Raw genomic sequence first — 71218 nt, 5'->3', positions numbered from 1 at the left:
TCGTCAACTAGTTGAAAGCGAAGGCTTGGTGTCTTGGTTTCCTGAAGCAAGTAGGCGTCAGCGAGATCAACTTGAGAGTGGGTTGGCTGCTGCTTTGTAGTTGTATTTCTTTATTCTACGATGGCCAAGCGTGTAGGTTGTCGTCAAGTTGCACTTTGATTTTCTTTCAGTTTGTTTGCTTGCTTCGTGCAAAGTGTTATAGCCTTAAAGCTAGGGTTGTTTGTTCATCGTCCGGCCTTTTGGGGCTATTGGCTTTAATAAAAGTTGGGCGTTTATCACGTGTAATTAATTCACCAATTAACTGCGCAAAACCCAGGTGCTCCAACTTGAAATGGCACCGCCCCAAAGCTTATCTGCAAGCCTATATAGTACGTACTGGTAACTAAGCTGTATATTACACACACGTGATCCTGAGAAGCTCATCCAGGTAGTCGGTGCCGAGGTCCTCCAGCTCCACGATGAACCGCTCCTGCGTGGCCATCGTTTTGCTCTTCCTCCTCGTGCATGTCGCCGCGTCGTTGGCTATCTCGGCCTTGCTGCGCCTCTTTCTCTTGGAGTGGCGGCGTTTGAGCGCCAGCACGGGCGAGCCAGCCATGCCTGTGCCGGTGGCGTTGAGGGCGCGGAGCGACTCCTGGACGCGCTCCAAAGGGAAGTTGAGCGCCGTGGCCGCGCCCCGCGAGGAGAGCGCCGCCTGGTCGTAGGCCATGGCGGCGGCCTCGGCCGTGGCGAACGTGCCTAACCACACCCGCGCGCCGCCCCGCGTCGAGTCCCGGATCTCTGCCGCGAACCGTCCCCACGGCCGCGCGCGCACGCCGATGTACGACGGTGCGGTCGAGGCTGCTCGCTTGTTGGGCCGAGGACTCGTTTCGGCGCCAATCGTCTCGCCGCTGCTCATGTCGGAAAGAAACGAGTCCAAGGACGACAAGGAGGCGGAGGAGGAGCAGGAGGGGTCGGCCGCGGCGCCCATGCAGCGGCCGGTGTAGCAGTACAAATCGCCGTGGTTGTCCATGCGTGCGTTGTCAGCCCGGCCGGTACCACGTGGAAACGGTGGGTGTCAGTTGGCGTGCTCGCTGTGGTGGTTAGCTATAGGCTATAGTTGATGGTGCTTTTGTTCACAAGCTGGGCGCGCGGATGGAATATATAGGGCAGCTGATGGATTAAACTTTGTGCTGACAAATAGGAGTATATAGTAGTGTATGTATAATGGAATAGTACGTAGGGCGGCGGTGGCAGTGCCACCATCGGTAATTCGGTATCGATCAGCTCTATAAATGACAAGTTGGGCTAGCGGTACGTGAGATGGATTGGGGGTCGTTTTCATGGCAAAAAGGGCCTTCATTTTGGGGTTGTGTAAAGGGGGAAGAGGGCTCACGTAGGGCGGCTGGGTGGCCCCCCGAGCCTCGGTGGCCGTCGCCATTGGAATATCCTGCTAATTTTGAGCTCCTCCGTCGTAGTCTCGTGGAGACGGCGAGAGGTCGACACCTAGAGAAGCTTCGCAGATGGCTCCGGGGTGGTGTGACATATGACCAGCCGGCGGCGGCAGCCTGCCTTACAACTTTTCGCTCCGACGACCGCCCAGATCGAGCTAGCTAGCTACTGCAGTCACCTCACCTGTACACAAAATCGTTCGGATTAAAATCAAAGGCTGTTGGCTTGCAAAAATGTCTTATATTACAGGACGGAGGGGTGGTATCTGGTGAACGTTCTTTAGTTCGCAAACTTAACTTTGATGCTGAATTGGAAGCCATCTACTATGTAGAAGTGAACCTGAAAAAGATCAGTGTTACCCTCTGAAAAAGAAAAAAGAAAAAGGGTTCAGGGTCGTCCACCACAGATTGACTTCCTTGTTCTCGCTCCTTGATTCTCTTTCTTTCTACGCGTGTATGGTCAATGCTCAACGTTCTCGGTCAGAACTAGAACAAGTCAACCCCTCTTCTTCGTCTTGGTCCGTTTCTTTTAGTATCTACTAGGACGTAGAAACAAAAAAAATTACCAACATACGTTGTATTTAATAGTACCGTATGGATCGCCATGATAGGTTTCTTTAACAGAAAATACATGAAGCTGATATTTCACGAATTCATCTCTTCTAGTTCCATCGCAAGCAGCAAACGAAACCACAACCATGAGAAGTGCTTTTAAACACGAAATGAGCAGTATAGATTCATTTTTAATACAAACCCTTGAAAGGAAGGGAGTCTAATCCACAGATCTTTTTCTGCTCCTTTTCTACCCAATTAGTTTATGTTTGTTCTAATTAAAAAAGAACAGAACAAGTTTTTTATTTTTGCAGGCCAATCGCTCTTTTGACTTTGGAATATAGCCTCTTTATCAACGTACTGCTTCTTTTACATATTTAATCCATAACATCCCTTATTCAATCCATAATCAAGAATAATTAGAATTTCTAAAAAAATAAAGGGTCCACTCATAGGAAAACCCAACCTTTCCCCGTATTCGGCACTAATCTATTTTTAATGTCTAATTAGAGCGGGGAATCATTCCAATTAGGAAGTTCGGCTCGTTGCTTTTTATTTTACCAGAATTGGAGCCAGGCTCTATCCATTTATCCACTAGACCCAGAAAATCGTATTTTGCATCACATAATCCGCTTCATTTTGGACCTATCAAGTTTTATTGAGATACAAATTCACGATCCGGATCGCATTTTATATATGGGTTTTTCTCGACAGCGCAAGGCTGGCGTATACGTACAACTACTGAACCCGGGAAGGTAAAATCCAACAACATACTGAAAAAGTCCTTCGCCCCGTTTTATATATAAAGCAAGGACCAACAACAACTCGATACAAACTCACGCCACACCAACACACGCACACACCCAAGACGGATACAATGGCATTGTGCACAGCAACACCACCCCTACCACTAGAAGAGCTGCCGGGGATCTCAACCGTGAAGACACCACCACGAAGAAACGAAGCCGCATACGACGAACCATAAGCTCCAAAGCGGCGCCTTCAGGAAGGGTACGACAAGAATGTGCCGCCACCACCTGATCTGAGGATTACGGTTTCCCCTGAAGCAACATGATGGGCAATGAGGACCGCAGCGACGCCTTCAAAAAGGGCACGAACATCGCCGCCGTCGGCCTGCCCGAAGGTAGAATAGATTTTCACCCCGACCCACTGTTGGGGAACGTAGTAATTTCAAAATAATTCCTACGCATACGCAAGATCATGGTGATGCATAGCAACAAGAGGGTAGAGTGTCGTCCACGTACCCTCGTAGACCGAAAGCGGAAGCGTTATGACAACGCGGTTGATGTAGTCGTACGTCTTCACGATCGACCGATCCTCAATACCGAACGTACGGCACCTCCGTGTTCAGCACACGTTCAGCTCGGTGACGTCCCGCGAACTCACGATCCAGTAGAGCTCGAAGGAGGGTGTCGTCAGCACGATGGCGTGATGACGATGTTGATGAAGCTACCATCACAGGGCTTCGCCTAAGCACCGCTACGATATGACCGAGGTGGATTATGGTGGAGGGGGGCACCGCACACGGCTGGGAGAGATCAATGATCAACTTGTGTGTCTATGGGATGCCCCCCTGCCCCCGTATATAAACGAGCAAGGGGGGAGGCCGGCCAGCCCCTGTAGGGCGCACCAGGAGGAGGAGTCCTCCTCCTAGTAGGAGTAGGACTCCCCTTTCCTACTCCTACTAGGAGGAGGAAAGGAAGGAGGAGAGGGAGAAGGAAGGAGAGGGAGGAAAAGGAGGAAAGGGGGGCCGGCCCCCTAGTCCAATTCGGTTTGGGCTAGGGGGCGCGTGCCCTGCCTCCTCTCTTCCACCACTTGGCCCATAAGGCCCATTACTTCTTCCTCGTGTTCCCGTAACTCCCCGGTACCCCGAAAAATACCCGAATCACTCGGAACCTTTTCGATGTCCAAATATAGTCGTCCAATATATCGGTCTTTATGTCTCGACCATTTCGAGACTCCTCGTCATATCCCCGATCTCATCCGGGACTCCGAACTACCTTTGGTACATCAAATCACATAAACTCATAATACCGATCGTCACAGAACTTTAAGCGTGCGACGAGTTCGATAACTATGTAGACATGATCGAGACACATCTCCGGTCAATAACCAATAGTGAAACCTGGATGCTCATATTGGCTCCCACATATTCTACGAAGGTCTTTATCGGTCAAACCGCATAACAACATACGTTGTTCCCTTTGTCATCGGCATGTTACTTGCCCTAGATTCGATCGTCGGTACCTCAATACCTAGTTCAATCTCGTTACCGGCAAGTCTCTTTACTCATTCCGTAATGCATCATCCCGCAACTAACTCATTAGTTACATTGCTTGTAAGGCTTATAGTGGTGTGCATTACCGAGAGGGCCCAGAGATACCTTTCTGGCAATCGGAGTGACAAATCCTAATCTTGATCTATGCCAACTCAACAAGTACCATCAGAGACACCTGTAGAGCACCTTTATAATCACCCAGTTACGTTGTGACGTTTGGTATCACACAAAGTGTTCCTCCAGTATTCGGGAGTTGCATAATCTCATAGTCATAGGAACATGTATAATTCATGAAGAAAGCAATAGCAACATACTAAACGATCAAGTGCTAAGCTAACGGAATGGGTCAAGTCAATCACATCATTCTCTAATGATGTGATCCCGTTAATCAAATGATAACTTATGTCTATGGCTAGGAAACTTAACCATCTTTGATTCAACGAGCTAGTCAAGTAGAGGCATACTAGTGACACTCTGTTTGTCTATGTATCCACACAGGTACTAAGTTTCCGGTTAATACAATTCTAGCATGAATAATAAACATTTATCATGAAATAAGGAAATAAATAATAACTTTATTATTGCCTCTAGGGCGTATTTCCTTCAGTCTCCCACTTGCACTAGAGTCAATAATCTAGTTCACATTGCCATGTGATTTAACACCAATAGTTCACATCAGCATGTGATTAACACCCATAGTTCACATCGCCATGTGACCAACATTCAAAGGGTTTACTAGAGTCGATAATCTTAGTTCACATCGCCATGTGATTAACACCCAAAGAGTACTAAGGTGTGATCATATTTTGCTTGTGAGAGAAGTTTAGTCAACGGGTCTGCCATATTCAGATTCGTATGTATTTTGCAAATTTCTATGTCAACAATGCTCTGCACGGAGCTACTCTAGCTAATTGCTCCCACTTTCAATATGTATCCAGATTGATACTTAGAGTCATCTGAATTAGTGTCAAAATGTGCATCGACGTAACCCTTTATGATGAACCTTTTGTCACCTCCATAATCGAGAAACATATCCTTATTCCACTAAGGATAATTTTGACCGATGTCCAGTGATCTACTCCTAGATCACTATTGTATTCCCTTGCCAAACTCAGTGTAGGGTATACAATAGATCTGGTACACAGCATGGCATACTTTATAGAACCTATGGTTGAGGCATAGGGAATGACTTTCATTCTCTTTCTATCTTTTGTCGTGGTCGAGTTTTGAGTCTTACTCAATTTCACACCTTGCAATAGGCAAGAACTCCTTCTTTAACTGTTCCATTTTGAACTACTTCAAAAATTTGTCAAGGTATGTACTCATTGAAAAAACTTATCAAGCGTCTTGATCTATCTCTATAGATCTTGATGCCCAATATGTAAGCAGCTTCACCGAGGTCTTTCTTTGAAAAACTCCTTTCAAATATTCCTTTATGCTTTCCAAAAAATTCTACACTATTTCCGATCAACAATATGTCATTCACATATACTTATCAGAAATGTTGTAGTGCTCTCACTCACTTTCTTGTAAATACAGGCTTTACCGCAAGTCTGTGTAAAACTATATGCTTTGATCAACTCATCAAAGCGTATATTCCAACTCCGAGATGCTTGCGCCAGTCCATAGATGGATCGATGGAGCTTGCACATTTTGTTAGCACCTTTAGGATCGACAAAATCTTCTGGTTGCATCATATACAACTCGTCTTTAAGAAATCCATTAAGGAATGTAGTTTTGACATCCATTTGCCAGATTTCATAAACTGTGGCAATTTGCTAACATGATTCGGACATACTTAAACATCGCTACGAGTGAGAAAATCTCATCGTAGTCAACACCTTGAACTTTGTCAAAATCATTTTTGACAAGTCTAGCTTTGTAGATAGTAACACTACTATCAGCGTCCGTCTTCATCTTGAAGATCCATTTATTTTCTATGGCTTGCCGATCATTGGGCAAGTCAACCAAAGTCCACACTTTGGTCTCATACATGGATCCTATCTCAGATTTCATGGCCTCAAACCATTTCACAGAATCTGGGCTCATCACCGCTTCCTCATAGTTCGCAGGTTCGTCGTGGTCTAGTAACATGACCACTAGAACATGATTACCGTACCACTCTGGTGCGGATCTCACTCTGGTTGACCTACGAGGTTCAATAATAACTTGATCTGAAGTTACATGATCATCATCATTAGCTTCCTCACTAATTGGTGTAGGAGTCACAGGAACAGATTTCCATGATGAACTACTTTCCAATAAGGGAGCAGGTACAGTTACCTCATCAAGTTCTACTTTCCTCCCACTCACTCTTTCGAGAGAAACTCCTTCTCTAGAAAGGATCCATTCTTAGCAACGAATGTCTTGCCTTCGGATCTGTGATAGAAGGTGTACCCAACTGTCTCCTTTGGGTATCCTATGAAGACACATTTCTCTGATTCTGGGTTTGAGCTTATCAGGATGAAACTTTATCACATAAGCATCGCAACCCTAAACTTTAAGAAACGACAACTTTGGTTTCTTGCCAAACCACATTTCATATTGTGTCGTCTCAACGGATTTAGATGGTGTCCTATTTAACGTGAATGTAGTTGTCTCTAATGCATAGCCCCAAAACGATAGTGGTAATCGGTAAGAGACATCATAGATTGCACCATATCTTATAAAGTACGGTTACGATGTTCGAATACACCATTACGCTGTGGTGTTCAAGGTGGCGTGAGTTGTGAAACTATTCCGCATTGTTTCAAAATGAAGACCAAACTAGTAACTCAAATATTCTCCTCCACGATCAGATCGTAGAAACTTTATTTTCTTGTTACGATGATTTTCCACTTTACTTTGAAATTATATGAACTTTTCAAATGTTTCAGACTTATGTTTCATCAAGTAGATATACCCATATCTGCTCAAATCATCTGTGAAGGTCAGAAAATAATGATACCTGCCGCGAGCCTCAACACTCATCGGATCGCATACATCAGTATGTATTATTTCCAATAAGTCAATTGCTCGCTCCATTGTTCCGGAGAATGGAGTCTTAGTCATCTTGCCCATAAGGCATGGTTCGCAAGCATCAAGTGATTCATAATCAAGTGATTCCAAAATTCCATCGGCATGGAGTTGCTTCATGCGCTTTACACCTATATGACCTAAACGGCAGTGCCACAAATAAGTTGCACTATCATTATTAACTTTTTGCATCTTTTGGCTTCAATATTATGAACATGTGTATCACTATGATCGAGATTCAATAAACCATTCACCTTGGGTGTATGACCATTGGAGGTTTTATTCGTGTAAACAGAACAACAATTATTCTTTGATTTTAAATGAATAACCGTACTGCAATAAACATGATCAGATCATATTGATGCTTAACGCAAACACCAAATAACATTTCATTTAGGTTCAACACTAATTCCGAAAGTATAGGGAGTGTGCGATGATGATCATATCAATCTTGGAACCACTTCCAACACACATCATCACTTCACCCTTAACTAGTCTCTGTTCATTCTGCAACTCCTGATTCAAGTTACTAATCTTAGCAACTGAACTAGTATCAAATACTGAGGGGTTGCTATAAACACTAGTAAAGTACACATCAATAACATGTATATCAAATATACCTTTGTTCACTTTGCCATCCTTCTTATCCGCCAAATACTTGGGGCAGTTCTGCTTCCAGTGACCAGTCCCTTTGCAGTAGAAGCACTTAGTCTCAGGCTTAGGTCCAGACTTGGGCTTCTTTACTCATACCGCAACTTGCTTGCCGTTCTTCTTGAAGTTTCCCTTCTTCCCTTTGCCCTTTTCTTGAAACTAGTGGTCTTGTCAACCATCAACACTTGATGCTTTTCTTGATTTCTACCTTCGTTGATTTCTGCATCACGAAGAGCTTGGGAATTGTTTCCGTTATCCCATGAATATTATAGTTCATCACCAAGTTCTAGTAACTTGGTGATAGTGACTAGAGAACTCTGTCAATCACTATCTTATCTGGAAGATTAACTCCCACTTGATTCAAGTGATTATAGTACCCAGACAATCTGAGCACATGCTCACTGGTTGAGCTATTCTCCTCCATCTTTTAGGCAAAGTACTGTCAGAGGTCTCATACCTCTCGACACGGGCATGAGTCTGAAATACTAATTTCAACTCTTGGAACATCTTATATGCTCCATGACGTTTCAAAAACGTCTTTGAAGCCCCGATTCTAAGCCATAAAGCATGGTGCACTAAACTATCAAGTAGTCATCATGTCGAGCTTGCCAAATGTTCATAACGTCTGCATTTGCTCCTGCAATCGGTCTGTCACCTAGCGGTGCATCAAGGACATAATTCTTCTGTGCAGCAATGAGGATAATCATCAGATCATGGATCCAATCCGCATCATTGCTACTAAAATCTTTCAACTTAGTTTTCTCTAGGAACATATCAAATAAAACATGGGAGCTAAACGCGAGCTATTGATCTACAACATAGATATGCTAATACTACCAGGACTAAGTTCATGATAAATTAAAGTTCAATTAATCATATTACTTAAGAACTCCCACTTAGATAGACATCCCTCTAATCATCTAAGTGATCACGTGATCCATATCAACTAAACCATGTCCAGTCATCACGTGAGATGGAGCAGTTTTCAATGGTGAACATCACTATGTTGATCATATCTTCTATATGATTCACGCTCGACCTTTCGGTCTCCAGTGTTCTGAGGCCATATCTGCATATGCTATGCTCGTCAAGTTTAACCCGAATATTTCTGCGTGTGCAAAACTGGCTTACACACGTTGTATGTGAACGTAGAGCTTATCACACTCGATCATCATGTGGTGTCTCGGCGCGACGAACTTTCGCAACGGTGCATACTAAGGGAGAACACTTGTACCTTGAAATTTAGTGAGAGATCATCTTATAATGCTACCGTTGAACTAAGCAAAATAAGATGCATAAAAGATAAACATCACATGCAATCAATATAAGTGATATGATATGGCCATCATCATCTTGTGCTTGTGATCTCCATCTCCGAAGCACCGTCATGATCACCATCGTCACCGGCACGACACCTTGATCTTCATCGTAGCATCGTTGTCGTCTCGCCACCTATTGCTTCTACTACTATCGCTACCGCTTAGTGATAAAGTAAAGCAATTATAGGGCGATTGCATTGCATATAATAAAGCGACAACCATATGGCTCCTGCCAGTTGCCGATAACTCCGTTACAAAATATGATCATCTCATACAATAAAATTTAGCATCATGTCTTGACCATATCACATCATAACATGCCCTGCAAAAATAAGTTAGACATCCTCTAGTTTGTTGTGGCAAGTTTTACGTGGCTGCTACGGGCTGAGCAAGAACCGTTCTTATCTACACATCAAAACCACAATGATAGTTCGTCAAGTTAGTGTTATTTTAACCTTCTCAAGGACCGGGCGTAGCCACACTCGATTCAACTAAAGTTGGGGAAACTAACATCCGCCAGCCACCTGTGTGCAAAGCACGTCGGTAGAACCAGTCTCGCGTAAGCGTACGCATAATGTCGGTCCGGGCCGCTTCATCAAACAATACCGCCGAACCAAAGTATGACATGCTGGTAAGCAGTATGACTTGTATCGCCCACAACTCACTTGTGTTCTACTCGTGCATATAACATCTACGCATAAACCTGGCTCGGATGCCACTGTTGGGGAACATAGTAATTTCAAAAAAATTCCTACGCACACGCAAGATCATGGTGATGCATAGCAACGAGAGGGGAGAGTGTCGTCCAAGTACCCTCGTAGACCAAGAGCAGAAGCGTTATGACAACGCGGTTGATGTAGTCGTACGTCTTCACGATCGACCGATCCTCAGTACCGAACGTACGCACCTCCGTGTTCAGCACACGTTCAGCTCGGTGACTTCCCGTAAACTCACGATCCAGTAGAGCTCGAAGGAGAGTTTCGTCAGCACGACGGCGTGATGACGATGTTGATGAAGCTACCATCGCAGGGCTTCGCCTAAGCACCGCTACGATATGACCGAGGTGGATTATGATGGAGGGGGGCACCACACGCGGCTGGGAGAGATCAATGATCAACTTGTGTGTCTATGGGATGCCCCCTGCCCCCGTATATAAAGGAGCAAGGGGGAAGGCCGACCAGCCCCTGTAGGGCGCGCCAGGAGGAGGAGTCCTCCTCCTAGTAAGAATAGGACTCCCCTTTCCTACTCCTACTAGGAGGAGGAAAGGAAGGAGGAGAGGGAGAAGGAAGGAGAGGGAGGAAAAGGAGGAAAGGGGGGCCGGCCCCCTAGTCCAATTCGGTTTGGGCTAGCGGGGGCGCGCGCCCTGCCTCCTCTCTTCCACCACTTGGCCCATGAGCCCCATACTTCTTCCTCGTATTCCCGTAACTCCCCGCTACCCCGAAAAATACCCAAATCACTCGGAACCTTTCCGATGTCCGAATATAGTCGTCCAATATATCGTTATTTACGTCTCGACCATTTCGAGACTCCTCGTCATGTCCCCAATCTCATCCGGGACTCTGAACTACCTTCGGTACATCAAATCACATAAACTCATAATACCGATCGTCACAGAACTTTAAGCGTGCGGACCATACGGGTTCGAGAACTATGTAGACATGACCGAGACACGTCTCCGGTCAATAACCAATAGCGGAACCTGGATGCTCATATTGGCTCCCACATATTCTACGAAGATCTTTATCGGTCAAACCGCATAACAACATACATTGTTCCTTTTGTCATCGGTATGTTACTTGCCCTAGATTCGATCGTCGGTATCTCAATACCTAGTTCAATCTCGTTACCGGCAAGTCTCTTTACTCGTTTCGTAATGCATCATCCCGCAACTAACTCATTAGTTACATTGCTTGCAAGGCTTATAGTGACGTGCATTACCGAGAGGGCCCAGAGATACCTCTTCGACAATCGGAGTGACAAATCATAATCTTGATCTATGCCAACTCAACAAGTACCATCGGAACCACCTGTAGAGCACCTTTATAATCACCCAGTTACGTTGTGACGTTCGGTAGCACACAAAGTGTTCCTCCGGTATTCGGGAGTTGCATAATCTCATAGTCATAGGAACATGTATAAGTCATGAAGAAAGCAATAGCAACATTCTAAACGATCAAGTGCTAAGCTAACGGAATGGGTCAAGTCAATCACATCATTCTCTAATGATGTGATCCCGTTAATCAAATGACAACTTATGTCTATGGCTGGGAAACTTAACCATCTTTGATTCAACGAGCTAGTCAAGTAGAGGCATACTAGTGACACTCTGTTTGTCTATGTATCCACACATGTACTAAGTTTCCGGTTAATACAATTCTAGCATGAATAATAAACATTTATCGTGCAATAAGGAAATAAATAATAACTTTATTATTGCCTCTAGGGCATATTTCCTTCACCCACACACATTGCCCCCGGGATTGGTATGTACGCTGCACCACCGCTACCGAACGTCACACCCCGGCCGCCACGCCGCCCACATGGCCATGGCCACCGGGCAGCACCTGAGCAACAAGCTCCGCCCACGAGACCCGCGCTCCAACCACAAGAGCCGCTGCCCCGGCATCCAAGACCACCCCAACCCCCTCAACATGGTCCACTAACGCTATCGCTGGAAAAGCAGGCCCTTTGGGTAAGTATGGGCCCTGCTGGCCGAATAGGGTAGGGGGAGGCCACCGGCAGCTGCCGGCAATGCCGCAACCGCCGTGCCATTTCTCAAACTGGTGCCAGATCGTCGTCACCACCCCTGGCAACAACAAGACCCGGAGGCACCGCTGCCACCTCCCCGAAGCGCCGCTGCTACCGAGCGGGAGGACTCTGAGGCCCCGCCGGCGGCGACGGCTGGGCTTTGCCCGCCGTGCCTTCAGGCGGCAGCGAGGGAAGAGGAGGAAGGGGGGAGCGAAGGCCGGCACCGGTTTAAGGTTGGCCCCCGACCGCCTCGCGGGAGCAGCGTGGGGACGGGGGCGGCTCCTAGTTGTGTGTTGTGCTCTCACCAAATCCAACAACGTACTAGCTCTCACTTTGACCAGAGATTATCATTTGTCAGTAATGGATATCCCAGTTACATCTCTTCCTCTGTTCGACTGACAGAGACGAGCCAGAACAAGAACATTACAAGCAGATGAATCGCAATCCGAAAGAACAAGCAAACCAGCAGAGATATCCCAAGCATCCAAACGATATCGCAACGCTCTTACATTTCTTTAAGGAGGGAGTACCTCGCTTAATTAGCTTAATTATTTGTTGCTGCAATATCTCTGGTAGAATTATTTTCTCAGTTTACATAACCTGGACAAGGGTTTGCCGTCTATATCCTGAGTCCTCACAAATGACAAATGACAAACCTCTTACATACTATTGATATTACATACTGATGATGCTTCAGGTCTTTAGGATGTCGTAGAATGTGGACGGACGATTCCTTCTCTTCAGGCAGAGCTCCTGAAAGCAGGGGTAATGTTCTCAATTTACGAGGGTTCAGAAGTAGACAAAGGCAGTACAAAATATTTGATGAAAATAATGTTCGCACTCGTAATGATGATGCTACTGAATACTGCTTTTCAGATTCCGTGGACATGCTAAATTTACCATGTTTCATAAATTATCTGCATTAGCGTCTCTTCCCATTAAAAATGCCCCTAGACAGCATAGTAGTGTAAATAAAGTTTGACGGCTACCAAGAGGGGAGCGGGCTCCCGCGACTAGGGTTCCGCCCCGGCCCGTTGCCACCGCCGCTGGCTGCCCCCGCCCCATCCTGCCGCCAGCCTCGCGCGCTCCGCCTCCCTCTCCTCCCCCCTCTCCTCCTCCCCCGCGTCCCCGTCCGCCTGCTCGCCACCCCGCGGGCGACGGGCGGGCTCCTGCGGCTCTTCCCCTCCGGCCCCCACTTCCCCTCCTGCGGCTGGGTCCGTTTGGCCTTGCCCGCGCGGCGCCGGCGCCGGCGGGCAGTCCCTTCCCCGCTCGCTCATGGGGGGCGCGGGGGCCTCCCAATGCAGGCGATGCATCTCGGCCGGCTGCGGTGTGGCTCGGCGGCGGGAGTCCGGCGAGCCTCGTGGTCCTAGGTGTGGTGGCGCGGTCATTGGCCGCGGGGCGGCGTGGTGGTGCTGGTGGCTGGCGGCGCCCGTGCGGCCCAGATCTGGGCCCTTTCGGACTCCATCTAGGCTAAGGAGGGCCGATGACTCGGTGCGCGGCGACGCTGCTCCCTTGTTGGTGGCGAAGAGGCAGTGGTCTGCGGGTGGTGGCGGCTTCGTCGGCCGGCGAGCTGCAGCGTGACGGTAGGGGCTGTCCGAACTCTTTTGGGTCCGGTCGGGCCTCGGCGTCTGGTAAGCCCCTTGTCCGTGCGTCCGGTGGGCTCCGCGGTGGTGGTTGTCCCCTCACGTCGGCGATGTTGCGGATGCCCCCGAGGCCACTATCTCTTCTCCCGCCCTCCAGGTCTCGTGTCGGTGACCTCTGGGAGACGGCGAAGTTGATTCGGTGACCGTGGTGGCACATGTTGGTGGACGGCGTGATGGACGGTGCACGATGATTCGTCTGGGGTGGTGGTGGGAGTTTGGGTTGGGAGAAATCTCTGGCGGCTCGTCCGGACCCGATGCGGTGACGCCTGTGGGTGCCGCCGGACCTTCCTGAAGGGCGTCGGGTACACCCCTTTCCCCCACTGCCCCCCGCGTACCGGGGGAAACCCTAGGACTAGACCGGGCAAAAGTGGCGTCGTCGCCGCCTCCTTCTTGAAGGTGTTGCTTGGTACGTGGCGCTTCAGAGTGTTGGGATCATGGTGGTACTTCTCCGGAGGGTGCAGCGATCGCCAGTCATCTTCGTTCCATTGATCTGCCGTTGTTGGCATTTATTTCTCTTTCTTTCTTCTTTGTTTTTCTATGGGCTTGTTTGTGTTGCGGCTCCAACACCTATTGTTGGATGTATCAGTGGTTGCTTTTTAATACAAAGTGGGGGAAAACCCTTTTTCTTAGTAAATAAAGTTTTCCCAACGCCTGAGAAAACTGGCAAATGTTCATAGATTCGCTCGGGTTCATGCAGGTTTAAAAGGCACATAGACTCCTATCGAATAAGAGTGCATTCTCAGGTGACAAATCAAAAATACGGAACAGTTATGATGAATGTGAACAGTACCTCTACTGCCGAAGCCACCCTCAGTAAGCTAGCCTCACCCCATGGACGGCCTATCAGTTGCAAGCCGATAGGAAGGCCTTGCTTGTCATGACCAACCTGAGTACAGGACAAGAGTAGCAGCACATATTAGCAAATAATACTTTCCTTGTGTGTTTTTTAGCTACATTATACTACCAAAATTCTGAATATTTTCCTATAATTATCTGTAAACCTTTCATTATGTTGGAAATAACACCATGTTTCTGAATGTAAATCAATAATACTAAAGTTACTATTCCATGCACAATCTCATAACGTTAACTACAAGATACAATAAATATTCATTATAAGTTGTGACACCACTTACAGGAACAGTTATGGCAGGAAAGCCAAGAAGATTCCCCGCAACAATGAATTGCATCAACTTAGCTGCAATAAAGAGACAGAATCGAAAACAGAAAAAGGTCTATTTGATCTCTGTAGAAGTACCAACAATTGTACTTGGCAAGTTGGCACCAAAAGAGGCATATATATAGTTTGCTTAGCGAACTAGTGAACTCATACAAACTATTAGATTCGTGAACTCGTGAACATACATATTGCATAGCTACTTTATGCTAGTATTAGATTCCAAAAAGGAAGAAATGCCCCCCTGTATATTTGACTCCAACAAGGTTCTAAATAGCTTGTGATATTGCGTTATAGCTTTGTGCGGTCCCACCACAAACCATGAAAGCCGTGATCTAAATAAGGAAATAGCAAGTGATAGCTCATTTTTAGCCTTTTTGGATCTTCGCGTCTAAAGTGTGAAAATTGCGTTTATGACCTCAGTATCCCCTACAAATTTTACATATAGAGTTGTCATTATTTTATTTTTCTTATTACAAACTTCTTTCTTGATGCAAGATAAAGACAGCAGTTGTTGTGTCAAATAACAATTGTTCCAAATCAAGATTTTTTTTTCAGTGGTTTTTTATGCAGGATGTCAACATGGTTCAGAGCTGAGTTTGTCATAAGTTGTAAATCCACATGTTGAACAGCTAATGAAATGCATAACATAATATAGTGAAAAGAATCTACCTGATACAATATAATCAGACTCTCCTTTCAGAGCACTTGGTGGTATTCTTGGTGCAGTAATGCTGGGAAAAACAACACATCTCCTTAGTTGTTATAACTGGTGCAACCTAGTAAAATTAGGTATGCGGCATTCTAGCGAGCAAAGATAAACAGACTTATATCAGTTGCTCCGTGTAATCCCACATGCGAATTAGTATTGTCAATTCAGTAATTCACCACATAGTATCTCGCATTTAAGTCAGAAACCACCGATACCTCCTAATTGGCACATTCAGCACTGGTAAAGCTACTTGGCACTCGTGCGCCTCTCTCGCATAGGCCAGACCAAACAAACCGATGTCCCTTTTGTTCGCTCAATTTTTTCTTTTTTTTTGAACAGCTTGTTCGTTCCATCAGTTTATCGGTCAACATACGCTCAAAAAAAAGTTGATCGGTCAACATTTGATAAGTGGACCTAGTTGACCGGGACTAGTTACTAGTTAACTGTTGAATTTTTCAAAAAAACATGAACCTGAAAGAATCATAAAATTCCAAAGAAAAATAAAAATTTTGAACCCATTCAAAAAGCATAAAATGCGAAAGAGTCCATGATTTTTAAAAAACACAAATTTGAAAAGTTTCATGAATTTGAGAAAAAAATCACACATTTAAAAATGTTCGTCAATATAAAAATGTCAATGAATTTGAAAACAAATTGCAATTTAAAAAAGTTCACAAAATTTGGAAATGTTCCCAAATTTTGAAAAATTACATGAATTAGAAAAAGTTCATGTATTCGAATAAATTGTGAATTCAAAAAAGTGTCACAAAAGATGAAAGAATTTCGTAAATTTTAAGACACTGACAAAATTTTGAAAAAAAAATCACAAAAAGTTCATGACTGGGAAAAGTCCATAATTTGAAAAAGTTCACAAAAATGATAAGAGTTGATGAATTAAAAAAATCATCAACTTGAAAAGGTTCACAAATTTTTGTGAGAAGTTCATGAATTTGAAAAGGTTCTCACATATGAAAAAAAAGAAACAAAAAAGAAGGATAAACCCAACAGAAACCAGTCTACAAAACCAAAAAAATCAGCTGGAAGCCCAAAACCGGCCTAGGAAGCTTCGCAAAACCGGTTGCGAAGGGAACTTCTCGCTCGTCTTAGTTGGGCTGGCCCATTTATATAATATCGAAGGGGAAGGTGTGGGGCGCCGCTATATCTCGCCTCCAGCAAGTCCACAATCCAGCTCGCTAAACGGGCGAGCGAGATGGACTGGCCTACGCGCGTGACAGGCCACCGCCTCATTTTTCTGTTTGTTTTTGCCATTTTCTGTTTTTGTGTTTTACTTTATTTCGAAGTTTTTTGTACTTAGAAAATAAAATATTATAGATATATATATTACAAAAAACACTCCACAAAAAAATTTGAAAATGATAAATATGTATTTGAAGTGAGTGACCTTTGCGGTAGTGTGGTTGTGTTGTTGTGGCTACTGATCACAGAGGAAGGAGGCAGCATTGGAGGTGGCACAACTAGGAGAAGACGAGATGGAGTCTCTTATCAAGAGAGTGATTATGGCTAAATCTGGAATTGCAAATGAGACAGAAAAGGTGAGCATTGGGTTGGAAGATATCAGGAGGAATATTACAAGTCATGTCAGTGAAAGTTGAGGAGATGGGGAAATTTGCAGTGGGCATGAATGGTATGTAAATGAGATGTCATGTGAAGAATGACTTTGAGTCGCTCAGAACTTACGTCAGCACACTCTTTAGTGTAGAAGGGCGTCGGAATGGGAGTGGTGATTCTTGGCATGCTCCTAGGGCAAATGCAGCTTCTTTAGCTGAAGGGAAGCAATTAGCGGGAGGACAGGAGGCTGCTACCAGTTATGCCTACTTTGTCTTTGCAAATGAGGGTGACACTGAACATGCATCTATAACAGGCCATAAATAAATTCTGAATGTGTCCTTGATTCTGGAGCATTACAACATGTTGCTGGAGACTTTAATGAGTTTAAATCATCTGTTCCAGACTCTCTCACACATTAGAAACCCATTCACACAGTGGATGGCACATCCCAACCCATCACAGGTGTTGGCAGTCAACTGCACACCAAGTGTTGACTTATCCTCAGTGTTGGATGTGCCGGCTTTTCCCGTGAACTTAGTGTCCTTGAGTGCGTTGGTTGACTAAATTTATTGTCAAATAATTCTTGACAAGGTTTTGTTCTTGATCCAGGAGAGGTGGACGGGCAGGAGTCTTGGGAGTAGATTGACGCATAGGGCGATGTGGTACATGGACTATAGCATGACGTACCACTAGTGAATGCACATGCTAGCTATAGTTACTGAAGATAAGAGACTAGGACCCTAATCCATCATTGTAGGATGGGACATGAGTCTTTTGAAAAATGTATCAAGTATTTCCCAGATGTCAAGAGTGGTGTGGACAACAACAAGCTGAACTGTGATGTGTCTGAGTGAGTAAGGGGATCAGGAGCACATCTCCTTTTGTGTTAATCCACTCTGATGTACGAACATGTCCATCGTTATTTGTTAGTGATATGAAGTAGTTCATTACATTCATTTATTGTCATTCTCGGATGACTTGGGTCTATCTTCTGAAACATATAAAAATAAAGTGTTTCAGTGTTTCAAAGTTTTGTATGCACTTTCTTAGACTCAATTTAATGTGAAAATTCAAGAACTCAGATCCAACAATGGCACTGAGTATGTTAACAAGGCCATTGGTGCCTTCATGTCGGAGAAGGGCATCCTGCATCAAACATCTTCTCCAGATACACCTCTTCGGGATGGGGTGGCTGGGAGGAAAAATTGCCACATGCTAGAGTTGGCCCAAGCATTGATATTCACCATGAATGTGCTCGAGTTCATATGGAGTGAAATTATCATGATGGCCACCTTCTTGATCAACTGCACGCCATTCCAAGTGATAGGTATTAAATCACTGGGTGAGTTTGTTTTCAGAGAAACTAAATACCAAGTCCCCCCCCCCAATGTGTTCGTTTGCACTTGTTTTGTTCGTGTTCATAGGCCATCAATCAACAAACTGGATCCTCGGGCGGTCAAGCGTATCTTTATTGGATATTCTTCAGGACAAAGAGATTACAAATGTTGGAGTTCGTCTAAGAGGTGGACATTTTTTAATCTCTGAGAGGTGGACATTTGTGAGCATGGATGTTACCTCCATGCATCGGAACCCTTATGGTGAGAAAACTGATCTCATTGTCTTGTTTGAAGAACTTGACCAATGTCTCCCTCCGAAGATTAGTGAAGAGGGTGAGACTAGTAGCACAGAGATGCAGATGCAACAGCCACCTTTAGTAACTCATGTGACTCCTATGATACAAGCATCAGCTTCCATCGGTGATGTGTAGATTGGCACAACGACTAAGACTGGTAGTGTGCTAAGGTGGACAACAGAGCGAGAGGACAACTAGCAGAACAACAAGGTAGTACTAATGTGATTTCCATCTCCTCTGATGGATCACGCTGAAGGGTCAATTAAAGGGAAAATTGATTTAAGGAGAACTACTCGAGAAACAACAAGGATACCAGAGAACTTATGGGTTTGATGATAATGAGATTGGAAATTATTTCTCCTATGAAGCCTTATCTCCATCCCACAAATCATTTGTTGCTTCTCTTCATTTTGTGTCAATTATTACTGAATGGAAGAAGGCAAAGGAGGACTCAAATTGGCGGGTGACCATGGTGGAAGAGCCGGAGGCCCTATGTAAGAACAAGACATGATCAACAATTAATAAAGCAAACAACACAGTTCTACAAGATAGAACCAAAAATGTGGAGCTAGAAAGATTTTTAATAAATAAAAAAGCTGGATGTTGGGATTATTACAATAGAGCGTGTGAGTTCATGGCAACAAATTGCAGATTGCTTGACTAAAGGATTGGGAATCCAAGAATGCGGTTTCGTGCGTGACAAGATGAATGATAGATATCTATCACCCCTCTTGAGGGGGGGGGTGTTGTATGGAAGGCCCATCTTACTGGACCATGTGGCCTGGGACCATTCAGTCCAGTGGCTGGCGCCCTAGACAAGTAGACCCACGGGGTTGTCTGCCCAAAACTGCCGATGCCATAGACCAACGACCAGGCGCCTCTCTCTCGATCCCAAGAAATAGAAAACCAGGTCGCTTAGAACCACTAACCATCTACTCAAAGCTAGAAGCAGAATTTTCCTCGGGCACTAGCCTCTTTGACTAGATGAAAACAAGTACCAAGGAGGAAGCATGCATATACACTATTAGCATAAATGACTAAGATGATATAAAATGTCTATGGACCGATTGTAATAAACTTCAAAATCTTTTACCCGGTTGTAGGGGTTGCTATGACGTCAACCTTCTTGAAAGCTTCCATGTGATAGTACATCATCCTTCTCCTATATAAGCCATGGATACTGTAAGCACACAACTGGCAGAACGTATGCCGTGGGGAAAAGAAATATATACTTGATAGTCGCCAGTTCATATCCCAGACTTAATTAATTTGTCATACAACAAGTACATGTCATGTGATTTATAACAACACCTCAAGGCCCACGATTTGTGCAACAGGCAGCAGATATAGGAAATTTTAGTAACTCGGTATATGTCACAAACTAGGATGCCCAAATGGACTTCTCTAAAAATCATTTATGGGGTCTAGTCAAGACATGGTAGCTTTTAAATAAAATAATAAGAAATTTGAGTTAGCAGCACTTTCTGGTAGCAGATAAGGATAAAATTGAAGCTACACATCTTCTAGCAGCTACTGATGTATTGTTTCTTAGTAAAAAAATGTCCACACAATTAATACACAATAAGTCAATAAGTATGCCCCATCACCTAGCGTTACGTATGCTCTGTAATGCATGTCCTTTTTGTACTTGTCTATAATCTCCAATTTGTTTTCAAAGTAAAATGATAAAGAAAGAACTAACTAAAATAAGACATATATAGGATATGTCATATTAGAATAATTCAGTTAGATGGAACTGTAACTGAATTTGTAATTTAGCAATAACTAGGGTTATTACTAGAAATAATAGGTATTGTCAAATTAAATCCAACTAAAATGCACTGGATAAGGGCTTGTGAAAACCTGTGGGATCATTCGATACATTTGTTTCTTATTAGCTTAATTGGTCATCTTTCTGTGTTACCTGGAAAAATTCTTACAATCTAAATAGGTTTTATTTTATCTTTCTTATCGACAATCACAGTCAACATGGTTCTAAAAGAACTTCCAAGCTCTGAATAAGACTGCATGACGAAAAAACCTCCTTCATACTCATGAACAAGTCCTGTAATGGATAAATGATCAGCCACATTTATACTCATATTCACCTCAGACGTTGAGAAGCAACATAATCTGCTGAAGTGAATGACCCAAAAAGTGCCAAACTTCCTCGAGTATCTAACGTCATTTCAGTTCGCCTCCTGGAAGATAGTATAGTGAGATTGATAGTACAGAATAGTAAAGACTAGATAAAAATAATATTTCCAGTCTCTCAGGGACCAAAAATTTCAAGTTCTATGAAAGAAAGAAAATTGATAACTCATGCTAATAGCAGTGTGGAGAATCCGATATTTGTGATGATAGATATAGATAGGTACCCTTCTTGGTAATGAGCATTCAGCTGGCAGAATCCTTCTGAGCCAATAGTGACAAGATGGGCAGTACGCATCTCCAAAAGCTCTGGTAATATTATCTCTTCTATCTTGAAAAATGTTAAACAATACTAGTCAGCTGAGATGTCAAAAAACAACAAAATATGCATATATATAGTAGATCCCACATCATCAGAAAAGGCATCTCGTCATAATCATTTAGCAGGTGGGAAAAATTAAGCTTAACTATTACTGCTTGTTGGATGCCTAAAAGTTCTAAATGATACTCCCTCCGTCCGAAAAAGCTTGTCCCAAACTTGTCACTCAAATGGATGTCCGAAAAATTAAGCTTAACTATACGGAGAGACAACTTTTTTCGAACGGGGGAGTACAAATCAGTTAAAACTTATAGGAATTGCTAACAATAGTAAGATGGACATTTTTCTAATTAACACTTCACAATTGTTTTGACACAACCATCAACAGAACTATGGTAGTAGTTATTGGTGAGCAAGAGAAGCATTCACCTTACACATGAAAATCTTATTAATGAGAAAATGTCTTCATCTAAAGAAGAGATTGTAAATTCAAAGGTACAACACCTAAGAGCATCTCCAACAGCCGTCCAAGGCGCGGCGCGGTAAAACCAGTTTGCAGCGCGCCCATCGCCTGGTTTGGCGCGGCGGGTAGCGCTGGCTCCATCAGCCGCGGTAAAATGCAGCGCGCGCGTAGCTCCAGCAGTGCACAAAAATGCAGCACGCGCGCTCTCGCACAAACACTCTGGGCTACGGTGCATATGCATTATAAAACGATACATCGCATAGATAGATAAAGAACTACGGTGCAACTAGATAAAAAAAACTACGGTGCAACTAGGTAAACTACGGTACAACTAGAACCTACTCCGAGTCGTCCTCGTCATCATCATCATCATCTTCGGTGGTATTGTCCGGGGTATCGAGCCAAATGTCATCCCAACGTTTATCACCTGTCCCGAAGAACGACTTCCAACCGGCGTTCATGAGATCGCACTGCAATATGGCCAGTGCCTTGCGCCGACGCTTGTCCGCACGCTCCGCGCGGCGCCTTGCCGTACTCTCCGCCCAGAAGGCGTTCTCGGCGGCGACATCCTCCGGGTGGCGCCGGCGCCACTCCGCTATGGCTCACTCGTCCTCCTCGGCGATGAGGAGGCGGCGCTGCAGCCAACGGTGGTCCTCACGGTACTGGTCTATTATTAGACGAGGCGGAGGGGCGACGGTTTGCGCCTGCTCGCGTGTGTAGACGTCGTGGAAATTCATCTGCGCGCGAGGCCTCCCTAGGCGCCATGCCGCCGCGTCGTACGCGCGGGCGGCCTCGTGCACGGTCTCCCATGTGCCGAGGCCGAGGCGGAAGTCGCCGGACCGGATCTCTGCGTAGTAGGCGCCGGAGGGACGCAGGTGGACGCCGCGGTAGCCCGATGATCCCCGGCGGCGCGGCAGCATGGTGGTGGCGGGGCACTGAAGCGGTGAGGAAGCAGAGGAAGCGGCGAGAAAGCAGTGGAAGCAGCGAGGAGGCGGAAGAAATGCGCGTGTGTCAGTGTGGAGCACCGCGTGATGAGCGCCGCAATTTATAGGCGCGCCGGAAGCGGTGCGCCAAATCTACCGCGTGACCGACAGCTTTATCCCCCGCGCGCGCAAATGTTTACCGTGCGCGCTTGTTTCCCGCGTCTGGAGCGCGCGAAAACTTCCCGCGCGCGCTAAATGGACATTTTACCCCGCGCGCGTCTTTTGGCGTGGCTGTTGGAGATGCTCTAAACAGTTGGTATAAATAGTCATAAGAGTAATACAATAATATAAGATGTGTTGCGGTAGAAATGGCCATACCTGACATCCGAAGGTGTTGCGCAGGAGGCTAAGTGCATCCTCACATGTATTTGAGATCTCAATATCAGAAACATCATGAAACCACTGAAAAGGCCAAGTTTATATAAGAAAAATTACATATGTACAAAGATAATATTTCATGTTAAAAATCGTACCTCTGTATATTTTCCCACTTTCACTGATTGCAGGATATCGTTGTTCTCAGAGGACACCAAGTTAGGAACACACAGCGGCAACTGTACAGCAAAAAAAGGAAAGAGATGTAGAAGTTGTGAGCCTGATAGGATGCAATAAGGTTAGATTTAGATCATAAGTTATGATCCATCCTGGGTAATAATGGAGAAGGTTAACATATGAATGTTGCTATATTATGATTACCGTACTGTGGAGCTTCAAATTTTACATTCCATTTCAGAAAAAATAATCGCATTCTTGTTTCGCACAATTCATTAATGCTGACATTTGTACTGCTTCACATTTAAAAAAAAACTGACTAGTATAGTGCAATGACGTAGAAGTGACATGAAAGACATTTTAGAGTTTGTTCAACATGCATTTCAATGTTTCTCGTACTTCACAGATGGGAAGTGTTAAAACAGGAAATATCTTACAGGTCTCAGAGTAAGCTTATCCATAGGTCTACAGCCTGCAAGTGCAGAATACCTGAAATGCCATACGACCAGGTGTAACACTGTAAGTAGTAAATAGATGAAGCACAAACAGAGAGTGTTCACTGTTGAGTATTCATAAATGACAAGTATTCAGTTGTACCCACTACCCATGAGGTAGTTAAATTTATATCTCATATCATTAACGTAAATAAGAGAGTTGACAAACTTTGATGTTGCCAACAAGATGGCTAAACAGGTTTATGCAACCTCACGATCTCATTTAGCAAGCCAAACTACTTACACTAGCATAGAATCCTCCACCGACGCTGTAAGAGGTGAGGCAACTGCAGCAGTCCCAGCATTGCAAAGCATCCTGCAAATAAGATATATAATTATGCCTACTCACAATCTATCTATTATTCATATACTAAAAAAAGGTAAATGCCGACACATTCGTCCACATAGGCTAAAATATATGCTCTGTAGATTTAGATTAGAATGGTTGATACTAAAAGGTGTAAAGTTACAGACAACATCATATATGAATTTTGGCACCCGACACGTACAAGATGCTACCACACATAACATGTATGTATTAGTATCCGATACGAGCACACCAAACCAATCAGAAAAAACATTCATATTTGTATCCGATACGAGCCTCTCAAACCAATCATAGCTAGCAGTTTGGGCTGGCTTTGGGCACTCAAATGCAGGAGGAGAAAAAAAATGACGTTGGTATGGCTTTGGGCACTCAAATGCAGTTTGGGCCCAAGCAATACGGTTTGAGCTGGCTAATGGGCACGTGCAACACCATATGGGTTGAGAAATTAAACATGCTGAGCATTTGAGTGTCTGGGAGCATAGTGCAAATGACATTGCAAAAATTAAACTAAAATAAATCTATAAAAGATGACTAAGCAGGCTGAAACAAGATCAAATAAAACACAAATATCTATTATTAATCCTAATGGCAAATCAAATAAATCCAATGATCAAAACGTATTCCATTCATATTATCCTAATTTGAAGAAACATGTAACACTCATGTAAAAAATAGCCACGCAAATGTGCAGGGCAACACACATCTTTGGCCCTTAGTAGTATATCTAAAAAATATTTGCATTGGTCCTGTAAAATTAATATCACTTTATTCAAATTATACTAATACTTTATAATTTTATATACAAACACATTTTTATTAAAAGTAACTGCCAAAGGTATGCATCGAATATCATGTCAAAATCTAAAAGACAAATGTAACAATACATAGGAAACAACCGAATAAAAAAATCAATGTATTTTATATGAAATTCAAAATAATAAATAAGGAAAATAGATTTTGTGAAACACCCCGTAGAGTCAATAAATAACTATTTGATAATAACATTTAAATAGAAATTAGCACTTGGGTTCATTATATGAAATTAAACAAGTTCGCATTTTGATTTACATCTGATGACATGAAATATTTAGCGACCGGGTTGACAAGCTCAAGATATTTTCTGAACTTTTGTTTTAATATATGAAAAATATCTGGTTTGATCAAACTAAAACAATAGCCTTTTATCCATCATGGATATTTTTCACGGTACTGTAACATATAATTCATGCAAGCATGAGTGGTCTGTTGAAGTGTATATGTGGATTTTCTAGCCCTTCTCATTAGTTCAGACCTTCAGTTGTGTTGCCTAGTGCATGAAGCTTAATATGGATCAGAGTAGCAAAGCAAGTGCTAGTAGTACATATCAAATAGGAACTTCTCTTAGTTACCCAGTCATATCTGTGCGCCCGAATGTTGTCTTCAAACCAACAATGCCACATAGGGAGGATGGTATTCGAACTGAGCCTGTAAGAAAGAAAAGGTCCCAATTAGAGACTAGTGCCGAAAAGAATGCAGTGTCAATGAATGTCACAGCTCTATATGTACGAAACCTCCGGCGTCTGTTCCAATCGCTGCTGAGCATAACCCTGATGAGACAAGTGCAGCTGGACCAGATGAAGAAGCACCAGTATATCTATCGATTGAATGTGGATTTCTTACTGTCCTGCAATAAATAATTATGAGATTACGAATATAAAGTAGCAACTATCAGAACATAAGTAGACTCGATGAACAATATTGGATGACTGCAAATTCCAGTTCTGTTTTCCATTTCTTTTTCATAATGTGATGGTTTCTGATGATACTGCTAGAGCATAATGTTTGTAGGCATCCGAGAGTTCTGATTCCTTGTCAAGCTTTACAATTACACAGCTGAGTTTGCTTCTATGAAATAGCTAACAAATATTGTAGTTACCCTTTTCCTTTACAAAACTTTAGGCAAAGCGAAAGAATCACCTAGACGTTTTTGGATATTCATGTTTGCAGCATTTCAAAAAACAGGGACAAAAGATATTTAATCTGGTAACACTCGAATTCCACCAGGTCAACATAGGTGAAAACCATGACTTAAGTTTTAACAGCTCCAATAAAATTCATGTGTCCATAGACTCCATGTAAGTGAGCATTTCGAACAGAACTAGCAGCCGCTGAATTATTAACCGTACCCATAGTTTGGATTGTTTCCAGTGACCCCAATGCCTAACTCGTGCATATTTGCTTTCCCAATAAAAATCACTCCACATTTCCGTAAGCGAGCAACTAAGACTGCGTCTTTCTCCACAGGGCGGATTTTGTCGAAAAATGTGGTAGCACCTGAATTCAAAAAGAGGAACATAATATAGAATGTGCTTCTCGGACACAGCAAAAAAAATGGCCACTTCAGTCAAGTGAGCTAACTCTTTGATGGATATGGGAAGCAGTCAATGTCATCCTTAATGGCGAAAAAGATCCCATCCAAAACGGAAATCGGGCTTCCTGGGCACAAGAAGCAACACATATCAAGAAAATAGGGTAGAGGTAAACAGAGTTTCCACCTGATGTCTGTTCATTTCAACAATGATTGAATAAAGCAGCAAAGATAGGTTCCGCGTAAACCTTGCGCAAATTGTCTGTTCATTTCAACAATGATTGAATAAAGCAGCAAAGATAGGTTCGGCGTAAACCTTGCGCAAATCTCTTTGTGGAAGCATCAGCTTGCTTCCTGAGGTCATCAGCGTCAAAATAGATCAGCATTGGCATCGGAGGCTTCTTATTGTTCCACTCTTCCACGCCCGCAATGACATGCTCCACAACCTAGCCAAAGGTCCCTGGTTAACACCACAAATGCAAGCAGAGCAAGCAATGTTTGTACAAATATAATACATTCCAGTGAGCTACTCACAGCTGACGGTGTCGTGATCCCGGACCGGTACGCATGTGCAAAGTCACGGATCTTCCAGTAGAGAAAGGGATTTTTCTCATCGGACGATGATGTGAAACGCCCGGACGGGTCGTATGGAGTGAGGCACTGCAGTGCTTCCTCCACTCTCTCCACAGGCTCCCTGTCCTCCCCCAGGATCACAACCCCTTTCTCGGGCTCTGGCAAATTAGGAGCAGCAGCAGCAGTTAACAATAATACACCTTCTTTTTCCATTTTGTTCAACCGTGCATATAACTTTCACATGATTAGAAAATCTGCAGTAGGAAATTTTCTTACTGTCTCCAGTCAAAAAATATGTAAAAACAGGGTGGTGTAACTGAATTGAGCAAATTATTTTTCAGATGAAACTAAGCAAATTATTCATGTGGGGTTGTACTTCTGCAGCAAACATTCATGTCTCTGTGCCTTTTTTTTCAGTTTAAGCAGAACTTCTTCTTTTCTTTTTTTGCGAAAAAAAGTTTCAGTAGAACCTGACTGAATGAAAGAAGTAGAACATCTATCTCAGCCATACAAAATTCAAGTGACAATTTCGAATCGAAGGGACACACACTGTCGTACCCTGCGGCGGGAACTCCGGGAAGAACATGGGCCGGTCGGGGATCACCGTGTGCTGCAGCATCTGCTCAGTCCCCCGGCAAGACAAGAATCGTGCTGAGTTCACCGGAAGCAAGCCACTAACGGGTTTGCTGGACAAAATAAATAATCTCAAACAAAATAGAAGCTGACAAGGGAGGAGAGGACCTGCGTCATATTGTTCTGCTTCTTGAGGACGGAGGTGACGAGTGGCCCGAGGAGCGGGGACTCGAGGAGCCAGACGAAGGCCCGGAGTGAGAAGCCCGTGAGGCGCGGCGCCCGCAGCACCAGCGGCTCGTACCGCGCGGCGGCGACGTCCACCTCCTCCACCGGCGCCATCGCCTTCACCTTCCCACCCATCTCCTCCGTTTCCCTCTCTCCGGGGCTGAGGCGAGTGAATGCCAAGCTGCAAGCACGCGGCCGCGGCGGGAGGTGGCCGTGGAGGGTTGGTCACGACGACGATGACCGAGAACGAGAAGGAGGGGAGGGTGGAGAGAAAATAATGGGCGTTGTTGCTGCCACTTTCCAGCCGGGGTACTGAAGTAGTAGGACTGTGCACACGTAAATGTGCCAGCGATTCATTTCAGTGGGCTCGGCGACAGGACGATAAATTTTGCCTCAGGACCGCCCAAGATCTCTGACATGAGCCAAATTAATTGTTTTCCCCCGTATTCTACGTTAGGGCAACTCTAATGCGGATCACCAAAACAGATAGCATCAGACGTGTCCGCGGCCCAAAAGCTAACGGTGCACTGGCCATCCAACCGAAGTCACCAAATATCGGGGCACCGGCTATGTTGTAAGTAGTATCTGGTGAACGTTCTTTAGTCGCACACACACTTAAATTTGATGCTGAATTGAAAGGCCTCTATGCAAATGTGAACTCCTGGTGAACTAGATAAAGTTCAGGGTTCAGGGCTATGCACCACAGACTAACTTCCTTGTTCTTGCTTTTTGAATTTTCTTTCTTTCTGCGTATGGTCAATGCTCATACGTTCTCGGTCAGAAAGACAAGAAGCCAACCCCTATTTTTTGTCTTGCTCGTTCTCTTCTATGATGAAGAAACCAAAAAAAAAAAACAGTTCTTTTTTACCAACAGATTTAATAATATTAGACTGATGCTCCGGCTAGTTCATTCAAAAGTCTAAAGTATGAACTTGTTAGAATAAAACCGAGGCACTCCGTCGATCATCCGAGGACCAAGCAATCACACGAGCACGACACCGAGATTTGTTAACGAGGTTAACCGATATGGCTACATCCCCGGGGCCTGATTATGGGCGCTCCTCCCCATGACACCGCTACAATACCGCACCCGGTCGCCCTGGACACCGGCACATGCCGCCGGCTTCCCCTGCGTTCCGGTGCTATTATGTTGGCATAGATTACATCGTGTGTCTACCCCCTCTATATATGAGAGGCCTAGGATACAAGTGTCCTACTTCGACACGACTACATATCCTATGTAAACACAATACAACTACAAGTCCAACTGTAACCTATCTTGTACGCTATATTCGACACAACTCTAACAAACTCCACCTTGGAGAATATTCTCCACCACCTTGAATTCGTCAATGCGTTAAACTTCCATGTACATTGGACTTGAGCTTGTCCCGTGAGCACCGCTGCTACTCCAAAGACTCCATATGACTCCACCTGCAACTTGTAGTCCCTTCTTTTCTTGATCAGGGTCAACACTTGAGCAAAATTAAGTTCCTTGTTACTCTAGCTTGTGCTCCCCAACTTCCAGAGTACCCGTCCAACGCCATCACACACTGATCACTGACCTGCGTGAAAGTGAACAACTCACATATTGGGTGTCACACATAAGAGTTACCTGAACTCAACATCACCGCTCCTTTCTTGACCAACTGTCTGAAACTTGAAAGAATTTCACCGTTGCTTGTCGTCATCCCGAGTCAAATTCGCAGTTGTCTCACCACATGTATGACCACCAGAGCCCTGGCCCGTCTCCATGTCCCGTGCGTACTGCACGCCTCGCCGCTATTACCGCGTCGAGCCTCCGCTGTCCCGGTCGAGTCTCAAGGGTCGCGAACCCACACCACTCAACCCCTACTGCAGAGTACCACCGGTCATCACCGGCCGATGACGAGTTTCACGCTTCCATCAGACCACTGGGCTCCAGTCCGAATTGCATGTCACTCGCTTTTTCCCGCCGCTGAATAGGCTTCGACTCTCTGTGCACTTACGCCGTAGCCCCTCAATCCAGCTCCACCTTTAACATGACTCCATGGTGGTTGTACGTGCCATCCCGCGCCTCGTCGACTTCAAGCTCTCATGCGTACGCCATCTTGAATCAACCCCGCGCCATAGCCTTGTCGAAGCCACACAAGCACTCACGCATGTGCCACGTGTTTCCACGCCCCAGAAGTCGGTCACCATCAGCATCACGCTTCTATGTCGCTGTCGCCAATCCCACCACTGTCTTCTGTTCCAACCGACTCACGTCGGTCCGTCAGACTGTCCAGTCCGACCCAGTCGAACTTTCCTCGACTGTAACCATGCTCCACCCTGCACCATCACTGCTTGCACAATGCATGCTTAGACGCCCTGTGTATGCATGATTCTGCCACGACGTGTTCCAGACACTTCCGAGCCTAATACGCACGTCGTCAACCTGCCAACTGGTACAACCCGCGTGCAATTAGCAATGGCTCAAAATAAAATTGCTTTCATGGTAGCTCCCGTGGTTGCACCATGTGCGTGCCTCCACTAGTCCCAATGCTATTTTCCTTTGTCCCATTGATGTCCATGCCACGCCAATACCATGAGCAGATTGTCCTTTTTTTTGTCACAAACAAATCTCACCTCTCGTGTGTTGCACATCATATCAGCACTAAGCCTAGGCAATCACGTCCCGCGCAGCATCATGCCTGACCTCGCAGCTACACAAGGGCCTAGCCCATCAAGCACGCACACAACTAACCACCTGGACTAGCTTGGCACGTCCTAGGCACATGCCCACAAGCCACGTTGGCTTCCGTTCGCCCGCCTGCAGCCGTGCGCACCTTGGGCAGCTGCCCACGCACGGGGCTTCCGCAGCTCCCATCGATTGAACGAACCGACCTGCTGTCTGCCAGCCCGTGCGGCGCGCCGTCCCACTGCTTCATGCACGCGCTCCTTTACGCTCCCCCGATCAATCCGATTGCCACACGTGCAACGCGCGTAACCTTCCGCTGATCCAATCTCATCGAGAAACACACCGGCCACTGCAGCCAGCTGCATCTCAAACTTGATACTTCCTCTAGATCAACCTTCCACGACCTCCGAACAACTAGCTCATGATACCACTTGTTAGAATAAAATCGAGGCACTCCGTCGATCATCCGAGGACCAAGCAATCACACGAGCACGACACCGAGATTTGTTAACGAGGTTCACCGATATGGCTACATCCCCGGGGCCTGATTATGGACGCTCCTCCCCATGACACCGCTACAATACCGCACCCGGTCGTCCTGGACACCGGCACATGCCGCCGGCTTCCCCTGCGTTCCGGTGCTATTATGTTGACATAGATTACATCATGTGTCTACCCCTTCTATATATGAGAGGCCTACGATACAAGTGTCCTACTTCGACACGACTACATATCCTATGTAAACACAATACAACTACAAGTCCAACTGTAACCTATCTTGTACACTATATTCAACACAACTCTAACAGAACTGATGAAAAGAGATAGGCAATATATTTCAACAAATAGTACCGTATGGATCACGAAGGTAGGTTCCCTTTAGTTAGCCCTATCAGGTTCCGCCCATGTCCACCGCATAGATACCAAAGCCATTGTGCTACTGTAGCACTGCTTCACATGAAGAACATGGACCTGATGTTTCACGAATTTATCTATTTTCGAAACGGATGTTTCATGAATTCATCTCTTCTAGTTTCTTCGCAGCGGCATACGGAACCACAAAACGATAGGGAAGTGCTTTTAAACACGAAATGAGCGGTACAGATTTTGTTTTGCGTCACATACTCCACTTCATTTTGAACCTATCATCAAGTTTTCCTCTTATTATGATGAGATACGAATTCATGATTCACTCACATTTGTCAGTAATGGATATCTCGGTTACATCTCTGTCTCCGCTTTCTCGGCAGGCAGAGATAGGCCAGATCAAGAACATTACAAACACATGAATCACAACAAGAAGAAAAAACCGGCAGAGATATCCCAAACGTCCAAACGATTTTATATATATATATACTACTGTACCTCACTTGCTTATTGCTGCTACAATATCTCTAGTAAAATTATTTTCTCAGTCTTTTATAAACTGGAGAAGGGTCTGCTGTGTCTATCCTAAGTCCTGACAAATGACAAACCTCTCACATACTATTGATATACTGACGATGTTTCAGGTCTTCAGGATGTCGTAAAATGTGGATGGCCGATTTCTTCTCTTCAGGCAGAGCTCCTGAAAGCAGGGGAAATGAGGTCACGTTTTCAGTTCATGATGAGGGTCCAGAAGTTGACAAACACGGCACAAAAGACTTGATGAAAATAATGCTCGCACTCATAATGGTGGTGATGCCACTGAATAGTGCTTTTCAGATTCTGTAGACATGCCAAATTTGCGCCAAATTTACGATATTTCATAAATTACAATTTCTTGCCTAACATTTTTATTTGCCTTAGCATATTTTCCTGTTTAAAAATACTCAAAAGTAATCTGCAGCTTAAGTGTACTTACGCCACGATATAAATAAATGCCCGTAAACAATATGGTGGCGTAAATAAAGTCTCCCCGGTGCCCAATGCTAACGGATCGAAATTGGCGAATTTATTCAGAGATACGCTCGGGTTCATACAGAATGCAGCCTTAAAAAGCACATGGACTCTTATTAAATATGAGCACATTCTCAGATGGCAAACCGCAAATACAGAACCTTTATGATGAATGCAAACAGTACCTCTACTGCCGAAGCCACCCTCAATAAGCTAGCTTCGCCCCACGGACGGCCTATCAGTTGCAAGCCGATAGGAAGGCCTTGCTTGTCATGACCAACCTGGGTACAGGACAGGAGTAGCAGCACATATTAACAATTAATATTTTCCCTGCATGTTTTTGAGCTATATTGTAACAAAATCCTGAATGTTTCCTATAATTATTGCTAACTACTCCCTCTGTAAACTTATATAAGACATTTTAGGTCACTATAAAGTAGTGACCTCAAACGTCTTATATTAATCTACAGAGGGAGTAGAAGATACAATTAATACTCGTCATGAGTTGTGACACCACTTACAGGAACAGAAATGGCAGGCAAGCCAAGAAGGTTCCCGGCAAAAATGAATTGCATCAGCTTGGCTGCAATAAAGAGATTGAATCAGGAACAGAAAAGGTGTAATTGATCTCTGTAGAACAAAGTACCAACAATTGTACTTGGCAGGAAACAGGCATTAATATAGCTTGCTTAGCAAACTGCTAAACTCATAAGCTATGAACACAACTCGTGTACTTCCATATTGCATATCTACTTTATGCTATTGGATTCCAAATAGGAAGAAATGCCCCCTGTATATCTGATTCCAACAAGGTTCTAAATAGCTTGTGATATTCTGTTGTCACCACAAAACCGTGATATCCATGATCTAAATAAGGAAATAGTAATGATAGCTCAGCCATAGTTTTTAGTATCTTTGCCACTAAGATGTGAACACCGCGTTTAAAACTTCGATCTCCCCTAGAAATTTCACATGTAGAGCTGTCATTATTTTATTTTTCTTATTACAAGCTTCTTTCTCAAGACAATGACAGCAGTTGTTGTGTCAACTAAGAATTGTTTCACATCAAGATTTCAGCAGGTTTTATCCAGGATGTTAGCATGGTATGGTTCAAGGTTGAGTTTGAGATAAGATGCAAATCGACACGTTCAACAGCTAATGAAAATGCACAACATTATATAGTGAAGAATCTACCTGATACAACATAATCAGACTCTCCTTTCAGAGCACTTGGTGGTATTTTTGGCGCGGTCATGCTGGAAAAAAAAAAGCACATCTCCTTAGTTGTTATAGCAACAGATAATACATATGATAAGAAGCACGAGCACACCATAATTTATTGAAAACTGGTGCAAACAGGTAAAATTAGGTATGCAGCGTTCTAGGGAGCATAGATAAACAGAGTTATGTCAGCTGCTCCGTGTAATCCCAAATGTGAATTAGTATTGCCAATTCGGTGATTTACAGATATTATCTTGTATTTAAGTCAGAATCCGACATGCTTGTGTAGCCCTATATACCCTGAAACTATTAGAAAAATATGTGTCGCCTAGAACTACTAACCATCTACGGGAAGCTAGAAAGCAGAACTTTCCTCATGCACTAGCCTCTTTGACTAGACAAAAACAAGAATGAGGAAGCATGCATACACAGCATTAGCAGAAACAAGTACGATGATATAAAACATCTATTGACAGACTGTAATAAACTTCAAAATCTCTTACCCGGTTGTAGGGGTTGCTATGACGTCAACCTTCTTGAAAGCTTCCATGTGATAGTACATTATCCTTCTCCTATAAAAGCCACAGATACCGTAAGCACACAACCACCAGAACATCTGCCGTGGGAGAAAGAAATACACACTTGGCAGTTCATAGTTCAGATTCCAGACTTAATTGTATGTCCACACAATTTCTACACTATAAGTATGCCCCATCACCTGGCGTTAGGTATGCTCTGTAAAGCAAGTCCTATTTGTTTACTTATCTCTAATCCCCTATTTGTTTGCAAACTATAATGCTAAAGAAAGAACTCCTAACTAGAATATGACATATATGTAGGATGTCATATTATAATAATCAGAATTGAACTTTCATATTTAATAATAACTAGGGTTGTTACTAGAAATAACTGATATTATCGAATCAATCTAGATAAGATGCATTGGATAAGGCTTGTGGAAACCTGTGGGATCATAAGAATAGACATGTTTCCTTTCTTATTAGCTTGATTGGTCATCTTTCTGTGTTACCTGAAACAATCTTACAATCTAAATAGGTTTTACTTTATCTTTCCTATCTACAATCACATTCAAGGTGGTTCCCATAACCAAATAAAACTGCAGAACAAGGAAACCTACTTCATATGAATGAATTGCTGTAATGGAAACATAAATTCCTCAGCTACATTTATACTCATATTCACCTCAGACATTGAGAAGCAACATAATCTGCTGAAGTGAATGACTTGAAAAGTGCCAAACTTGCTCGAGTATCTAACGTCATTTCAGTTCGCCTCCTGGAAGATAGTAGCATTGTGAGATTGATATTACAGAATAGTAAAGAGTAGCTAAAAAGAATTACTTCCAGTCTCTCGGGGACCAGCAATTTCAAGTTCTATCTCGTCTTGAAAGGAAAAAAAAATTATATAACTCATGCTGAGAGCAATATTGATAATCTGAAGGTGATATTTGTGTGAATACATATAGATAGATAGATAGGTACCCTGCTTGGTAATGGGCATTCATGTCGGAGAATGCTTCTGAGCCAATAGAGACAAGATGGGCTGTACGCATCTCCTCAAGCTCTGGTAAGATTATCTCTTCTATCTTGAAAAATATTAAACAATACTAGTCAGCTGAGATGTCGAAAAGCAATAGAACATGCATATATAGTAGATACCACACTAACAGAAAAGGCATCTTGCCATAATCATTTAGCAGCTGGGAAAAAATAAGCTTAACTAATACTGCTTGTTGAATAGCTAGAAGCTCCAAATGATGCTCATCAATAATCAGTTACATCTTACAGGAGTTGTCAAGATGGACATTTTTCTAATTAACACTTAATTGTTTTGACGTAACCATCAACAGAACTATGGTCGCGGTTATTGGAGAGCACAGAGGCATACACCTTACACATGAAAAATCTGATTAACGATCAATTGCTTTCATCTAAAGAAGAGATTGTACATTCAAAGTTACGAGACCTAGATAGGTGTGATAATAAGATGTGTTTGCGATATAAATGGCTATACCTGACATCCAAAGGTGCTGCATAGGAGGTTAAGTGCATCTTCACATGTATTTGAGACCTCATTATCAGGGACATCATGGAACCACTGCAGAAGCCAATTTTATCTAAGAAAAGGCACATGTGTACAAAAAAAATATTTCACGTGAAAATTTGTACCTCTGTATATTTTCCCACTTTCACTGATTGCAGGATCTTGCTATTCTCGGAGGACACCAAGTTAGGAACACACAGCGGGGACTGTACAGAGGAAAAGGGAAAGAGATGCAGAAGCTGTGAAGCTGATAGGATGCAATAAGGCCAGCTTTAGATCATAGGTTATGATCCATCCTGGTAATAATGGAGAAGATTAACATGTGACTGTTGCTGTGTTGTGATTACCGTACTGTTGGAGTCTAAAATTTTACATTTCATTTTAGAACAAAACATTCACAAATTTTTTTCCCTACAATTCAGTAACGACTGACATCCGTACTGTTTCCAATTTAAGAAAAAAAAACTGACTAGTATAGTGCAATGACGTATAAGTGATACTAAAGATATTTTAGGGGTTTTTTAACAGACATTCAGTGCTTCTGGTATTTACCAGATGGGAAGTGCTAAAAGAAGAAATATCTTACAGGTCTCAGAGTAAGTTTGTCCATAGGTCTAGAGCCTGCTAGTGCAGAATACCTGAAATGCCATAAGACATGGTGTAAGACTGTAAGTGGTAAATACATAACTTACAAGCAGCGGGTATTGACTGTTGAGTGTTCATAAATGACAAGTATTCAGTTGTACCCACCCAACCAGATAGTTAGATATATAACTTATATCATTAAGGGAAATAAGAGAGTTGACAAACTTCCAACTTCAACAAAGATAGCTAAACAGACTCATGCAACCTCACGGTCTCATCTAGCAAGCCAAAATGCTTACAATAGCACAGAATCCTCCACTGATGATGTAAGAGGTGAAGCAACTTCAACTGTCCCAGCATCACAAACGACCCTGCAAATAAGATATAAAATTATGCGTACTCACAATCTATTATATTATTATTAAAACAAAAGGCAACCAAGCCATCTTGGGTCGTAATTACTATCTTGCTAGGTTTAGTTGTAATAGTTGTTCGGAATCCACAAAGCATCCTGACCGACGGTCAGAATTTTTGAACATGTCCTTCAGTTTATTCGAGACTTGAGCAAAACTCAGATTGAAGAAGAATATGGTCCCTGGGTTCCCTTTATTAGAACTATGTTCCTTCTTACTTTTGTTTCGAATTGGTGGTGCTCTTTATATTTGTACATTAAATTTAAACCAAAATCCTGAACAGGGTACCAGTAAATCCGGTAACCGGTGTTTCCCTGGTTTGAGAACATATGGAGTGTTAAAGAAAGGCTACGCGCGCTTACTTAAATGGCTTAAAAAGGCTATCCTAATCCAAGTAAATTATGAAGCCCAAAAGAAATGTAACCGTAAAATCACAAAACTACAGGTATTTTGCACAGACTATTCAAAAAACCATGGATTATGCATCTATTGCACATAGCTAGCAAGAAGCTTTCGCATAGCAAAACCCCATATTCAAAGTTGAACCGTCACATGCAACAATAATGATCAACACATTGCAACCCATACGCCCTTGATGAAACCTCCATTGCAGGTAGGTACTAGGCCAATAGACTGACAGGTGGGCCAGTTACAGCAGTCCAGCCTTAAAACTGGAGCCTTATGACAGTTTATAAGAATATTTGTAGTTTCACAAAGTTCACTATATCTTATAAACTGGAGTTGGTGAGGCGCGGCCCATCTCCCATCTTTGTTTATCACCTTGCTAAAGCCTCTTAAAAAACAAAGTAACTAACGGAAAGACACGAATCTCCCCCACAAACTGACTTAACGAAAATGGAGCATCACAGCAATAAGAGTGCAGAGGCGTGAATCAAGTGACACTGGCCTATGTGGGACTCGGATGAGCGTGAAGGCATAGCTGGAGCAGCCTTAGATGGTGACAGTGACAGTGACTTGATCGGATATATACTTTTATCTGTAGCAAAGCGAATGCAGGAACTTCTCTTAGTTACCCAGTCATATCTGTGCGCCCGAATGTTGTCTTCAAACCAACAATGCCACATAGGGAGGATGGTATTCGAACTGAGCCTGTAAGAAAGAAAAGGTCCCAATTAGAGACTAGTACAGAAAAGAATGTAGTGTCAATGAATGTCACAGCTTTACATGTACAAACCTCCGCCATCTGTTCCAATCGCTCCTGAGCATAACCCTGATGAGACAAGTGCAGCTGGCCCAGACGAAGAACCACCAGTATATCTATCGATTGAATGTGGATTTCTTACTGTCCTGCAATAAATAATTATGAAAATGTGAAGATGAAGTGACAAACATCAGAAAATAAGTAGGCTAGATGAACAATATAGGATGACTTCAAATTGCAAATTCATTTTCCATTTCCTTTTCATAATGTGATTGTTTCCGATGATACTGCTAGAGCATAATGTTTGTAGGCATCCGAGAGTTCTGATTCGTTGTCAAGCTTTACAATTACTCAGCTAAGTTTGCTTCTAGGAAATAGCTAACAAATATGTTCCCCTTTTCCATTGCAAGACTTTATGCAAGGCGAAAGAATGATCTAGATGTTGTTAGACATTCATGTTTGCAGCATGTCAAAAAAAAAGGATTACAAAATGTTAGCCAGGTAACACTCGAGTTACACCAGTTCAACATAGATGAGAACATGATAGGTTTTAACACCTTCAATAAAACTCATGTGTCCCTAGACTGTAGACTCCATGTAAGTAAGCATTTCGGACAGAATAGCAGCCACGCAATTATTAACCGTACCCATAGTTTGGATTGTTTCCAGTGACCCCAAGGCCTAGCTCGTGCATATTTGCTTTCCCAATAAAGATCACTCCACATTTCCGTAAACGAGAAACAGCGACAGCGTCTTTCTCCACAGGGCGGATTTCGTCAAAAAATGTGGTGGCACCTGAATTCAAATAGAGGAACATAATATAGAATGTACATCTCGGACACGGTAAAAAAAAAAGGCTGCTACAGTCGAGTGAACTAACTCTTTGATGGATATGGGAGGCAGTCAATGTCATCCTTAACGGCGAAAAAGATCCCGTCCAGAACGGAAATTGGACTTCCTGGGCACAAGAAGCAACACATATCAAGAAAACAGGATTGAGGTAAATGGACTTTCCACCTGATGTCTGTTCGTTTTAACAATGATGATGAACTAAAGCAGCAGGGTTGGGTTGGGTGTAAACCTTGCTCAAATCTCTTTGTGGAAGCATCGGCTTGCTTCCTCAGGTCATTGGCGTTAAAATGGATCAGCATTGGCATCGGAGGCTTCTTGTTGTTCCACTCCTCCACGCCCGCTATGACAAGCTCTGCAACCTACGCAGCGGTCAAGGTTTAACACCAGAAATGCAAGGAGAGCAAGCAGCGTTGTTCTGTACAAATACAATACATTCCAGTGAGCTACTCACAGCTGACGGCGTCGTGATCCCAGATCGGTACGCATACGCAAAGTCGCGGATCTTCCAGTAGAGGAAGGGGTTTTTCTCATCGGTCGATGTGAAACGCCCCGACGGGTCATACGGAACGAGGCAACTCAGTGCCTCCTCAACTCTGTCCACAGGGTCCCTGTCTTCCTCCAGGGTCAACACCCCTCGTTCAGGCTCTGGTAAGTCGGGAGTGACAGCAATTAACAACAGCATACCCATTTTTTACCTTATACTACATATAACTTTCACATGGTGATTAAAAAAGCCGCAATAGGGATTATTTGGGCATCTGAACAACTGAATTGGGCAGATTATTTGTGTAGGCCAAATGGAGCAAACTATTCAGGTGCGTTTCTGCAGGAAACATATGTCATTCTGTGGCTTATTCAGTTCCAGCAGCAGAGCTTAGTTTTTTCGGCCAGAGCTCCAGCTGAACTTGACTGAATCAAAAGTAGTATACTAGAACATTTATATTATACGTATAAAAAAAACTCAATTATTGTTTGTTTCTTTTTGTCCCGTCTTGCTTGCTTGCTTGCTTGTGGAGCTGAACAACGACCGGCGACAATTTCAAAGGAACGGGCAGAGACAGGGGAGGATAGGACCAGAGAAGAGATAACGTACCCTGCGGCGGGTACTCCGGGTAGAACATGGGCCGCTCCGGGATCACCGTGCGCTGCAGCATCTGCAACAAGACCAGAAATCGCCATCAGCGCAACGGAAGCAGGGGAATCACCGGGTAAAAAACGAAAATTTGGGAGGGAGGGAGGGGCGGGCGGACCTGCGTCATGTTGTTCTGCTTCTTGAGGAGGGAGGTGAGGAGGGGCCCGAGGAGCGGCGACTCGAGGAGCCAGACGAAGGCCCGGAGCGGGAAGCCGATGAGGTGCGGCGCCTGCAGCTCCGCCGGCCTGTACCGGACGGCGGCGACGTCCACCTCCTCCGCCGGCGCCATCGCGCGCGGCATCCCCTTCCCCCTGCCGCCGGATCCGCCGCCCATCCGATCGATCCCGGGTCGTTTTCTTGGCCGCTCTCCGCGGGCGGAGTGAATGCGGAGCTGCGAACGCGCGGCGGGAAGTAATGCGCGGCCGCGGGCTCCGGCGAGTGGGGTTTTATGGGGGAGGGGAGACGATGACCGGGGACGGGGGGAATGAAGGGGGGATGGATTGGATGGATGGCGAGGAAATAATGGCCGTTGCAGCTGCCACTTGCAGCCGAGGTACGAGTAGCGGTGCTGCGGACTAAAAATTACGTACAGCTTTGTCCGGCCAGAATTAGGGTGGTGCACGCACATGTAAATGTACCAGCGACCCAGTCTGACTCCACGACAAGGCGATCAATTCGCCTCTAGGACCACCCAAGCTCGTGGCATCAGCTAGGTATAAGAAAACTTACAGATATTTTTTTTTCTAAACGCAATACAATCAAAGACAATCATCACTATGATCGGACGCACGCACACCCCTGCTCCGATGAGCACAGCCCAGAGACTGGGCCGGCATAATATCTTGCGATTGATGGAGTCATCACAGGAACAATCTGGTCGCCATCGATCGTCGGTGACGTCGTTGCCATAGGGTCGTGTTTTGCCTAGCCATGCTCAAAAACGTCTTCTTTGTTGATGCACCCTTCGATCTTACATTTGTTGGCGCCGCTAAAGTAGGCCACTCCAGCCCCACCTTAGAGTAGAAAAAATTTGTTAACAAGATTCACTTATCAACACCAACATCTATAAGGCATCACAATGTTCGCTCCACCCATCTACTAAGTCGACGTATTACAACCACGACAAAACCTTCTGGGTCAAGACAAACATCTTGACCATTGCGTCATGGTCGGTTCGGTCACCCTGCCACGGGCAACCCGATTGTTCCATTTCATGGTCTCATGTGTAGCCTACTCGCTCTGTCTAGCCTATTTTCAGCTACCCCGTTGTACATTTATATGTTAGGTTGGAGTTATATGTGTTTAACACCAACACCTAATCCTCTACATATTTCAAGTCAATGGCAGTCCTAATGCACATGATCCATCGATTTCAATAGGGAGAGTGGTGTATGGCGGAAGATGGGAGAAAGTTAGCTACACATGGACGCGACAGGTCAACATGAGAAGGATAAAGAGAGTCCAATTGAACCCGAGAGGGAAAAGGCAAACATAGGGCTAGGTTTGAACCATATCAACAGTTTCTACATGGATGGCTTTAAAATTGAAATCCACCGTCAAGAGTTTAATTTCAAACGTTTTAATAAAGTATGAACGCCTCTTTAGATTAGGGGGAATTCTAGGCTACTGAAATATAACGCTATTCTAGTGTATATGTAAGAGAATTCCATGACACCACAATGATACTCGGAGGACTCTTGTTCCATGAGTTAAGTCAGGTGAGTTAGCGGTCACTAATGTGTAGACCCATGTGTCAGTGACCTCAAAGTCACATGACTTAAGGTCTAATTGCATTGTCTTTCTCGAATTAAACTTGAAACCACTAGCAGGTCAATTCCTTCTCATTCACCCGCAAAGTAGGCGAAGGAAAAAATGCTCAGGGTATCACTTATCATTAGCGTTTCGGTCAGCTAGGGATTAGAGATTAATCGAAAATCAGTTGATTAATCGATTTTATTGGCCTACTGTTAATCGAATAGTTTTTGCTTGCAATTCTCAGGATCCAAGCACTGATAAGGTAAAACTGGAAAGAACCATCAGTTTGTTATCAGCCTTTAAATAGGAAAAGATTACAAAAAATACATAACTACATATTATATGTCAAACAATAAGTTAATGACAAATAAAGGACAACACGACAACACATGTCCTATGGAACGGGAGGGTGAAGTGTGATGTGCGGGAGGCTGTTGAAGAGAGGCCATGTTTTGGGTTTTTGACCGCAGGGGGCCGACCCAATTAATCACTAGATTCTAGATTAGTTGCTTGTCAGGGCGATAAATCAATCCAAATGATAAATAGCAAAGATAAGATATGATCTTAACGGTCACCCATTGATAAGCGATTAATCGGCTGACAAATTGCTGAATCGGGTGATATTTTGAACATTGAAAAACATAGGTCAGTAGATAAGGACGGACTATTTGTAAGCCATTTGAGAAGAACATGATATAAGCCAAATCTTTTGGCCGTTTGATCTTCATCGGACGGCTGTTGTGTCGTCTTCTACCTCCTGCCTCTTTTCCTCCTCCTGAACCGCCCACAGCCACCGGCTCCATAATAGAAGCCGTCTATCGTGTTTCGGTGACCACGCATGGGTACACGCCAAGCGGGAACGCGCACGAAGGCTTCATTTTCTTATGCCCAAATCTAACACGACGCTTGGTTTTCAAAACGAACGGACAAGATGCATGTGTCACATGTTCTAGAAGAAATTTGGGATTTTCCTTCCTGATGAGGTTCTCCTGGTCACGAACGTACCCCGCCGGTGGGCCGGAAAAAAATCGGCATCTGACGCATACGCACGCTAAAAAAAATGTAAACTGGTCGATGGATCGATTGAAAAGAAAAAGAAGAGAAGATATGCATGAAGGAAGAATATAGTATACTCCGTGTATATATTCCACAATCAATCGCCATCCAACTTCTAGAGGGGCGTCTGTTAACTGACGTAGGCGTTGGTTGCATCGATCTATCGCCAGGAGAACGGAGACCGGCACAAATGGAGGCTTGCGTGACGTCGCGCAACGCGGGCGGAGATAGTAACGCGGATGATGTTGCTGTTGTTGTTGCTGTTGCATCAACAAGGTGGCGCGCCGCCGTCAATACGTGGTCATCGCGTCGTTGGTGTTTCCTATGCGGGGCCTAAAAAGCGTTGGTGTAGGCAGCATGTGTGCAATGATAAGCACTATCGTTACAAAGTACTGATTCCTCTGTCATAAAATAAGCGTTGCTGATCTAGCATAATTTTTTTACTAAATCAATTACACTTATTTAGGAGCATAGAGAATATACGGCAGTGAATACGAGCTGCGACGCCCATCTCGGGGTAAATGGAACACCCTGATTACAGGAGCATCTGAGCTCGGGCTCATAAATGAATTTCTGAATTGCTACATGATACTGCTAGTCTGTATAGCCTGAGGAAACCATGTTAAATTCCCTTTGCTAAATGTCGCGTCGGTCGATTTCGAATGAGGCCATAGGTGGGGGAGACAAGAGGAGAGGGCGGCATCAATTTTCAACTCCAACGAGGCCAAGCCACGACATGCTAGAGACGGGACGATGTTGCGATTTGCGTTGTCTCAGGCGGAGACGAGGAAGCAGGCTGACGGGTGCGATTACTGTCTACGTCGGACCAGGAGGGCGGTGGGGCTTGGACGGATGGCCTTGGGTGACAAACAAGCACGTAAGTGGGGGCGGCGCACGGCAGCACCCGCCCAGTCACATTGGACGGAGGTACGTGGCTAAGGCTGGATAGGTCGAGAGTGAGGAGAATGAACCACTGCGCGGGTGGAGGAAGAAGAACAGTGGCGCACAATGGCCATTGGATTTGGATGGGACGGCCCATAAAAGAGAAAAGTATACTTTTCGCCCCTCAACTCTTGGCAGAGTCTAGATTTGATCCCTCAACTCCGAAATCGGACAACTTGCACCCGGAACTACTAAAACCGGACAAGGTTCATCACTGGACACGGTTTTGACCGGTTTTTTGTGCTGGCTTTTGCCGGTTTTGACTCAAATTCGCGTACTTTCTTCAAATCCGTTTATTTCATTCAGGTCTGCATACCATTTTCAAGTTCAAGTGTTTTTTTTTTCAAATCCGTGTGCTTTCTGTAAAAGTTCATGAATTTGAAAAAGTACGCGGTTTGAAAGCAGTACACGAACATGAAAAAAGACTGCGAATTTGGGAAATTATGTGAACTTGAAAAAGTACGTGGATTTGAAAATAGTGCGGATTTCAAAAAGGTGCGCGAACTTGAAAAGCAGACATTTGGAAAAAGTACATGTATTTAAGTAGCACCATTCAAAACCGGGGTGAGCCAGCACCAAAATTGCTCAAAATCGAGATCTGGGATGAATCTTGTCAGGTTTCAGCCGTTGGGGGTGCAAGTTGTCCGGTTTCAAAGGTAAGGAACCAAATCTAGACTCCGTCAAAAGTTGAGGAACGAACATAAAATCAACTGACGGTTAAAAAAATCCACGTGGTAGCGACATTTTTTTTTTTGAGGGGACACGTGGTAGCGAGATGAGGAGGGCGGCGTCGAGTATGGACTCCAACGGGGCCAAGCCAGCGAGGGAAAAAATAAACGGGACGCTAGCTAGCAAGAAACCGGGAAAGCTTTCGTCTGGCTCGACCCAGCACCTCCCGTACGTTGTCCGTGACAAGGACTGCAGCCGTAAACAAAAGTTTCGTCGAGTCTTCCCAATTCGGTGGACACACGGGACAGACTCGGCGGCAGACTCGACTCGATTCGTGAGAAAAGGAGCGAGCTGGCACTCAACTAGGCCCTATCCTCTGGACTTTTGCGTCCTTCTAGAACCAAGCACGCACGCACGCACGCACACCAACGAGGATCAGCATGACACATCTTGTTGGAGCATCCGTAAATATATGGTTTTCATTATTTTCCGACCCGCCTTGGCAAGCCATTCTCGTTCTAGAAGCAAAGGTTCCTCAGTCGCGATTGCACCATGACCAAACCTCCGTTGCATGCGGCTCTCTTTGCCTCTTGTAGACGTGTTATCACTCCTCCCTTCAACACTTCCTCTCAAAAGTTTGACATCGTAATTAAGAGTGCGTGGTTCAGTTTGCGGTTACTAGACGCGGTGCAATTTGTCCACCTGCTTCTTGTATGGTTAATTATAGTCCCTTTCCTTTTCTAAATAAATGGAGGAAAAAGGATCTCCATCATCCGTTGACTGAGGAAGGAGAAAAGTAATGATAGAGGTTAGTAGAAAATATATACTACTAAAATGCGATGAATACTTATAGTCTGTTTTTTTTTTTGCAGGGGTTACATAATCTGAGGAAGATTACACCATAATACATGAGTAGGACAAACAACCAATAGACTACACCATAATACATGAGGAAGATTACTAACCATGGCATATGTCAAAATTCACATGCATAAGAGCATGGGTTGCTTGTTCAGTCGTCCCTTGGGACAGTAGCATTACTCAACACATACACATGAGATCTGAATCTAAATACGAGGCCAAATAATGTGTACTCAAAAATCTGAATTCAATATCAGGTCACTTTTAATGCACTCAAATCCAATACCAGACCAATTAATGTACTCAAAACATGTATCCAGTACTCCCTCCGGTCCTTTTTACTCTGCATATTGGTTTTCCCGAAAGTCAAACTTTGCTAAGTTTGACCAAATTTATATTAAAAATTATTAGCATCTATAATATTTAATAAATATAATATGAAAATATATTCCAAGATGAATCTAATGATATTGGTGTTGTTATGTGAATGTCTATAATTTTTTATATAAACTTGGTCAAAGTTGGATGAGATTGACTTCAGACAAACCTAATATGCGGAGTAAAAAGGACCGGAGGGAGTACTAGGCCAATCGGAATCTAAGCAGAGCCAAATATGAAATTCATACTCATGAACCCTCCTCGTATGCATGGAAGAAGAGTTTATACATGGGACACATGGACAAAATATATGGTAAGGATTTACTTGTTTGCAGATTGAGGACACGACCATGACTTACGGACTTGCATTCTCTAACATGACATATCTTCTGAGTTACAGAGTACCAAGAAACATAATCTATCTAGTGCAGATGTACCCATAAATAACTAAACAGATAACAATTGGGATCAGAGCTTACAGGGGAGGAACCCACCGACGAAGATGATGACGAGGAGCAGCACATAAACACGGGGCAGGAGGGCCCTGGCAAAGCCGAGAAGGCAGTGCCCGTCGCGGTACCGCAGCAGGCAGAAGCCGGTGGCCAGCTGTGTGGCGGTGGCGCCGCTGTACACTGCATCCATCAGTGCCATGTGTACCTCACCATAGTTCGCCGTGGACCGAAGATGGACCCGTGGCCACCGCAAGGGACATTAGAGACCTCTCATCGGTGTCGATCTGGTTGAGATGGCCAGCGTAGATCGTCGTGGCACGTGCTCTGCTTGACTGCGACCCAGGAAGGCGAACTGATCTGCGCAGACGGGGTCGACCGTCGTCCAGCCACAGCAGTTGGACCCGCCGCCGCCACTGTCGCCGCAGCTCAAGGGTGTGATCTGGAATGGGGTGGGAGGTACGTGCTGGTGGCCGTAGCGATGGGAAAGATGGGGATGGGGCAACACATATAGAGTGGAGAAGAAAGGGCATCGACGGATCGGGACATGTAAGGCCTGTTCTGTGGCGGCACCGGCGTGGAGCAGGCGGAGGGAGATTGGTTGAGTGATGGCGGCTGAGGGGAGGGGAGGAGAGAATGGGGAATTAGGGTTAGGTGTGTGTGTGTGTGTGTGTGTGTGTGTGTGTGTGTGTGTGTGTGTGTGTTGTGGAATTAAATGGACTGGCTCAAAATTTTGCCACCCTGGCGCGTTGGCCACTTAAAATTTTGCATCTTCGCGCCCTCTCTCAAACTTCAGGCGCGCCCTTTTCTTTACAATCTCTATATATCGTTGAAATGACTGACTGACAAATGGGTCAGATAAATGGGCACAACCGACACATCAGCAGAGGCCATTCATGACGGTTCAGATTGCATATAAAGAAGCAAAAATGGGAGGTAGTTGGTCGATACGTGGCGGTTTCCGTGACGATCCCCCAATGTCCGTCATCCGGGGGCTACCATTTTGGGGATCGTCTCCATCTTGCTGATCCATGACGGTTTCCATGACATTTTCAAGAACGTCATCCGAAATCCTCATGGATTAACAGATTTCTTGTAGTGTCGTAAGAATGTGGAATCAATTATGAAATGTAGTGTTGTAATGGGGGCTTGGGGTCATGACAATTAGACACCCACAAACGTGGATCGGTTGCTTCCATGGAGCACAACACATGTAGCATGGCAGCCGTATAGGAAGGACTTGAACACACTTAAGCTCTTGGTTGTTTGGGAGATATGGAAACACCGTAATGACATTGTCTTCACCAACAAATCGCCGCGGATCCAAACCGTTGCCATGAGGATCATCGAGGAGGGCAAAGTTTGGCAAACGGCTAGGTTGTTCAAGCGGGACATGCAAGCTTTCTTGTAACAAGGCCTTTGAACCTTGCTTGTAACTTGGTGGGTGGGTTTTTGTACCCTCTTCTCCTATCAATATACACACATGCTTATGCGTATTCTAGGAAAAAACATGTTGTGAAACGTAGCCGTGCCCATGTATAGTCTAGTCAACTATAAAGCAAACTGAATCATACAATCTCGGAAATTAAAAAGTTTTTAGGATACATTGAAACCATGTTTATGACATATTTAAGGATCAATTAATTGTAAAGCGATCAATCAAAGTATAAGCTGACCTGAATTTTAGGGGAAAACAAATTATTAACATCAACTATACCTTTAAAGCTTAATTTTAACATTTTTGTAAAATAAAGTATATAGTATGGCTAATGAAGCTCTAATAGCAATAATTTGACAATACTTTATTTTGCACTCAGACGATAAAAATAATTGAAATATCTGTAATTTCTTCGGTTATTTATCGAGGGTGGCAAAAATAATGACCGTCAACCAAGCGGCCAGCTTGGTAAGCTACCAATAAGAAAATTGCAAGTAAAGAAATAATAAGTACTAGATATCATGACTTCTAAAAGACCTCTACCCTCACTATATACTTCCAAAAAAAATTTGGAAAATAAATGGGAATGTTACGTGATTTGCATATTCGCGAGAAAAAAAAGGTAGTGACAGGAAAAAGAGGAAACAAATGTGGGCCGAACCGAGGATTGGAATTTTGGAAGCACCGACATGTCCATTCGCGGGCCAGACCGGGAGGAGCGCCCCCCGCGGCCACCGACGGGTGGGGCCGGGAGAAGCGTCTCCCATTCCCCTTTCTCATTTTCCAGATCTCATTATTGCACAGCGCCTTCCATCCTTCCTGCGCCCGGTCCGCAAGTCAGACAGAGGAGGAGGACCAAATCCCTCATTCTCTCTCGGCCAGCCAGCCAGCCAGCCTTTCTTCTCCCGCACGACAGCCCGCCCTCCCGACGCCGCCGCCGCCGCCGCCGGCGAAATGGCGTCCCGCATCGCCTCCCGCCTCCTCCGACGCTCCAGCCCCGTAAGTCCCCGCGCCCTCTCCCTCCTCCCTCCTCCCCGCGCACCCGCGCCACGGGGCCCCGATCGATTCGCCGCGGCCGCCCGTGCGATTTTGGGATTTCGCGCGGGGGAAAGGGATTTAGGGTTTGCGCGGCGGTTCCGCGCCTCGATGCGACGGGCCCGGTTCGCTCGACGTGGTTCCGCGGGCTGGTCTCCGCGGGCGATTGGGGATCTCTGGTCGGGTTGGGGTGGGGAATTGATGGTTGCCGTTTGGTAAGGTCGGGCTGATGGGCGCTCGGCGAGAACACCGGGACGCGCCTCGCTCGGCGTGATTCGGCGTCTCCCCGCAGATTAGGGTTCCAGTTCGTGCTCTCGCTGTTTCCCCCCGTTTTTGTGCTTGCGTTGAACGGTCAACCTAGAACCGGCTGCGCAGCAGACAGGCCTGAATATCTGGGGTAGGATCGTTCGCTTTGTCTAGTCCGTGGCAGCAGATAGGAATTCGTCTGTGTTTTATCAGGAGGCATGCAATTGACAAGCGCTGGATACGTCTGATTGGCTGCTAGTTACATACTATATTGTTCATGGTTATGCTGCATTTTTTTGTGCCCTGCCCTACCTGTTAAGTGCAATCTGTTGTGATAAAATGTATGTGACCTGTCCTTGTCCCATCTCATGTGTTGGATTGGCTGCTGGTTAGGTAGTTTATCGTTCATGCTTATGTTGCAATTTTCACACCCTACTCGACCTGTCAAGTGCAATCTGCTCTGCTGTCATCAACCGTGACTTGTCACTTTCCCATTTCATGTTGTGCTAATAATTAGGGCATTTTGGTGTGCTTTTGACAGGACCTAGGCTCTAACTTGTAATGTTCATATTGGCACCAATCCTGATTGCCACTATTGGTCTCATTGGTTTACTACCTTACTTTATGTTAATGTGATCAATTGTAGCAATACATCATATGTAAGATGCTATATTTTATACTACATATCTTCGCAGAGTATGTAAGCACCCTGCTGTTTTTACCCCCATTTCCGTGCTTGTGTGGAACGGAGAATCTAGAATAGGTTGCACATGCTTGAATATCTGGGGTAGGATTGTTTGCTTTGTCTAGTTCTTGCCAGTAGATATGAATTCATTTGTGTTTCATCAAGGCATGCAATTAACAAACGCTGGATATGTCTGATTGGCTGCTAGTTACATAGTATATGATTTATGCTTTTGTTGCATTTTTCATACCCTACACTACTTGTTAAATGCAATCTGTTGTCATAAAGTTTGATTTGTCCCTGCCCCATTCCGTGTTTTGCTAATAACTAGGGCATTTTGGTGTGCATTTGACAAGATCTAGACTCTTAAGTTGTAATGTTCATATTGGCGGTAATCCTGCTTGCTACTGTTGGTCACATTGGTTTACTACTTTACTTTATCTTCTTTTGATCATTTGTAGCAATACAGCAGATACAAGATGTTATACTTCATGCAACATGTGTTCGCAGAGTATACGAGTACATGGATTCTTTTCTTATGTTTTCTTTTCGTGCTCACTGTTTCCATTTACTTGCAGACATTAGGCCTCCTGAGGAGCTATACACATGTCAGAAACTACAGCAGTCAACTTTCAGGTTATTTAGCTGAACAGCTGCTATTTGGATATTGATAACTGGTTCACTACCGATGACTCTAATACCTTTGTACTCTTTCCAGGTCTTATTCCAGCTGGTCCCCAAAGCTCAAAGCTGACAAGGTAACCTTTGTATTTAGTTGTATTCTGTAGAGGCATTTCTGACGACTTCATTGTTTATTATCTTCATTGCAGATGTTGTTAGATATATTGTCCTGTTGAGACATGAACTAGTTACTAATGGTTGTTGCTTTTAAATTTCAGAAGGAACTATTACTTCCCAAATGCCTCTCCTTACCAACTCTGGAGTAGGTCATTTGCATCAGACAGTGGTAATGGCAGCTGCTTTTTTGGTTATGTTCAACATCGTTGAATTGCAACCACTGTTGAATTGCTGCCGGAGATGTGCTAATCGATTCTTGTTGTTTCTTCTGTAGGAGACAAGTTTGAAGCTGTTGTGCCTTTCATGGGTGAATCTGTAACTGATGGAACTCTTGCTAACTTCTTAAAGAGTATGCATGCTCTCTCTCTCTCTCTCTCTCTCTCTCTCTCTGAGTGAAGGCCATTCATATTCTCCTATTAACCCTTCTTCAATACAGAACCTGGCGATAGAGTTGAGGCGGATGAGGCCATAGCCCAGATTGAAACTGATAAGGTTTGGCATCACTCTTAATCATTTTGAATTTCACTCTAAATAAGTGCCAAATCTAGTCCATATGATTTGTAACACAAAACATATCTTTCCTTCATAATCCAGGTGACAATAGATGTTTCTAGTCCTGAAGCTGGTGTTATTGAAAAGGTGAATAATTTTTCTCTTTTAGCTTCCACTTGTGCTTCTTATCATGGTCTGCCTCTACCTGAGCTGTAGCGAAATTGCTAATTTTCTTAATGCCATTGCTTCGCAGTTTATTGCTAGTGAAGGTGATACGGTTACTCCAGGCACCATAGTTGCTATCGTATCAAAGTCTGCAGCACCCGCTGAAACACATGTTGCCCCATCTGAGGAGGCGCCCCAAAAAGAATCACCTCCAGCAAAAGCTGAAGAGAAATCACCAAAAGCAGAAGAGAAACCAACAAAAGTAGAACCTCCCAAGAAGCAGGCACCAAAGCCAACTCCTTCGAAAACCTCCCCTACAGAACCACAGCTCCCTCCAAAAGAGCGAGAGCGACGGGTAAGGCTAATCTTCAATGACTTAAAGTTGTAAAGTTGCATGGAATCAGTTTTAAAGGGATTTGTCTGTAATCTTTTACAATGGTAACTGCAGGTGCCAATGCCCAGGCTTAGGAAACGCATTGCCAACCGTTTGAAGGATTCCCAGAACACATTTGCAATGCTGACCACATTCAATGAAGTTGACATGTAAGTGTGTTGATACTCTTTTTTTTTCTTATTTAACATTAGTTCGTGTGGTGCTGACCACATTCACTGAAGTTGATATGTAAGCATGTTGCTAATCTCTTTTCTTATTGTAACATTTGTTCTTGTGGTGTGCTATCATGGTAGTTTTCACTTTTATCTTATCTTTTGTCGTTACTCTTGTGGTATGAATGCTTCACTGTACAGTTGTTGAACATGGTGAGATGGTGACATCTGGTCCCATCTAGCATATCACGAGGACTTTTAACTACACCATGTTAGGGTGCATGTCACTATATTACCGGTTGCCATCCACTAACAATATAACAGTACACTTGTAGTATATAATGATTTATACAAGAGTGCTCACAGAAAAGTCTGCTTGTTTCCTGACCAAAACATTAATACTATTTTCTTGTAGTAGTTAATAATGGGTATCAGTATGTGATTCAGCATATGCTCATCTTTTCGTGTGTAAGAACTTAATCAATCATATTTTTTCCACCATCAACTGTTATTTAAAATAACTCACATTTGTAGATACTGTTTATCACTTTAATATTGATATTGTGATGCAGGACCAATTTGATGAAGCTGCGGTCGGACTACAAGGATGAATTTGTCAAGAAGCATGGTGTCAAACTGGGTCTGATGTCTTGCTTTGTCAAGGTAATGTCCAATGTCATGCATCGCCTAACTATTGCTGATTTTGTTCAATTATGCTGATTCTGTTTGGCTTTCGCAGGCTGCTGTTTCTGGGCTGCAGAACCAGCCAATTGTCAATGCTGTCATTGACGGTGATGACATCATATACAGAGACTATGTCGACGTTAGTGTTGCTGTTGGCACTTCCAAGGTACTAGAATAACGTATAGTTGCCAGCATGCTGCATTCCTTGGTTTTAGGGCTATTATCTCACTGACAATGCAAATCTCATATATTTCAGGGTCTTGTGGTGCCGGTTATCCGAGATGCTGATACAATGAACTTTGCTGACATCGAGAAAGGGATAAACAACCTTGCAAAGAAGGCTACTGAGGGGGCGCTGTCAATTGACGAGATGGCGGGAGGAACATTCACCATCTCCAACGGTGGTGTCTACGGAAGCCTTATCAGCACGCCCATCATCAACCCCCCACAGGTACTGCTGCCTTTTTTTTCTGGTGCTCAACTGAATCTCTTGAAACAGCATTCCATAGCAGATATTCATCCGAAACACAACTCCTTGTCTATTTTTGCAGTCAGCGATTCTTGGGATGCACTCCATCGTGCAGCGCCCCGTGGTCGTGGACGGCAGCATCCTCGCCAGGCCCATGATGTACCTCGCGCTGACATACGACCACAGGCTGATCGACGGCAGAGAGGCCGTCTACTTCCTGCGCCGCATCAAGGACGTCGTCGAGGACCCCCGGAGGCTGCTCCTCGACATATAAGCCCCATGCGCTGATCTCCTTCGCTGCCAAGTGCCTCGTGCTTGTCTGGAAAATAATACCGTGCAAATTTTTGACTGATACAACGAGTTGCGTCCTGGGAAGGGCGAAGATTTGAGTTGAGGATATGATAACGCGTTTGTCCCGTTTCTGTTCAGAGCTTCGGGGTGTAGTTCCCTAAACAAAAAATTTGCTTTAATTTTCAACGCAAGAGCAATAGATATATGGTGCCCTTTTGGTTAATGTTTGTCGAATGGATTGTGCCCTCTGCATCTGTTTAATGGTGTTTTAGTTCCATGTGAGATGAATAACCAGTATGGTTCTTTCCCGGTGAAAACACTAGGATGTAGTTTCTCTAGGTTTGAATGTTTAGTCGATGTAAACAAGGCCCTGACGCAATCGGAGCCTTGGGTATATAATGAACTACTGACATTCATCCAGTCGGTTTTGTAAGACGGAGCCTTGGGTACAGTAAACAATCGATAAAGATTGATGTCAAAAAAAAAAAACGATGCAGACGTTAACTTGCAACTTTAAGAGCATCTCCAGCCGGACCTCACAAAGCCGTCTCATACACCCGGATAGGCTGTCCGGTCATGTTTTTAAGACTGTAGACAGGATGCTTCAAACGAGTCTCAAATGTCCGGACTGACAGAGTGATAGGCACCCACATATCCAGCTCAAATATGGGGCGGCCTGGGCCCGTCCGCCTGACAAGCCCGCCCACCACATCGACTCCATAGATGTCCCATAAAAAACCCCATCGGCCTCGTTGGTCCGAAACGCTAGTTCACTCACTCTCCTCTCGCTCCGTTATCTTCTCTCCCCTCACCGATTCAGGTCGAATTCGGCGCAATGTCGAGCTCCGACAGCCGCTCCGACGACGAGGTGGATCCAGAGTATGAGCTTGCCCTCCGCATTGCCTTGGAATGGTCCAAGGTGGAGACCGGGGGCAGCTCCGGATCTGCAGCCTCGCCGTAGTCGCAACTTCCCCATCGGCGCATCTCTGACGCCGGCGCTGGTCCCTCCCGACCCAAGGGCATCTCCGACAGGAGGCCAACGCAATCGGCGCCTCCCCTACACCGTCCCCTCGCCCCGCCGGCTGCTGCTCCTCCCCCTCTTGGGCAGCGGGCAAGGGAGAGGGAGGTTGTGGAAAGCTCTGTCCTCTGCCGGCGTGGGTTACCAGCGGAGCCCGACGAGGACCAGCGGCTCCTCGCGTGGGTCTATCGCCGGTTGCTTACGGTGGCAGAGACGGACGCTCGGCGGCTCCGCCGGAAGAACGCCAAGGCTCTTCGGCTTGCCATAGAGCAGTCCGAGCGGGAGGCGTTGGAGAAGCGAAGGAGGCGGTTCGGCTGGCCAAGCTCAGGCGCCATCAGGACCGGGCCGTCCAGCGCCTCAAGGGCCTCGTCATCGTCGACTCCTCCTCCGACGACGACCACAGCTCCTCCGACGAATCGGATGATCCTCCACCAGCCGCCAACGGGTACAGCTACGCCAGCGACCAGAAGGGGAAAGGGCCGCCCCGGAAGTGGTGAAGTTGATTTTAGTTTCAAGTTTTAAATGTAGTATAAAGTTGTCCGTTGTTTATGTGAACTTTGGTGGATCTTTTAGTGAAATATTGTGCTATTTCTATGTCCGAAGCTGGTCTACGTAGTTTCATCGACGTTGCATGATATAGTATGGATATAGGGGTTTGGATATGAGAGATGCGGATATGAACGACGCGATTTGAAGAGTTCCCGGTCACTGTCCGCGGACGCGTTCGCGGTCGTTTGAGGGCCCGGATTTGCCAAGTCCGGCTGTAGATACTCTAACAATAGCAATCTCCAGTGTAGGCCCAGTCGTTTTTCTATTCTGCACAGCTGCACTGTAGACTGGTCAACCGTGTCTTACACTTGCAATAATTCTTAATTCACGACTGCGAGGCCCGACTATATTAATGCTTATCACATAGTACTACCAGTGTCTTATCTTCATGAACCGTTCTACCAAAGTGGCAGGGTCAAGGATGCCCACATTAGGATAAGACGGGTCCAGCAACAACAGTACATCTGCATCCAGTGGTCTCATCTCTTTTAAGACCGTTTCTTAATTTGAGCAGTGCATTAGGGCGCCCAGCTCAACAATTCCGGCCCTACTGCTTGTACTCGCTCCGTCCAAAATTACTTGTTGTAGATGTATTTTAATTTTAAATATATTTATTTTTGTGACAAATAATTCTGGACGGGGAATTGCACCCATCAATGCTACACGTACGCAGAGTGTGCACCAAGTGAAAAAGTTATCTTGCTTTCGTCGTATTTTGGGTGCGCCCGAACTTTTTTTTTTCCTCTCCGGAAGTTGCTACTAAGAAACTAGGAAAAAAAATCAAACCATTGGTAATCCTATATACTACTCACAATATAGGAGTATCTCACAACATTTTAAATCGCGTTGGTAATTCGGCCCATTGTTGGTGTCTTTTTTCCCGCCTCCTGTTTTCTCGAGCTGTCTAGAATTACAGATGCTAACTTCATGATATTCTCCTCAACTTTTCTCTGTTTTGAAACGAAGGTTGGCTGTTTTTCCAGAGGACAGGGGGAGGCTTGTCTCAGTTTGCTGCAAACCCATTCCGTTCTTCTTCCATGGCACTCAGGATTCAGAGCTTTCCAGGGACCAACTTCAGTTCTGATCTCTACTTTCTGTATCGCACCTGGGCAAAAGCAACCCGACGGATGAACAATACTCTCTCCGGATCAAATTGAACTGCAAAAAACGTCTTATATTGCTGATATGCATGCGATCTGTGGCCTGAATGGCTGCAATAGTAGGTTGGCTTTTCAAACAAATTTTCGGCCCAACAGTTTTACCTCTCCAATGCACACAACGAAGACTTGAAATGATTAACAGAGTTTGGACCAGCCTGAGTGTCTCTTCTCTTGGATCAGAAGGCTCGAGTTACACGGCTCCATATCCCAGAAAATGCACAAAAGAAATCAAACTGTATACTGAGAAAGCTTCGGGTTTCGACACCAAGTTCAGTTCGCTCGAACAAGACTATAAAGGACTCCGTATTTGAAGTGTGAAGAAGGGCTTCAGGTTCCAGGTTCAGTTCCGGCTCTGCGTCATGGAAGGGGGGGGGGGGGGGGGGGGGGGAAATGTCAATCTGACTCCAGTTCACGTCAGAAACAAAGACAACCAACTTCCAACAAATTTTGACTCGCTGAATAACAAAATTCGAATAAATTAAGGAGTTGCCTACCAAATTTGACCTGCTGTGCTTTGCGATGTCACCAAATTAGACACACTGGTGGGCCGTGGCGACGGCCAATGGTGCAGTCCGGCGGCTCAGCGTACTACATGGTGGTTGGTTGGTGGCGGCCGACGGAAGCGCCACATCTCAGGACATCAAGAGCAGGGGACAGACACCAGAGACGCAACACAGCCGGAGATGTATACCAGGACTGACAGCGAACAAGTCATTTGTGCCAGGAGTATATAAGAAGTTGAGGAGCAGAAAAGCAAACAAATGTGCAATTGGTTGAAGAACATGTTTATTTTGCTCCGATTGATCATGTGCTGAAGGCTTTCTTTTTCATCAGGAAAAGCAGTTATTTCTGTGTTCCTGACCAAAAACATATTGAGCTATCTCTGGAAACGAAGTGAAATTCTTTAAATTTGGTGCATTGAGACAAACAAAATGCAGCTTGATTCGTTCCTGAAAGTAATCCTTTTCCCTTGTGCTTTAGTGGAAAAGTCAGTCAACAATATACAGTGTCCCTTTTGATGTGCTGGATGTGTAGTTGTGTACCAATCAACTGGCCTCACCTTTCTTCGGTAGGACCCACCATATTGACCAAAAACCAAACATGAAAAAGACCCTAGGACCATTTGCTCTTAAGTTCATTGGCACTTGCTTCAATTATTCACATTTCATAACCCACCCGGCCATCCCTAAGAGAAAGGTGCCTCCACCATGCCGCCTCACTCCCTATTACTCTGCCTCCTCTTCCTCACCCCAGCCTCCGCTTCCTACACCAAAGACGGCTTCACCTACGACGGTTTCTCTAATGGCGTGCTCCGGCTTGATGGTGTAGCTTCAATCGCAAGCAGAGCTCTCATGCTAACCGATGGTGTTGCCCGGAGTGTAGGACGCGCTTTCTTCGGAGGCCGGTTCGACTCTATTTCCTCATTCTCAACAACCTTTGTGTTCGTCATCACTCCTCCTTACTCTGATTTGAGCGCATACGGGCTCGCCTTTACGATTTCCGCCACGACGGATTCTTTGTTGGATGCCCTCCCGTCTCAGTACATGGGCATGTTCAACCGTGAAAATGTAGGTAATGTCACAAATCGACTCTTTGCTGTTGAGCTTGATACCAGCCAAAGTACAGAGTTCGGGGATATTAATGATAACCATGTTGGAATCGATGTAAACACCTTGGTGTCTATCAATTCCACCCCTGCTGGGTACTACAAACCAGATGGCACGTTCTCTGATTTGCTACTTATTAGTGGAAAGCCGATGCAAGTATGGGTGGATTATGATGACAGTTCGCACCAAGTGAATGTCAGTTTAGCACCTTACTTAGAGCACAAGCCTCAGAACCCACTGCTATCCAGCACTGTCAATCTTACATCTGTTTTACCAAGCTCAGTATATGTTGGCTTTGCCTCTGCAACCGGCACTTTAAGGTCCATACACCGCATTATCGGCTGGAGTTTCAATCCAAATGGGGAGGCTAAGCCACTTAACTACTCAGTGCTGTCTGAAGTTATACAGGATGTTCGACGCGATGGTCAAAGTCGCTCCCATATCCCTAAGGGTGTTCTTGTACCAGTTGTTATTCTGTCAGTGTTCATCACAATTGTCATTATCATTGCTCTTTATGTTTATATGAAAAAGGCAAGGAAAAGTAGTGATTGGGAAATCGATTGTGGGTCATCATCCTTCACATATAAAGATCTTGCCGCTGCAACCAATAATTTCAGTGACAGGATGCTTCTTGGGAGAGGAGGATTTGGAAAGGTGTACAAGGGGGTGCTACAAACCTCGAAGCAAAATGTTGCCATCAAGCGGGTTTCACCAGAGTCAAAGCAGGGGATGAAGGAATTCATAGCTGAGATAACCATCCTAGGCCATCTCCGCCATCGCAACCTTGTGCAGTTGCTCGGTTATTCTCGACACAAGAGCGAGCTCCTTCTGGTTTACGATTACATGCCAAATGGTAGTCTCGACAGAGTTCTGCACGGTCAACGTAAGCAGACTATAGACTGGGTTCAGAGATTCAACATCATAAAAGGCATTGCATCTGGTCTTTGCTACCTCCATGAGGACTGGGAGAAGGTGGTCATCCATCGAGACATCAAAGCGAGCAACGTGCTCCTCGACAATGAAATGAACGGTAGACTGGGTGATTTTGGTCTGGCAAGATTACACAACCATGGCACAGATGCCCACACCACGCATTTGGCTGGCACCTGGGGGTACATTGCTCCCGAGCTGGCTAGGCTAGGAAGGGCAACCAAGGCAACTGACGTCTTTGCATTTGGTGTCTTCATGTTGGAGGTTGCTTGTGGGAGGCGTCCAATACAGGTGAATGATTCTGCTGGTGAGCCAGTGCTGCTGACAGACTGGGTGGTCGATGCATGGGAGAGTGGTTCGATCCTCAGAACAGTAGACCCAAAATTAGAAGATTATGTCAGTGAGGAAGCAGAGTTGGTACTAAAGCTTGGCTTGCTCTGCTCACACCCAGTACAAAGTGCTAGGCCATGCATGCGCCTAGTGATGCAATACCTTGTAAAGGATGTGCTACTCCCGGATTTCCAACCAAGTTTTTTGAGCCTTACTAGCAGGGATGAAGAATTTGGGCAGCATATCCTGTCATGCCCTTCTGTAGCGACGACCATAACAGGACTTTCTGGAGGAAGATGATGCATATTTAGTTATGCTTGCAATAATCTGTGTTCACTAGAAATATATTACTATGTAGTAGAATTTCACATAAAGGATTAGTTACACGCCTGAAAACCATGTATAGTGCTGTATGAACTAAGGGTACATATAAAAGTTTCTTTTCTGTATGCCTCTCATTTGATATCCTTTTGTGGATGCGGATATTTGTTATACTTTTGTGCTTATCCTTTTGCAAATGCAGTTATGTGTTAAACTTGTGCTCCGTGGTGTAGTCCCCTAAACTATTTGCTTTAATTTTCAGTGCAGGATCAATAGATATGATGCCTTCTTGGTTAAAGTTTCTTGCATGACTAAAGCAATCTGCCCTCTGTGTCGTCTATTTGATGGTTTTGTAGTTGTGCTACACGGTTTTAGTTCCCATCTGGGATACACTAGTATGATTTTGATGATGAAACCACCACGATGGGTGTACCCCCGGTTAGATAAGGATATAAATTATCCTCCCTGTCATACTAATGCTATTTGTACTAGTTTCTCTAGGTTTAAACAACAAAGCTTTAATGCAATCAGAGGGACAACTAATAAATGACATTCAGATGAAAACTTATAAAAACTTCTGCAAGACTGTACTAACTGCACTGCAGGGCCGAGTCGGTTTTTCTTTTCTGCACCGTAGGCTGGTCAATCATGTCTTGTAAGAATTCTTAAATCGTCACTCCAAGACCTATTTAAGACCATTTCTTAATTAGAGCAAACCACTAGGGTGCCCATCTATCTGTGATAAGTGGGTTCATTGCATTCTAGTTACTGACATTGCAAGCCCTGAAAGCAGGCATCATGCATCATCGGCTCGACCCACGACACCGCAAGCAATTGAAAATCTAAGCGTTCCCCCATGCTTGATTAACACCTGACATTTACTCCCTCCGTTCCAAAATAGATGACTCAACTTTGTTCTAAAGTTAAAACAAAGTTGAGTCATCTATTTTGGAACGGAGGGAGTAGCAGCCAAGACCATACTGAAAAATTACAAAACAAATTGCGAAAGTTAGGAGTCAATTTAAGAAAACAATGAGAGTTCAGACGGTTCGTGTCAGCTCAACACCAGATCTGACTAAGTGTCCTAGTTTTTGTGTAGCAACTACTGGAGCACTGGATAATAGACTATCCAGTTCTTCCAACTACCAACTAACTGTATATATGTTTCAAAAAGAAAAAAAACTAACTGTGTCCAGTTCTACTGTTCTAGTCATCTGGTGTATCCACCATCCAAGTGCTAACTGACTGTATATAGTGTACTGTCGTATCCACACAATTCGTATCCAAATGCAAGTTTCTGCATATAACCGTTGCTGGCGGGCTAGCTCACCGCATGAAGGAGGGGAGGAACGAATCCGTACCCTGAGTTTTCCCATTCCAGGAGAAAATATTACCTTGGTATGCAGGGGAAGACAGGGACGGACGGCGGAGCTGGAGAAGGGGGCGCTGGGGCTGGACGGTGGCGCCGGAGCTAAGGACCCCGAGGCTGGAGAATGGGACGAGGAGATGGGGCGGCGTCGGGCTGGGGGACGGACGGCGGTGGTTGGGGCACGGCCGCAGGGGTGCGGGCGCCGGTGCTGATGGCGTTCTGTCTGGATGGAGTCTCCTATTCCGCGCGCGGGTCGGGGGATAGCGAACAAACGCGCACGCCCGTGGTCGTGTGCCGGCCCATTTTGTCAGTCCTGTAGTATTTTTCTCTCTACCCTGAACTCCCCCTTAAAAAAAATCGGTTTCCTGAACCGTTTCTTTTTTCTTTTTTCTGTGTTTTGTCTATTGGCTTTTTTCGGTTATCTTTTCTTCTTCTTCTTCTTCTTCTTCTTCTTCTTCTTCTTCTTCTTCTTCTTCTTCTTCTTCTTCTTTTATTTAATTAATTTTCCTTTTCTTAATTTCATGAACATTTTTAAAATGCATAAGTACTCCCTCCGTCCCATAATATAAGAACGTTTTTTAAGCGGACATAGCTTGAAAAATGTTTTTATATTACGGGACGGAGGGACTAGTTCTTAATTTTGTGAAACTTTTCTAAAATATGGGAATATTTCTTAAATTCATGAACGTCTTTTGAAATTTGATAACACTTCTCAAACTTGTGAATAGTTCATGAATTCGTGAACATTCTTTTGAGACCAAACAACAATTTTCAGATTCATGAATATTTTTTGAGATTCCAAAACATTTTTGAAATGGTGAACCCTTCTGAATTCATGAACATTTTTTTAAAAAATCAACGATTTTTAAATTTAAGAACATTTATTGATACCCTGAACATTTTTTTGAAATTCCCCAACATTTGTTGATTTTGGAATCAATTTTTGAAATTCATGTATAATTTTTATTTTCTTGATTTCACCAAAAATTGAATTCATTAACAGTTTTTTAAAATTCATTTTTTGGAATTCATGAACATTTTTTAAATTTATGAAAAAACCTGGGGATTTTCTGGTTTTATAAAATTAAACAGTAAAAACAGCGAACAAAAAGAAAAAAAACCCTAAAGAAAGGTGCCCGCGCCCCACAATGGGTTGGCTCAAACCGTGCAAGGGGTGTGCATTTGAAGGGTATCCTCAGACCCGTGCGTGGATTAGGATGTCCCTTTTAGTGTTGGCGGAGACGCTCTAGCCGGAGCGGCTTTCTCTGGCCGTGTTTTGGGGCAAAATTTTCTCCTGGGTCCGATATTATTGCCGAAACAAATCCTTACTAGTGTGACACTAGGGAGAATTGCTCTTGGGCTTAGTCGGCCTATTGGATCCACACACGACAATACCACCAACATATGGAAAATTGTATAAAAAACGAACATCTGGAAAAACTCAAAAAAATATCTGGAGAAACTGCGCAAGAGCAAAATGATGCGACTTGTTATAAACAGACTATTGACAATAACACACAGACAATAAGGATCTCCAACAAACACATAAGTTGCATCGGGGTCTTTTCAGCTTGTCGACCATAGCTTTTCCTTTTGTGTCTCGACCTATCTCCAATCCTCGGGGGTGAAAAACAAGCATAATACTACAACCTTAATCAACTTATGCTCATTAACTGTATATAGAGTAGTGTCGTATCCAGACAATCTGTATCCAAATGCAAGTTTTTGCATATGACCGTTGTTGGCGGGCTAGCTCGCCGCATCAAGGAGGGCAGGAACGAATCCATACTCTGAGTTTTCCCATTCCAGAGTAAATGTTACCTTGTATGCAATGCAGGGGAAGACACGGGCGGACGGCGGAGCTGGAGAAGGGGGCGCTGGCCGCAGGCGGTAGTGTCGGAGCTAAGGACCCCGAGGATGGAGAGCGGGACGAGGATCTGGGGCGGCGTCAGGCTGGGGGACGGACGACGGTGGTTGGGGCACGAGTGCGAGCCCCGGTGCTGATGGCGTTCAGTTTTTTTCTTTTGAGGGTTGATGGCGTTACGTCTAGAGTATCCTATTCCGCACGCGGGTCGAGGGATAGCAACCAAACGCACACCCTTGCCCACGGTAGTGAGCCGGCCCATTTTGTCAGTTCTGTAGTATTTTTCCTCTCTACTATGTTCCCTCCCATCGGTTTCCTGAGCTCCCCCCCCCCCTAAAAAAAATCAGTTTCCTGAATCGTTACGTTTTTGTGTTTTGTCTGTCGGCTTTTTTCGTTTTTCTTTCCTTCTTTTTTTTTATTTCTAATTTTTCTTTTTTCTAATTTCGTGTACTTTTCTAAAATACGCAAGAAGTTCTTAAATTTGTGAAACTTTTCTAAAATATGGAATAATTTTTAAATTCGTGAACGTCTTTTGAAATTTGCTAACATTTCTCAAACTTGTGAATAGTTCATGAATTCGTCAACATTCTTTTGAGACCACAGAACAATTTTCCAATTCATGAATATTTTTTAGATTCCAAAAACATTTTTTAAATCATGAATTCTATGAATTCATGACCATTTATATGAATTCGTCAACAGTTTTTAAATTCAAGAACATTTATTTTCATCGTGAACATTTTTGAAATTCCGCAACATTTGTTGATTTTGGAAAAAAAATGAAATTCCTAAATAATTTTTTATTTTTTTAATTTGGCCATCATTTTTTGAATTCATTAATTTTTTTCAAAATTCATTTTTTAAATTGACGAACATTTTTTAAATTTCTAAACGAAAGTTAAAACCTGGGAATTTTTTTGTTTTTATAAAATTAAATAGTAAAAGTAGAGAACAAAAAAGGAAATGAAAAAATAAAAAAAAACGGAAAAAAGGTGCCCGCACCCCACAATGGGTTGGCTCAAATCGTGCAGGGTGAGTGCATGGAGCCTCACCAAGCTTAAGTTAAAGCAAGGGTTAGACACTTTTACCGTTGAAGTTCAAATAACCTCTCCTTGAATGGACATGGACCTTGCTTCTCTAATTTCCTTGTTGTGGTCTGGTGGTTGCCCTCCAGCTAGAACCTTTTGAAAACGAACTAAAAGGAAAACAAAATATTCTCGTGTTTTTATCATTTATCATTTTTTTGGCACAAAGGATTAACAACACAAGTGAAAACATCTGTCTCAATAAGATTGGTTTATCTACCTAAGCACCACACTCAAGTTGAAAAACTAAGTCTAGAAGTTTCAAACCTCCTAGATAATAAGTGAGGTGTATGAGAGACAAAATATGAAACACAAGTGTGCAGCTTCTAGGTGCGTAATTTAAAAGAGGGTTATCACTTAAAGTGAGAAACTTACTACTAAACAATTTTTATTTGAGCAAGATTCAAATTAGAAAACATTACAGGACACTCGAAGTTGAAAGTTATCGAATGAAAGCAACCAAGTAGCTTGTGTGGATCTTCATACGGTTGTCACCATACCGTACACATCATTGGATAAGGTTCAACTCCTTGCAAAAATAACACACAAAATAAGAGCATCAATAGAGGGCAAGATGCAGTCCCAGAGGAGCCGGACGTACCACAACGGCGTTCGTGCCGTGACAGTGTCCATGGCGGCGAGAATGCAGGGGAGGAGTGTTGTGGCGGTGGAGCTAGGGGAGGCCCCGCACAGACGAGGGAGAAGAGAGGGGAGAAAAATGGCTAGTTCGGCGCGCGCGGGGGGGGGGGGGGGAGGATTTGCCCCGCCTGTCAGGTCCTATGTGGCGGATACACCCGGGCCTCTCCATATCCGCCCGAGATTTGGGCTAGATATGAAGGATAGTCATCGGACGTTTAGGGCCGGTATGAGGAGTCTGTTTGGGTTGTTTTTAGATGCTTTAACATGACGGTACATATATTTTGAGGCAGAGAGTGATGTTAAATACCAAAAGTAAATTATTCATTGAAACATTACAACATTATTTGATTCGCAGGAAAGAGTGGACTTGTATAACAACAAAAGACTCGACATGATAAGGACTCGGATTACTGGCTGGCAGGATGACCCTAACCATCATATTGTTGGAACCAAGCAAATTAAACAAACATGTTGGCTAAAATAGCCGGAATCAGCAGCAGTATTACTCGGTAGTGAGGACGTTCCGAGGAATCGAGTAAACACCGATCGAGTGCATCCTATAATGACCGGGCCAGTTATCGGCTTATCGCCACTGCTGTCATGGAAAGCTACAATCATGCTTCCCTCAGGCACGCTGCTTTTGAACGCAGTACCAGCTCGCGTTCCACCAAAAGGTCCAAACTCTCTTTGATTTGTGACCAATTTTATTGACCGCAGAAAATAGTTCGGCGCACTGGAGTTATCAATTACACCGGATACTCCCTTCAGAAACTCCGAAGGACCTAGTGTGAGCTGCAAACAATAGGGTGAGAATATTGTCAGTGAGTGATGTATGCTCCATGCACATGCATGCATGAGAAAAATTTCGAATCTGAAAAAATATACTCACTGTGTGCTCCGATCCATCTTGACTAAAACCCCAAAGGTTTTCGGTGCGAGTCTGCGCAGTTTGGGCAATGTAGGTAAATTTAATTCCGTCGAAGAGGTCGCTGGTGTGAACAGTCACACTTTTTAGACGCAAAGGTTTTTCGTTGATGTCATGAACGAAATTTCCTTGTGAACCCCATGCTTCACTCTTCGTAACAGCAAGAGCACGGCTCTGCATATGCAAGTGAAATGCATGTGAAAATCACATACTAAACAAAATAGGAAAATACATTGAATATTCCCCTAACCGGCATAGTACAATATCCAAGGATATCAAGCTCTAGTATTTCTCCACCAGGTATTTTCTCATGTACTTTTATCTTGATGACGCCACGTGCCATTGAGAATTCACCGGTCCCACCCACAATAGCCCACTCACCTTCTTTCTCAACGGATGATCCAAGTACTTGAAGAGTGGAGTCCTTAAACCTGTGAAATTAGTTGCGCCTCATAGCGGTCATGCACCAAAAGTTTATAATAATGCATTAATTAAAAAATGAATTAGAAAAGGGTGGAAATTGTTATATTGATAGAAGATGTGGGGCACCTAGCCGTCGACCAAGGATCGTAGGTTGGTACCAACCCCCATCCTACCATCCTGATCGGTTAGCTATGATGCACAGATTAAAGGACAATTTCTCGGGCTCTTGCAAGAAAGCGGTGATTACTGCCATCAATAGAGATATGTGCTTGTTGCTAAGGCTGGTCATAGTGGGGAGTAACTTATACTAGTGTCATGCATATGACACTAGTCTAAGTTACTACCTTTATAGTGCAAAGTAACATAATAGTAGTGTCATAGAGGACTTTATTAATTAGTTTGTAGACTCATCTTGTCTTGGAAAGCGCTATGTTACAGTAACATATTATGTTACCACTTCTCATTAACTACATGTCACATAAGCAAAAATTTCTCGGAATGCGCTATGTTACTTGCTAAGTTACTCCCACTATAACTAGCCTAACACATTAACAAAAGGCAGCGGCTAAAAGAATGGCCTAAATACGGAATACCGTGATCATCTGTGAAAACCAAAAATACAGGGCACACCATTAAATACAAGTTAATCTTCTACATACCTTTCAACCTCTGAACAACATGGAGAATGAATTGTGCCAACTCTTAGAATGCATATGTAGGCCGTCTGCACGGGCAATCACCTGTGCCTTAGGGCCGACCCCATCATATATTTCCCAACTGTTAACAAAAGTCGAGCCAAACCCATTAGTGCCGGCTATTATTTGTAACTGATTTGGGTTTGGCCCGGAATAGATGTGATGCAAGTACACGTGTTTGATTGTAAACTTTGTGATTTCGGTGAGTGTACTGTTATCAACCAACTCGAAATTGGAGGGGAGATCCATGGCCATGTAGAGAGAGAGGGGGGGGGGGGGGGGGGGGGAGTGTGTGTTTGGGCTGTGTGAATAAAGAGGAAGCTGGTGAGGGGTATTTATAGCATGTAGGGAACATATTAGTTAGGGCACCCCTTTTTCTCGTTTCTCTTTTGCTAGGGCAGCTAATCCATGAGTAGATCGATCAAGCATCATTTGTATAGGAATGGTATACTTGCTCTCGTGCATCACGACTTATCAAGGTGTCATGGGGTGGCACAGTGACCTGTGACCATGTTCTGAGCATAATATTATAGTAGACATTGCACACCTTGCATCTGTTGACCTGTGACCAGTGACCTGTGGCACAGTGCTAACATGATAGAATGAATTTTATAGACATTGCACACCTTGCATCTGTTGAGAATAATATTCAACCGCTAGCGCCAATAACCCATTTTGTGTATCTCTCCATGTTCTGAGCAGATGCGTTGTCAGCTTAATAACCCACTAGTTTTTGTTCCAGTATCACATGTTATTTTACTTTCATCGGAAGAGGGGAAAAACGGAGGGAGTTCCAATAGTTGGAGGAGCAATATGCATCGTCAGTTAAACACGGCACGTAGGTTGCCTAGCCACCTGGTCGAAGTTTCTAAGAAAAATCAAATGACCCATTCAAGTTTGTGGAAATGCGCAGGGACACGCGAGTGCGGGAGTGCTCACCTGCCAAGTCTTGCCGCCCGCTCGTTTTGCCTCGCGATTCACACAGTAGTTCAATCACGCACGAGGGCAGGGTAAAAAAAAAAGAATCCCTCAAAAAGTTTTAAGTTTCAATGGTGAAACTTACGGTTTTTGCATCTAAAACTGCCAAGTTTCAACTCGTTTCAGAGATATAATTTGAATTAATTTTCTCTCACGATCATAGACACAAAATAATTAATTTTTATCGATCGCTCGTACTAATTAGTTCAACATTAAAACTTAGCATATTTTCCTAAAAATTGTAAAAGTACATTCAAAATGGATCTTATTTAAAAACGATGGTCACGTGAAACACGAATGTAAAAACATGACTTAATTTGAAATTTCGGTTTAAAAGATATAGACTTTTTAAAATCGGAAGGAAAAAAACAAGGGTCACCAGGGACATGCCTGCCCCGCACTTGCGTGCCGCAAATCCTCTCCCTACAAGTTTGTACTGCGGAATTTTCTTTTTGTGAGGCCGCTGTTCCCATCGATAGCTAGGAGACTATGGTGATTTCATTAATTTTGAAGCTCCACACAACTTTGATCCGATCTTCAACATACGTTGTGTGAGTGCGTGTGTGTGTGATGGTGTGAGTGTGTGTGATCGCCTATGTTGTGATCGGTATTGTCAGAAAATAAAATATGTACAAAAGCGCTATTGTGAGCTTGAGCTCACATGAGTTCGGACGAATAGTTTTCTTTACGTAACAAAGAAATTTTAAAATAAATTGATTTTTTTTTTGCCAAAAAGTGCTGATGTTTTTCTACATGCCTGCAAATTTTCACGACGGAATCACATCCGTCCAGGCGTGGACAAAATGGCAGATGGTAGATGGCTGAAGATGTAGACGCGTTCAGTTCGACAGATGGGATGCAATCAGGTTAGATTGCACATAGTTGGAATATTAATTGTACTCCGCTCTAGGGCCAACAGTTTGAAAATAATGGATAAGCTCACTAGAGATTGGATATAATTGCACATGGCGTCACTAACTGGCCGGTGATAAGATGCTTCGTGCTGGCGAGGAAAACAAAATACGAGCGCATCTTCACGTTCAGATGCTCAATCATCCTATGTTTTAATCATACTTGTATTTATTCATAGATATGCTAATGATGTCACTCAAGGGGGAACATGCTACACAACAACAAAATTATGCTTACAAGATCACACGCCGGAACACCATGAAGATGACGAGTAACAATAATCTCACTGACAAATGGAGTAGCGCAAACAATGTAGTTTGTCGGTGAAGCATGACGATTCCTGCAACTGAGTTATACCTCCCAACCATGATAATTTCTCTGAAACAACCCACCAATCAAAGGTCAAAGTAGATGACCTCTTCGAGGTGCCACATGTTTTGAAGTAGTAATCCGGCAGTACCCCGACGTCCAGGAAGAAGGGCTACCGGAAAACTAGAGTGAGAGAAGCCTAGTGAACGTTCCCTTGTAATTAGTAGTCTAATTCTATTAGACCTAAAGCCGCTCGAGTGATTCCGATGAACTCCTCCCTTATTAGCTTATTGATGTATATCATAGAATTCTATAGTCTGCATGAATCCCTTCATCAAGAGGTCACCAAACTTCTCTCCAGATTCTCCAGGGCTGGAGAGAACAATAAACAAAAGTATCACATGGTAAAGTGGTCCGAGATTTGTAAGCCTAAAGACCAAGGAGGCCTGGGGGTTATTTCTTCCAAGTGGATGAATATTGCCATCCTCTCCAAATGGCTTTGGCGGATTCAGACCGATGAGGGCGGCCTATGGCTTGAGGTTATCCGCGCGAAGTATCTTCGCGGGCAGCCACTGGCATTCGCCCCTAGATCCGGTGGGTCCCAATTCTGGCAATCGGTGATCCGTCTGATGCCGGCCCTGCGCATTGGGACCTCCATTAAAGTAGGTACCGGATCTGGCACCCTGTTCTGGCTAGATCGATGGGTAGGGACCCATCCCTTTGCGGTCCGCTTTAATGCGCTCTTCGCGATCTGCATCCGCCCACAGCTATCTGTGGCCGTGGCCTTAGCTGACTTGGGCGCTATTGCCTTCCGCTGTACCTTCGGGGCAGTGGAACTCGAGAAATGGGATGAATTGCTCGAGTGTATTGCCCTCCACCCCCCTCCCTGGAGCCCGATTCGATATCTTGGCATCTCGAGTCAAGTGGCAGATTCTCGACTAGATCCCTATATCGGTCGATTGTTCCCACTCCTGGCCCGGTGGAACTAGCGGTCCTTTGGGAGATCAAACTCCCCTTGAAAATCCGCATTTTCCTTTGGCAATGGGTTCGCGGTCGCCTCCCTTCGGGTACGGAGGTCCGCAAACGTAACGGCCCTGGGGATGGCCTCTGCCCCATCTGTTTGGCACCGGAAGACTGCAATCACATCTTCTTCCAGTGCCCTGTGGCGAAGTTCCTATGGAGCTACTTCCGGGAGGTGGTTGGTGGCAGCTGGTGCCACGACAACCTGCCTGACTTATTTGCGGAGGTTCTTAGGCTCCCCGGTTCTAGCCGCCCCCCACGTGGGTGGCTTTGGGCACACTAGCGTGGACCCTCTGGTGTAACCGTAATAAACTAGCCATAGAGCGTGTGATTCCATGCCGTGTGACTGATGCGATCTATAAAATGTGTGGCTTCTTACAGCTTTGGAGACCGCTTAGCAAGCGGCGAGATCGGGACGCCATCGACAACATCATAGCTGGTCTTCGGTCTTCGGCTTCGGCATTTGCCCCTCCTCCGCCACCACCACCACCACCTCCTGAGCCGGATTAGCTTTTGTTTTAGCTTTGTTTGGGGCTTGTCCTGCTGTGCCCCCAGCGTGACTTTATGACTTGATTGTACTCTGTACTGCTATGTTGGATGCTTGGTTCGTTGCTTTATAATATAAAGCGGGGGGAAACCCTTTTTCTTAATTCTATTAGACCAATTATACCGAAAGAATCCGTCTAATTAGGAGTCTAATCTTTTAGACCAATTAGATTGGAAAGATAAGGGCATGTACAATGGTTGACAAGATAGTCTTATCTTAAATTTTGCATGTAATTTAGAGATGACAAAAAAAGTCTACAATAGACCATCTCTTATCCTTATCTTCAATAACTAGCCATTCCTAAAAATATGATGAGACAAATTGTACTAAGAGATCATCTATTGTCTTCTCTTAAATAAGAGAAGACAAGCCTTTTTCTTATGCGTTCTCTCTCCTCCACCTCATCATCTATCCTACGTGGCACACTTAAGATAGCACTATTGTACATGCCCTAAGAGCATGGCTGCGTGGGAGGGTTCTTCCTTCAATTTGATGTGGTCTAGGGTGAGCCCTTCCAAACATTTATATAGGTGGAGGGGGCCAAGGGCAGCCGACCAGGAGGAGGAATCCTCCTCCTAGTTTGGCTGATCTAGTCCACAAACTGATCGGACGGTAATCCTCAGCTTCCTCCGCATCCGGACGCTTGAGAATGAGGACAATGGTGGCTTCGTCAAGGCTGGCAAGGTTGCAGGCATCCAACCTCTCAAAGGCTTTGATAGCGAGCTTGATATGAGATATGATAATGTCCCAACATTTTTGGAAGAAAAGCGCTGAGAATCCGTTTGGCCTTGGAGCTTTTCTGGAGTTCAGACCCATTACAGCAACCTTGACCTCACTTTCATCAAAGGGGGAACCTGAACAGGAGAAATCCAAATGGTTAATGCCCAAGGCGTCAAAGTTTAGAAGACATCCCCTCCTAACCCGATACCATGGCCCCATTATGCTTAATACTTTTTTATGGAACCTTGTCAGAGGCCAGGAGCTCTGGCATTGCATTATAGAAGAAAGAGTTGATTCAGTTTATAAGGGAAACTGGATCGAAAATCTTAGAAAGTGGCCAGTTTAGGAAAACCAAGCCGAAACCACACAAGCTACAAAGCCTCATCGACCACACGACACCAGGCCACAATCGCAACAAACACACACCCCCAGCTTCGCAGTCGCCGCTCCGACATTCGTGCCCGCTGCCGAGCCATACGGCCACACGGTTCGGTCGCCCTGTAGCCCTTGCTCCACGAGACAACCGTCCGAATACCACGAACGTTGTGCCAAACATCCGGGGCCGCCGCCCCGACTTCCTCCCAGACCAACCCCTCAGGCCGCGTCTGACCGGGCCACCGAGCTCGCGACCCTTGCAGCGCCAAGTCACCATCCAAGCCATGCAGAGCTGCGAACCTACGCCATAGAGCCGCCGTTGCATCGCCATCCGAGGCCGCTGTTGGGTAACGTAGTAATTTCAAAAAAATTCCTACGCACACGCAAGATCATGGTGATGCATATCAACGAGAGGGGAGAGTGTTTTAGTCATCTTGCCCATGAGGCACGGTTCGCAAGTACCAAGTGATTCATAATCAAGTGATTCCAGAAGTCCATCAGTATGGAGTTTCTTCATGCGCTTTACACCAATATGACCCAAACGGCAGTGCCACAAATAAGTTGCACTATCATTATCAACTGTGCATCTTTTGGCTTCAACATTATGAATATGTGTATCACTACTATCGAGATTTAATAAAAATAGACCACTCTTCAAGGGTGCATGACCATAAAAGATATTACTCATATAAATAGAACAACTATTATTCTCTGATTTAAATGAATAACCGTCTCGCATCAAACAAGATCCAGATATAATGTTCATGGTCAACGCTGGCACCAAATAACAATTATTCAGGTCTAAAACTAATCCCGAAGGTAGA

General features: G+C 44.4%; 5 protein-coding genes across 5 annotated transcripts; 2 read left to right on the top strand and 3 right to left on the bottom strand.

The window, feature by feature from the left end:
- Positions 1–394: 394 nt before the first annotated feature.
- LOC123038833 (ethylene-responsive transcription factor ERF094-like) lies at positions 395–1009 on the bottom strand. Its single transcript, XM_044462270.1, has one exon. The coding sequence runs from the start codon at positions 1007–1009 to the stop codon at positions 395–397; it is 615 nt and encodes a 204-aa protein (XP_044318205.1).
- Positions 1010–12490: 11481 nt separating this feature from the next.
- LOC123043271 (fatty acid amide hydrolase) lies at positions 12491–27991 on the bottom strand. Its single transcript, XM_044465680.1, has 19 exons — positions 27637–27991; positions 27454–27514; positions 26857–27053; positions 26639–26768; positions 26373–26450; positions 26141–26288; positions 25526–25638; positions 25364–25439; positions 23892–23963; positions 23591–23642; positions 23135–23215; positions 22980–23063; positions 21124–21227; positions 20854–20946; positions 19839–19907; positions 15504–15565; positions 14791–14852; positions 14445–14540; positions 12491–12764 (listed from the first exon to the last, which is right to left on the bottom strand). Exons 1-19 carry the CDS (start codon positions 27826–27828, stop codon positions 12705–12707), a joined length of 1830 nt encoding a protein of 609 aa, XP_044321615.1. The 5' UTR covers positions 27829–27991; the 3' UTR covers positions 12491–12704.
- A 3680-nt stretch (positions 27992–31671) lies between these two features.
- LOC123043270 (fatty acid amide hydrolase) lies at positions 31672–40170 on the bottom strand. The gene is made up of 19 exons (XM_044465679.1): positions 39778–40170; positions 39621–39681; positions 38979–39172; positions 38757–38886; positions 38556–38633; positions 38323–38470; positions 37709–37821; positions 37548–37623; positions 36400–36471; positions 36102–36153; positions 35641–35721; positions 35486–35569; positions 34954–35057; positions 34655–34747; positions 33955–34023; positions 33425–33486; positions 32752–32813; positions 32416–32511; positions 31672–31919 (listed from the first exon to the last, which is right to left on the bottom strand). Exons 1-19 carry the CDS (start codon positions 39991–39993, stop codon positions 31860–31862), a joined length of 1851 nt encoding a protein of 616 aa, XP_044321614.1. The 5' UTR covers positions 39994–40170; the 3' UTR covers positions 31672–31859.
- Positions 40171–47984: 7814 nt separating this feature from the next.
- LOC123043269 (dihydrolipoyllysine-residue succinyltransferase component of 2-oxoglutarate dehydrogenase complex 1, mitochondrial) lies at positions 47985–52841 on the top strand. Its single transcript, XM_044465678.1, has 13 exons — positions 47985–48206; positions 49752–49809; positions 49892–49931; positions 50073–50140; positions 50246–50320; positions 50408–50463; positions 50566–50610; positions 50717–50983; positions 51077–51171; positions 51747–51837; positions 51914–52024; positions 52115–52309; positions 52410–52841. Exons 1-13 carry the CDS (start codon positions 48162–48164, stop codon positions 52599–52601), a joined length of 1338 nt encoding a protein of 445 aa, XP_044321613.1. The 5' UTR covers positions 47985–48161; the 3' UTR covers positions 52602–52841.
- A 3633-nt stretch (positions 52842–56474) lies between these two features.
- On the top strand, positions 56475–58670 carry LOC123043268 (L-type lectin-domain containing receptor kinase SIT2). The gene has a single exon (XM_044465677.1). The coding sequence runs from the start codon at positions 56554–56556 to the stop codon at positions 58510–58512; it is 1959 nt and encodes a 652-aa protein (XP_044321612.1). The 5' UTR covers positions 56475–56553; the 3' UTR covers positions 58513–58670.
- The last annotated feature ends 12548 nt before the right edge of the window (positions 58671–71218 follow it).

The sequence above is a fragment of the Triticum aestivum genome, chromosome 2B (genome assembly GCF_018294505.1).
Source record: "Triticum aestivum cultivar Chinese Spring chromosome 2B, IWGSC CS RefSeq v2.1, whole genome shotgun sequence".
NCBI lineage: Eukaryota > Viridiplantae > Streptophyta > Magnoliopsida > Poales > Poaceae > Triticum > Triticum aestivum.
This window is presented reverse-complemented; position numbering and strand designations above follow the sequence as displayed.

Coding starts and splice junctions, on each gene's coding strand:
- LOC123043270 (XM_044465679.1), bottom strand. CDS start 39,993: ATGGGCGGCGGATCCGGCGGCAGGGGGAAGGGGATGCCGCGCGCGATG. Junction 39,173..39,620: donor CCCGGAGTACCCGCCGCAGG/GTACGTTATCTC, acceptor CCGACTTACCAG/AGCCTGAACGAGGGGTGTTG. Junction 38,887..38,978: donor GGATCACGACGCCGTCAGCT/GTGAGTAGCTCA, acceptor ACCGCTGCGTAG/GTTGCAGAGCTTGTCATAGC.
- LOC123038833 (XM_044462270.1), bottom strand. CDS start 1,009: ATGGACAACCACGGCGATTTGTACTGCTACACCGGCCGCTGCATGGGC.
- LOC123043271 (XM_044465680.1), bottom strand. CDS start 27,828: ATGGGTGGGAAGGTGAAGGCGATGGCGCCGGTGGAGGAGGTGGACGTC. Junction 25,639..26,140: donor GGAAACAATCCAAACTATGG/GTACGGTTAATA, acceptor TATTTATTGCAG/GACAGTAAGAAATCCACATT. Junction 12,765..14,444: donor GGGTGGCTTCGGCAGTAGAG/GTACTGTTCACA, acceptor CCCTGCTTTCAG/GAGCTCTGCCTGAAGAGAAG.
- LOC123043269 (XM_044465678.1), top strand. CDS start 48,162: ATGGCGTCCCGCATCGCCTCCCGCCTCCTCCGACGCTCCAGCCCC. Junction 49,932..50,072: donor CAAAGCTCAAAGCTGACAAG/GTAACCTTTGTA, acceptor TTTAAATTTCAG/AAGGAACTATTACTTCCCAA. Junction 50,141..50,245: donor GTCATTTGCATCAGACAGTG/GTAATGGCAGCT, acceptor TTTCTTCTGTAG/GAGACAAGTTTGAAGCTGTT.
- LOC123043268 (XM_044465677.1), top strand. CDS start 56,554: ATGCCGCCTCACTCCCTATTACTCTGCCTCCTCTTCCTCACCCCAGCC.